The 71589-nt window shown below is 37.2% G+C and overlaps 2 protein-coding genes and 1 non-coding gene across 3 annotated transcripts; all 3 read right to left on the bottom strand.

Annotated features, from left to right (window-relative positions):
* Positions 1 to 16928: 16928 nt before the first annotated feature.
* On the bottom strand, positions 16929 to 35892 carry LOC110775308 (protein ANTHESIS POMOTING FACTOR 1). The gene is made up of 10 exons (XM_021979915.2): positions 35683 to 35892; positions 28678 to 28778; positions 28335 to 28444; positions 28159 to 28225; positions 27840 to 27939; positions 20712 to 20828; positions 20489 to 20626; positions 20238 to 20319; positions 19896 to 19945; positions 16929 to 17320 (listed from the first exon to the last, which is right to left on the bottom strand). The coding sequence occupies exons 1-10, from the start codon at positions 35758 to 35760 to the stop codon at positions 17138 to 17140; spliced, it is 1026 nt and encodes a 341-aa protein (XP_021835607.1). The 5' UTR covers positions 35761 to 35892; the 3' UTR covers positions 16929 to 17137.
* An 11944-nt stretch (positions 35893 to 47836) lies between these two features.
* On the bottom strand, positions 47837 to 47942 carry LOC130460369 (small nucleolar RNA R71). Its single transcript, XR_008920253.1, has one exon. It is a non-coding gene; the product is annotated as a small nucleolar RNA R71 (small nucleolar RNA).
* Positions 47943 to 59775: 11833 nt separating this feature from the next.
* Positions 59776 to 69538, bottom strand: LOC130471655 (uncharacterized). The gene is made up of 6 exons (XM_056841904.1): positions 69212 to 69538; positions 68769 to 69079; positions 68358 to 68542; positions 60312 to 60382; positions 59994 to 60104; positions 59776 to 59907 (listed from the first exon to the last, which is right to left on the bottom strand). Exons 1-6 carry the CDS (start codon positions 69536 to 69538, stop codon positions 59776 to 59778), a joined length of 1137 nt encoding a protein of 378 aa, XP_056697882.1.
* Between the last annotated feature and the right edge of the window lie 2051 nt (positions 69539 to 71589).

The raw sequence follows: 71589 nt of genomic DNA, 5'->3' as shown, positions 1-71589 counted from the left end.
ACATGAATTTGGTTAGATCTATATTAGGAGAAGTTGTTCTTATTCTACATTTTGAACCATAAGATCTTAATATTCTATAGTAGTTAATATTGTAGTAGATTGCTAACTATATTTAAATATCATCTGAATATTCTAGATTAGATTGCTAACTATATTCTAATGTATCTAATAATGTAAATAATATTAACAATTTAGGTTTTTTTTAAATAATTACTTTTTTTTACATAGGGATACTTGTCCGTTCCAGACTGAGCGCCCTGTAATTAATAGAGTATACATATAGATTTATATACAATTTAAATATGGTCAAGTTTTTATAATTGTATATCATATCTCCCATTGTCTTACCTGTATAAAGTAATGTGACCAAGGCAGATGCCTTGAAAAAGTATAAAGTAAAATATATTTTCCTAATAAAGTAATTTGGCACTTGTGATCAAGGAACAAATTTATGATTAATATCTCAATATAACAATTCTTACTGTATTATACTCCGTACGTAGTAATAATATTTATTGATATAAAAATTGTATAGTACCCGTGAATGATAAAAGTTGCTCAAGTTATCTACTATACAATTTGCTCAAGTTATTATGGTTATTATATAGATTTTCCCAGTCTAAAAATATTGTCATCATATTATATCAGTGTCCTAAATCTTAAAATATCTTCAGCATATATGAAATATTCCATGTCCATATAATTTTCCACTATTTACCTTATGCAAATTCAATATACTTATTTTTAGGTAGCAATGGATTTAGTAAAATAGTGTTGTCATAAATTGAACAAAATATATATTATTGTTCTATTTAATTAAGGAAGAAAAAACACAGAGCGGGAAAACTTTTAACCAGAGAGCGACATGTATTAGATGTGTTTTTATGGGCTTCTCTTTTTGTATAGTTATAGATTATATAAATTTTTCCAGTCTAAAATTATTGTCTTTTTTTTTTTTTTTTTTTTTTTTTTTTACATAAGCTCAAACAAGCAAACTAAGGAAAATTACAAAAGGACAAAAGTAAAGTAGAAGCTGCTTTCGCCAGCTCGTGCACCTGTTCAACTCGCTGTCTATCAACCTTGTTGATACAACACCAGAGGAAAGTAGTACCTATCTTCCTTATTTTAGCAAGCGTCCAGATGAGCTGGATATCCGACACCACCGTTGACCTTCGCAAGTCAATTAAACCCTGGGAATCCGTAAAAATTGTAACCCTACCAAAACCCGCTTGAGACGCCCAACGTAAACTCAAGAGACAGGCTAAAACTTCAGTATGAATTGCAAAGATTGCAGAACCTGGTTGAGACCCACCTAAAATCCGGTCATTTGGAAACTGTTGCCTATCCACACACCAACCCATACCTGCATTCTTCGTGTTCTTAAACCAAGATCCATCTGTCGCAATAATAGTAATGGGATCTTGATTTTCGATACTAAGTAAGATTACCCTATTAAATCCTGGAGGGTAGATAGGATCCAAATCTGGAGGATGAAGAAACCTTAGAAAAGGCGAATGATGCTGTTGCAGAATAGAGTGATGATCCAGACCAATCTTAATAAAGGTATTAACTGCCATCGTAGTAGTAGCTTCGCCTCTAAAAACGCGGTTATTCCTAACCAACCATAAACTCCAAAGTGTACTTATAAAGTAAACACTCCTTGGACTACTACACCATCCTGACGTTGAAATAGCCGGATATAAGACAGAAACCATTCTTTAAAGGACATGGTTTCATTAAAGTTTGAATGGATAGCGAGTGAACCACTCCTCCAAACATCTTGTGCAATATTACAAACCGAAAAATATGTTGAAGATCTTCTTCCCCTTCATTACAGACATCGCACGTTGTCGATAACTGGATCCCCCTCCTTCCTAGATTGACCTTAGTAGCAATCTCATTATGGAGAAGTTTCCAAATGAACAATTTTCATGTAGGAAGAATGTTCATAGACCACAAGGCTTTGAAGAAACCAGACTATGAATGGACTCTACCTTCGCTAGACTCTCCTGAAACTAGCATAGCATATGCTGATTTAGCCGTAAGATTACCTGACTTATGAAATTTCCAATACAGGAAGTCCTCGGCTTCAGATGAAGGAAGCTCCATACCCCCTATACTTCGTGCATCAGTGAAATCGAAACTAGAAATAATTCTTTCATGATTCCACCCTTCTCCTGTAGGAAGAATAAAGTGGTGAACTTTCCAATCTTTAGCTTGTCTAAGAGCGACAGAGGACCTGAAAACAAGAATCTTGCCATTCACCCACTTGTCCCTCCCTGCAACAATAGACTTCCCATTACCCACTTTCCAAATACAACCTCGAAGAATAAGGTTAGACGCCCTACCCATTCCTCTCATACCCCAAGAAAGCCGACGACCAATAAGGGAGGCCTTAATCCCAGTCTTAATAGGCCTCAAAAATTTCCTGTTAACTAGTTCAGCCAACATAGAATGAGGGTTATTATTAAGTCTCCAGACTTGCCGCATTAGTAAAGCCTTATTCATGCATGAAGAACTACGGATCCCCAAACCACCAAGACCTCTAGGAAGCTGTAAAATTCCTCTCTTAACCCAATGAAACCCAGTACCTGATTTCCCAGCCCAAAAGAATCTTGTAATAATAGAATCCAATTTTGACGTGATAGACATAGGAACCTCCATACAGCTGAAAATGTGGGAAGCCATTGCCAGGAGAATAGAATTAATCAAAACTAATTTCTGAGATTGATAAAGGTTACAAGAGTTCCAAGCTGAAATCTTTGTTGCCACCTTATCCACCAGAAAATGGAAATTAGAATGTTTCTTCCCTTCCAAATCAATTGGGACCCCTAAATGAGACCTGATATTCTGAACTAGTTCCATCTTCAAGATATCTCTGAAATTAAGACGCACCTCATCTGGAGTATTTGGACTTACTTTAAAAAGGGATTTCTGCAAGTTAAGTTGTTGCCCTGAAATTCCACAGAAGCGCTGTAGAATGTTTGAGACTGCACAACAACTTTCTTTTGAAGCAGTGAAGAAGAGAAGAGCATCATCCGTAAAGAAAAGATGAGTCAACTGACAGCTCCCTCTTGACAGGCTAATACCTTTAAACTGCTTTAGATCATTCCCTAACTGCAACATTCTAGACAAGATATCCATGCAGAAGAGAAACAAAAAGGGAGATAAAGGATCACCTTGCCTAATTCCACACCGAGGCCTGAACTTATCTGAAGAATTTCCATTAATTAAAACTTTATAGGACGCCGTCGAAATACACTGATGAATGAGACGAATCCAATGTTGTGGAAAACCATAACCCCTTAGAACTTGAATAAGGAAATCCCAATGAACCCTATCATAGGCCTTGCTCATGTCGATTTTTAGCGAAGCAAGATAACTACCACCCCTTCGATGACAGTTAATCTTATCAATAGCCTCATGACTCAGGAGTATATTGTCCGCCATGAAACGACCAGATATAAAAGCATGCTGAGACGGCAAAATAATGCTTGGAAGAAGAGACTTCAATCTAACCACCAAACACTTTGAAGCACATTTATACACCGTATTACATAGACTAATTGGTCTTAGATGACCTGTCTCTTCTGGCAAATCTTTCTTTGGTATCATAACCAACAAGGAATGATTCCATTCTTTAAGAAGGTAACCTGTAGAGAAAAAACTTCGAACCGCTTCACAAACCGATGAACCTACCATAATCCAATGTTATTTGAAGAAAGCCGCAGTGAAACCATCAGGACCCGGAGCTTTCGAATCACCCATAGAAAACATAACCTCCCTAATTTCTAGTTCCGAAAACCCTTTCTCAAGGAAAGAAATTTGATCCACTGGAATTTGAGGCAAACCCAACTCTCTTATTACCATCTCCACATCATCATTAATTTGCATCACAGAATCACTTTTGAAAACTTCTTTAAGATTTTCCACTACTAGATTCTACACCTCTTGTTGGCCCTCGACCCAAACACCAGCATGATCTTTGAGTGCTAAAATCTCATTCTTTTTCTGTCTTACTTTAACTCTAGAATAGAGCAAAGAGGTTGGAATATCTCCATTTTTAACCCAATTCTCTTTCATTCTTTGTCTCCAAAACTGAACCTTAAGAGCGGCTTCAGAAAATGCCGAGTCTACCTTATCAATATATTCCCCTGCTTGGATCAAATTTTCCACCCTCATACCAGTTGCAGACAATTTCTCACTTAAATCTTTCCAGTTAACACCCCAAGACTTCTTATTCCTAAGGCACCAGGACTTAATTTTGATACGAAGGGTAACTAGTTTTCGAGATAGTAAAAACATCAGAGTACCACTGAAATTAACCTTCCAAACTTCATCGACTAGTTTACAAACTTCCGCAAATTGAAGACACCAATTTTCAATTTGATATGGTCTCGATTTTTTTTAAAAGAACACCCTCGTTCTCAAAAACAATTGCAGAATGATCTGAGGCAATAAAAGGTTGGTTTAAAATTTTACTATCTGGGAAATCTATAAACCACTCATTAGACATATAACCTCGATCAAGACGTTCCAAAATAAGATGACGACTCTCCTTCTTATTAGTCCATGTAAATCTTGGCCCCGAAAAAGGAACATCGAGGAGATTACTTTGTAAACAAAAATGGTTAAAAACATCCCACCCATCTATCTCATCTCTCCCTCCTAACTTATCCTCGAAAAATTCAACTTGGTTTATATCACCTAGGATTAAAATCTTAGGGTAGAGAGTGAGAATGTTTAATAATTCATCCCAAACCCTCTTCCTATCTTCCAAAAGAGGTGAACCATAAAGAAAAGACACACAGTAAATATTTCCATTAGCTTCATTAATTTTACAAACTACATAATTAGGAGAGCTTAGAACACAACTTACATCAAGGTTACCCCAACCTAAAATAAGCAATCCCCCACTACTACCTACAGAATCTACCCCATTACAAAAGCTAGGATTAGTACCCTTAAACAGACTTGCAACATTAGAAATAGACATCTTAGTCTCTGATAAAAACAAAAGATTAGGAGAATGTACACGCAAAAGCCACAAAATATACGGTAGTTTAGGAGATTTAATGTCATTTAAACCCCTGCAGTTCCAGCAAATGGACTTCACTTAGTGGAAGAAGGCACACCCTTCGCTTGATTGACAGAATATGAGTGATCTGATGAAACTGAAACTGACATACCAACCGAATTCCCAGACCTGCTACGAATTTGGAGTGCCCCTGCATTACCAATTCGAACTTTCTTGCTACAAACTGGAATCAATTGCTTCTTTCCCCTTTCGTGTTTTCTTGCCTTACACTCCTCTAAAGCATCCACTATATCTTGCTCAACCTTAACTTCCAGACCTCTAGCCAACTCCAAATCTGAAATACATTTGGAATGCAACACTGGTCTATTACGCTGCCTAGTCCAGCGATTAAAACCCCCTTTTTGCTTAATTTTTTTAGCCTCAATTTTCTTCTTTTAAGCTGCCAGTCAGTCTCACAAAAGAGACGATGAGAGGGTAACACTTTAATGGAACTCCCCCTCTCACTTTCGAACCCACCCGGTCTCGAACGTTTCTTAGGCCAACAAGCTTCAATTTTCGAAACCAAGCTTGATGTGGGGGAATGAGATAGAGCTTTATCCCCCCTTGGAGTAGAAGGGTCACTTGAAGTGTTCTCATTAGCCTGCAAGTTTTTCTCAGCCACAAAAACACCATGCGTAGCTATTGAAATAGGAGGGATTGCCACAGGAGATGGAGTACTAACCCTCACACCTCGACGAGCCAAACAATCAGAAAAGCTACGAGGCCTATTACTGCTAACTGGAAGAGGAGAGGAGTTTATAAATAAGTTTCGAGGACTTGGAATAGAGTAAAAAACTCCCCCAATATGAACTTGAGGTTTCCCTTCGACAAAGTTTTGTGAAGGATCTCTTTGACGTTGAAAGATATGATGATGAATATGAACTTGAGTCTGTTGTATCTCTTGCTGGACGTTCATGCCATCAGAAGCATTACATAAGAAACCCGTGGAATGAATCACCTCCACAGAGTTCTCAGAAACCTGCACAGCTGCAACACCACCACTATTTGTACCATTTACATTATGATTATTATTGTTATTATGAGCCTGGCCAGGGGGCCTCGATGATTCCCCCACTTCGAAAACACCATTTCCCCTACCAAAACGAAAGCCAACACCATGATGGACTGCTGTATGATCTTCAAAAGCAGGATCCGAAACTCTAAAGGTTCCACCTCTGCTGCTACTTAGAGAACCCGTAAGAGGAATTGGTTCCAAGTAATTTCGAGGCTGAGAATGTGCATAGGAGTCTTCATTTCTTTGAACTGAACCAGTAAAAATCCTGCCACCAGAGTGTATCATACGAGGATCATAATACCCATTTTGTCTAGGAGGGGAGCTTCTTCCACCGTGATCATTACTAGGAGCATCATCCCCACCCTCCGAAAAATGGTCTGAAGCAGGGTGGTAAGAACCATCTGAATCATTCCCAGCACCATTTGGAGAGTGGTTTGAGTTATTGTCACCCCCTCATTACCTCCCCCGTTATTTTCATTATCATTACCACCCCCTCCCATATCATCATCCCCTCCTCCCCCATTGAACTGGTTAGGGTCAGCATCTTCGAACCAATGATAATGTAACAAATTCAGCCTAGTATTACAGTTAGAGAAGCGGTCTGATAGGCCTTGGATCATGTTCGAATAGAAAGGTTGATGTACAGACCCATGCATAATAGTTGAACCAGATGCTTCTAGACTATCAAAGTAATCACTAATCTTTCTGCTAGCAGCATAATCAGTAAGCAAACAGTTACAAGTATAGTGACCTACCTCCCCACATTTTTTACAGAATTTAAAAACCCCCTCATACCTAAAATCAACCCACATAGCTTGATCAGAAGACAAAGGCAAGAAACAACCTGGGATAAGAGGTTGAGAAAGATCGATGATCAACAAGGCTCTAATTTCAGGTTCCGGAGGAACATCTTCATTTCCCCCATCAATCTCTTCAATTACACCAACATGCTTCAGTGCTTGCACACCCCACTGAAGATCAAGAAAACGAAGCGGAAGACCATGCACCCTAACCCAAAGCTTTGCCTTATCAAAATTTAACAAATGAGGCACCACTTCATCATGACCACGCCTAAAAGAAATCAAAGACCCATCCATGACCATGGTTTGGATATGCAGCAACGCCTCTCTGTCCATGAAATTTGAACAAAGAAAAACAAAGAACACCCCCAATTTCATCACCCGAATTGGACCCCTCTTTACCCATTGAGAATCAGCAACGTGTTGCACCACCGACAACGGAGGGGAACCTGGACCATAAAACTTACCAATGACTGAAACACTCCAATTTATTTGAGGTCCAAGGAGATGCGGTGCAGGTGGAGAAACCAACACACCCTTCCTATGATGTCTCCAATTAAATTGCTGCCCTCTTGGAGGCATAATGGAAGTCGTAATAGAAAATAGTAGAACTTTGATAAACTCAGAATTAAAAACAACCAACCACAAGGAAAGGATTGAGAAGAAGACAGAGAAGAACAGAGTAATAAAACCTAGAGAGAGATTATGAACCGATTAAAAAGACCCAACAAGGAAAATAATATTCTGAGAATTTGACTCTAATTGAAAATTATTGCATGACTAAACATGTGGCAATCGAGAATTACCACAGCTGCCAATCTAATTAACAGAAATCGAAGAGTGATTGGGAAGGAAATTTAGTGGATTAGGCCGAAATTTCTAGAGGAAAAACCCTAAACCCTAAGAAAACTCACAACGACGGTGAGAGACGCTCGTTTTTACGAGAGAGAATTTTCACGCGTGTGCTATTGTTTTGTTTTTAATCTTTGTCTAAAAATATTGTCAGCATATTATATTTGTGTCCTAAATCTAAAAATATTTTCAGCACATATAAAATATTCCATGTCCATATAATTTTCCATTATTTACCTTATAATTCAATATACTTCCTCCGTTCCGAAAATATCGCACCATTTGTTTTGTAAACTATTAACACTATGACTTTGGCCATTTTTTGTGATTTGAACGTAATTCAATTTTATTCATGTGGGGTCATGTTAGATTCGTATGTTACATGTATGTCGTATTTTGCATAAAGCTGATTTTCCGGTAGATTTTAAAGTAGGAAAATTTGCCACAAACAACCTTTTAAAACCCATTTTTTGCTAGAAACAACCTTTTAAAAATTATTTTGCGAAAACAGACCTTAAAGTAAAATTAATTTGCGAGAAACAACCTATTTGTGTTTTCAGGCGTTGACCATAAATTTTCGACATTGACTTTCCCGGTTTTACTACATGCACCCTTATCCCACTTAAAACCAAATTGGAGCCAAAAATCCAAAAAAAAAAAAACACCCAAAATTCTTTCTCTCTCTGTTCTTCTTCTTCCCCCACCAATTTTTTTGCCCTCTCTTCCTGCTGAATCATTTTGTATGAAATTGTTGCTTCCAAGTTAGATTGCTTCTCAATTCAATCATTTTCGACACTCTACAACAACAATTTGGTAAGTGTTGTTCATTAATTTTGTGTAATATTAATGTGGAAAAGTTAGGGTTTTGTCCCCCAAATTTGCTTGAGCAATTAATTCACTGAAATCAACACCAAGAGGTAAAAAAAAAGGGTAAGGCAAGCAAAAGCAGCAGGCGCAGGTGAGCCTGATAGCGGCGAAGGTGGCGACAACGACGGATTAAAAAAAACGCAGCTGATTTCGTCGTTGAAACCACCAATAACAATGATGCACAACGCAAATTCACCGTAAAATACTTGATATCTGATGTGGGTATTGAAGAAAAAGGGTAATTGCTAAGAGATGAAGGTAAAGTAGGGGACTTAACAAGGGATTGAGTTGGGTTCATCAAAGGCCTCTTATGAGGAGGTGAAAAAATGGGGTTTTTAGGTGTTGATGTTGATTGAAGATGAAGGTGATGGAGTTGACCCAAAATTGGGCTCATTCTTGACTAAAGTTGGATCCAAAAAACCAGAAATTGGACCTATTGAAGAAGTGAGAGGTGGGTTTGATTGAAACTCAATAATTTGATGATTAAAATGGTTAAAATTGTCAAATTTTGGGTGTTTTTGGGTGATTAAAGATGTAAAAAAAGATGGTGGACTTGGGTTGAAATCGGAAGAGATGTCACTGCTTTATTTTCCGATTTGAACTTCAGAGTTTTCTGATGCATTTACATATGGAATAAAACCCAAAAATTACACAAACCCAAGGGAAAGGGGGAATTATTTTTTGTTTCTTTTTTGGTGGGAATTTTGGCTGGGGGAAAAATTGGAAGGAATATGGGTGAGGGGTAGTAAAATCGGAGAAGTCAATGCCGAAAATTTATGGTCAACGCCTGAAAAAACAAATAGGTTGTTTCTTGCAAATTAATTTTACTTTAAGGTCTGTTTTCGCAAAATAATTTTTAAAAGGTTGTTTCTCGCAAAAAATTGGTTTTAAAAGGTTGTTTTTAGCAAATTTGTCTTTAAAGTATTCAAACTAAGAGTAACCGAAATACACTGCTTAATAAATAAATTGCACAATTTAGAAAGATATGGGGCTGACTTGCTTTAATTAAAAGTAAAGGGGTTTATTTGCACATAAGACATAAGTCTTGGTGCTTATTTGCCACATATCCCTTTTAGTAATAAACTAAATGTTTGGTAAATTTTTTGAAAATTACCCATATCAAATACGGGTAATATATGGTTTCAATAATTGCAAACATTTAGTAATAATCCAAACGAGTTATATACCTTTTTTTTAAAAAAAATCGGGTACTATATTGGATGGATAAGCTTATGCAAATGCAGAGGATTTCATGAAAAATCCTTTTAGTAATAAACTAAATGTTTGATAAACTTTTCAAAAATTACTCGTATCAAATACAGATAATATATGGTTTCAATAATGGAAAACATTTTAGTAATAATTCAAACGAGTTATATACTTTATGTTATAATGAACCATATTTAAAAATAAATAAATTACAGTGGAGTTTTATGGGTACTACGTGATATATAATAAATAGGTAATATATAACATTTAAAAAAATATCTTTTATTTGTTTATCTTATTATATATATATAAAAAAAAGTATATATTGCACATAAATTAATTATTAGATATGTTATTGTCAGATTAGGCTGACTGCATTTCATGATAACAATGACTTATCAATATGGAAAGTTCCATGAAATACATAAATGTTTTACGTAGTCAATCTCATGCATAATATCTTAATCATACGGAGTAGTACCTGACATAATCCTATCTTAGTATATTTTACTTAAATAATGTATCATGGACATTTTATTTGGAATGCTATTTTGTGTACCATTTTTATACACAATAATATTATAGCACTACATTACTAACATACATACTATACATAATCCTTTAGTCCTTTATACAATCTCATGATAAATTCTCATGCATTTATACAATGGAATATATTATGAATATCTTTACATATATGAAAAATAAGACCTGTGCGATGCACAACTTAGAAATTTTAAATGTCAGTGCGACGTTAAATTTTTTTATGAAAATATAAAAACTGATTTGACAACTAGAACAATCAGGTGTTATTCATATTTTTCTATTGGCTACTTTAATTTTTATTATTAATGTTTGAAGAAGTATGTAATTGTCCTGCCATTTATTAACGTACTGGAAATACATCAATAAGATATGAAACTATCATCAAATAAATTCACTAATATCTAAAATCTTATGACTTTACGAGTGCGGAGTATTTTCAATTCCATTATATTATTATCTTCAATATCTCCATAAAATATTGTATATCATAATTGAAATAATAAAATAGGTGGTTTGAATGAACATTTGTCTGTCTCCACCCTGTTAGACGTACGGGAATATATATATATATATATATATATATATATATATATATATATATATATATATATATATATATATATATATATATATAAGTAGTGATTCGACGAGTGATGACTGATATGTGCATTTTATATAGAGTTTTTACCCCCGTTCCTTAACACTTTTTTGTGTTGAATGAGCTCATAGGAGCCATTTTGAGTACTAATATGTATTTTGTAGTGTGTTTTGAGATTTCAGGTCATTTAATGGGAAATAAGCCTTTTTAGGCTCATTTCGTGATATTATGGGCCACTACACAATCCCGAGGAGGTCCGGGACGCTTATTGTCAACTCTTGGGAGCCTAGGATGTGCATGTTTGAGCCCCAAGAGTTAGAGTCGGTGGTTATGATGAAGAAGGACGCGTCAAGCCGGTCGCCCAAAGACTGGAGGGCGAAGGGAGACCAACCGGGCAAGAATTATGCTTTAGGCACGCGCCCGATCGGGCGCCATTCGCCCGGTGCCCATCGGGCGACCATCCTGCAGCAGCTGTTGAAGACTTTTCATCCGCCCGGTCGGGCGTGTTTTGAGCTGACCGCCCGATCGGGCGACACATTGCCCGATCGGGCAACGACAACCCTTGGAAGCGCGTTTTAGCTTCTATTTCCGTTTTTATTTGTTTTCTTTGGGCAAGACTATAAAAACTAAGCCCTTAATTAATGGCAGGGATCTTATTATTCTAGTATTGAGCACTTAGTTTTATTTTTCTTAGCTTTATTCTCTAAAACTTGTTCCAAACAATTTTATTATTTCAATCAAAGTTCGAAACTTTCATTTAATCTTCTGTTCTTCAATTAGGTATTAATTCATTCATTGCTTTATTATTCTATTTTAATCATGTTTCCATTTAATATTATTGCATTGTATACTTCAATTATGCGTGAGTAGTTTATTATCTAGGGTTTGGGAATCCATGAAGTAATATGAAGGGATGATTGATTATTGTTGATTGTTGGCATTGTTGGTTGATTTCATATTGATTGATTTCATTTACTATGCGATTAGATTTGCGCAGGTTTAATTGTATTAGTCTAGCAATATCAAGTTAAAATTTGAGAGATGCAATTTTGATGTTTATACTTGTTTCAATAGGTAGAATTGGGATTGATAAATTGCGAGAGCCTGTTAACTCCAAGTCTATAATTAGTATCGATTCGAGAGAGCATGCTAGTCTGATTAATCGCTTTATTGATTATTAGTGATTGTTTGTCATCCTTGATTATTGTTCATTGGTGAACCTATACCTTAGGCCTTTTATTAATTGATTTACCCCTATTTTATATTGTCGTAGTTTAATTACTCAAACCAACCAATATCTTGTTTACCGATAGTCTAGATCTTTGTTTTTAATAATAGGAAGAACGTTGTTTCCCTGTGGATTCGATCCTGACTTCCCTTACTACCTGGTTAGTGGAATTAGGTATATCTTTAATTATTAGGTGATACAACTTTACCTGTCAATGACATTTATAGAGATAAAATTGTTTTCTTCTTGGTGATGTTGTATGTGGGTTTTATTTGGTTTTTGCGTTTTTGCAAACATAATTTCTTTCTTTCATAAATACTCAATAAAATATAATCAATTATTTATTTATTTTTTTGACCACACATAATAAGTGAGTGGAACAAAGAAAAATGGAGGTTGGGTGCGTTCTCTTCAACTTATTTGAAATAATCTTTTCGAATTTACCTGAAATTATCTTAACTTACTGGACTTGGACCTGATTAAATCTAATGAAATTTATGGATTTGATCATACCTAATTTCAAGAGAATAAACTTGAGATTGGGCGGGTACTTAAAATGGGTACGGGTAACACAAAAAAAAAAGAGATAGTATTTGAACTTAATATCAGATCTGAAATGCGTCTGGTTAAACATGTATAGATGAGTTACATCGGGTTCAAGTTTATCTCGCTTCAGGTTTTTATCGATAGGTTCATACAATGTGGATAAATCAGTAGCGGGATAAAATGGGTAGAGGGTTGTACTTCGGGTCAGGTGAATTAGATTCCAAATTATAAAGTCACAATTTTTAATACGTTTATAAATTCTAATATTTGAGGCCTTAATTAGGGGACAAAGGCAATAACTTTTAAAAGTGTTAAGAATTTAAGATTAATAGCGGGATTAAACGGGTTATGGGTTATAAAGGATTCGAATTAAACGGGTTACAAGTTGTAAACGGATCGTATTAAGTGGGTTACGCGTTAAAACAATTCGTATTGTAAACGAGTTTTCCTCGGGTTCAAACGGTTTGGATTGAAACAGATTAACGGCTTTCAGATCCATTCGGTTCGGGTTGAAATGGTATGTGTTGCTGCGGAACGAGTTTTCTATCGGGTTTTAGATCTTAATCTGGTTAATACTTTTCGGTCGGTTCGGGTTGAATATAATCGGATCGCGTCTTGGGTTCCAACTCGCGGGTTATTAAAGGTTCGAGTTCTAAACGATCGGACTAACCCAGCTTGAGAATTGACATCCCTCATAATACAGGATGATAACTGGTTTTAATACCTAACATGAAATTATGGGTGGCGCGTGAAAAGAAGCAAAAAGAATCTACTTATTTTTCTATGTTTCTTTTCTAAATTAATTTAACTTTGCACTTAAAGTTAAAATATATAAACCGTGCATCTCACGGGTCCTATACTAGTAACTATTCTAAAGAGAAGCCCTAGATGCAAAACTGACACATATCGCTCTCACGTTGATTTTTCTTTCGCTCTTTTTGAAGGAAATAATGCCCTTGGTCCAAGTATGCATTTAATGGTAAGTCTAATAAATGCGGTTCAGTATTAATTAACAAGTTAATAATCCAGTGAGATCAAGTGAACTGTATGCCTAGTTAGAGGCCGCTTCAGTTCAAGTGGAATTAATGATATTAATCCACAACTTACTCTTGACTGAACCCGTAGGGTCACACAAATAGTACGTAAACGGATCAAGTATTTAATGGCATTAAATACTCCATCTATAGATATTCGGAATCGACGGATCTTGGTTTCAGTGGGAGCTAAGATCGTCAAAGGCAAATAATGAATACACCGGAAACGATGATATTACCGGAAACGGAAATATGGATCGTATCGAAAATATAAATATTGTCCAAGTCGTAGATGTTGCCGGAAACGGAAACATGGTACGTATCGGAAAATATTATCGGAAATGGAAATATTGCCGGAATCTGAAATATTGCCGGAAACGGAAATATTGTTGGAATCGGAAATATTATTGGAATCGGAAAATAGTTCCGGAAACGGAAATATTAAATATTTGTTCGAAACGGAAATTAATTCCGGAATTGGAAATGTTAAATATTGTTCGTATCGGAAATTAATCGGAAGCGCGTCGTACGAATTAGCATCGGACGAGACTTGCTAGACGAAGGCCCAACACGAAGCCAGGCCCGTGTCCAGCAAGCCAGCGCGCCACACAAGACAACCATGGCCACGCCAGGCCCAGCGCAAGGCCAGGCCTATCAGGCCAAGGCTGCCAGCATGGCTGCGCGCGCAATGGGCTGCGAGCATAGCTGCTCGCGTGGGCTGCGAGGCTCGCGTGGGCCGCAAGACTTGCGTGGGCTGAGCGCCTGCAAGGGCTGTGCGCGGGCATGGCCTGCGCGCATGCGGCCATGCTCGTGTTTGTGTGTTTGTGCTTCCACACAAATCCTAAGTCAAGTAGGATTCGATTAATGATTGGTTTCCTAATCCTAATAGGATAAATTAGTTAAATAGTGTTTTAATTAAATTCTAATTAACTAATTAGAATTCTAATAGGATTCCAATTTGTTTTCCATACCCCTATAAATATGTGATCCTAGTTCACAATTTATACACAAGTTTCAAGTATTCAAAGTGAGTTTTTGAGAGCAAAAATTCAGTCAAATAATTGCCCCCATAATAGCCGAAAATTCTAGTACCTTGAGGGAGATTCTAGTTAGTCAATTTTAAGGCGGATTCGGACGTGCTGTGGACTATCTACGGAGGGACGACACTTGGAGTCCTAAAGACTTGTTCTTGTTCGGTTCAGACGCAGCAAGGGAGGGCACACTACAAAGTGTATGCATCTAAATTATGCTAATTGTTATGTGCAATTAATTTGAATCCTGGCATATAGCTTTTTCCGCATGATTTATGTTGTTCATATGTATCATAACCTAACACCTTTTTCTTCCCCTAAATAAATGAACTACAATTACATAATTGATTTAATAATCTTATGTATGAATTATCTTTTCCAAATTAAAAGATTATTTGATTTGCGTATGAATATTACTTTAGGACATATTATCATATATAAACTTAATAATATAAATAATATATACCTATACTAAAAGAGTTATAATAAAATTGGCATAGAGTATCTTTTCCATTTGAATATTTAGGTATAATAACATGATAATCCCTGTATACAATATTTAGTGCATTATATAATGATGATTAACTATAATGAGTATATTATATATTGTTAACGATAATAAACAAACAACTAACTATTTAGGGTAACTATAATGTGGAAAGTTAACAATATTTGCCATAAGTAATATTTAGCTAGAAAGGGCTCTTGATTTAAGATGCTCCATGTTTATATGTACATATCTCATTGTCATAGTGTATAAGTTATGGAGTAAAACAACTCTTGACGAGTCTATTGTCTATACGTATAGCCTATAGGCGTATAACACAAATCTTTTATATATTTGTTTATATATTATACTTCGTACTAAAATACATGAGGTACCTTCAACCAGAATAAACATATGTCGGTTTCACATTAAAAAAATTCGTCATCAATTTGCCTACTCCTAAATAAAACATTTCGCATCTCACTTTCTTATACAGTTATACTGCATGCATATAAAATCATAATTATGTGTGCCATATTTGTTACAGTTTATACATTTTATTACTCATACGTCGCATATTAGTTTTTTACGCTTTTCATTTTCATATATCCCAAATTAGTTTTTACACTTTTATTTTGGGAAAGATTCCATAATTATTTTAATACCTATCTTTTCTCACTAATAAAAGTGGGTAAGAATCCTTACATTATGCAGGTATGAGGTAGGTGGGTGGAGCTAGAGAGTGGTATAAGTGGGGTTTGAGATTTTAAGGGGTAAGGTTTAAAAAAATTGCTAAATAGAAATAAAGTAGAAAATAAAAAGGGATGAAAATTAAAAAAAGTGTAACAAAAATCTGAAGGAAGTATTTTCTTCTCTTATATTATTCATTCCCTTATATATTTGTAATTATTCCAATAAAAAAAAAAAAAAAAAATTCGCACAATAGGGAGGGAGAACATATTGGTCCTCGCTCCCTATTATATTAATCTTTCTATCTCTTTCATGTGAACCTACACTTACTCGCACCATGTTTTTCCAACAATGAATAATTCAACCATTATCAATTTCTTATAATAAATTATTAACCCGATGTCCACTTGCAATTAGTTTATTAATTCAATTTAAAACCTCCTAACACTTTGTGACAGTCAAAGTGTAACTCACATTAAAATACGGAGGGAGTAGTTATAATAAAGTATGAAGTATTTATTAAGCAATTGAGATGATTAATTTCGTAATGTACATAGTAACATAAATTTATGAAGGAATTTTTTTATTTTATGACGAGTTATATTTATTAAAGCGTAAAATTTTCAAATTCATATAAATTAATTATTTAAAATACAAAAATTATATAAATTTAAATATATGAGTTTTGTATCATCACTTATTGAAAATATTTAAAATTTCAAATTAGTGAGAACTTAATATTTGAAATTTTTAAACCGAACAAATGCACGGGTATTATACTAGTTCCTAAGTATTTGACCGGCCGGTTCCACCCACCCCTCCAATCCATTTCTCACAAATCCACATCATTATTAAATAATTATATCATTTGACTTCTTACCCTGAAGAAAAATAAAAAGTTAATCACAATAACTTATGAAGTTTATCAAAAGCACTCTGAAGTAAAACTTCACATGAATATGCTTTGTATTCATTAAAATTATCATGTACTGTAAAAATGGTACATAATCAGTAACTGGAATGTCTCTTTCTTAGCTACCTTCATTCATGTTCTTCACCATACAGATATAACTATTGACTATTGCAATGTTCTTGACTGATTGGTGCATAATACTTCACATAATACAGTATACATCATGCTATTAGCACGTTAGCTGTCAGTGGGGAAGCACTTCCAGTTTCGTTGCTACGTCAGCATCATTGGCATTGGATTCACCAGTGATCTTTCCATGGTTAGGTATCCAGAAAGTAAGAACACTGGAAGCTGCCACTAGCATCACACGTCGTGGTGCCCACTTCAAACACGATGGAACACCGATATGACTACTCCAACGTGCAACCTGTAGGACAAGAAAGACATGCCCTATGTGAGATGAAAGATTGAGCATTTCAAGCGTCACAATTCACAGAGATCAAAATTCAAATTTCAAAGAATTCCAGGTAGGAGCGAGACAAGGTCTAAAGAAATTATTAAGGCCTGGAACACAGCAGGTTTAACATTACAACTTAAATACTCGTCACTACAATTGCTAGATGATCGTGCTAGTACAACAGGCCACAATTCTTTCCCGAAGTCAATCAAGGAAAGTGTATAAAGGCAAGGACAAGAGGAGTGCTGACGCCAAGAGGCAGCTACTGAAACAATGTGTATGACACACCTCTGTTCTGTTATATTTCACTTTAATTTCTATTTTCCCCTAGTTTTCTTTTGGAAGGTATTTATCTATTATCGACAGTTTACAGCGAATGTTTAGAGTTTCGGATGGTTCTTGTGGAAGTAGAACTATTCTTATCAGAAGCTTTCCCCTGATTAGCAAGACTTTCAACAGCTAGTTTTTAAATCAAAATTCTAAGCCATGGACCACAATCAGAGGAAGACACAACTGCCGAGAATTAAAAACACAAATACTCAGCTAAAGTATCTTCACAATCAGAGCTTAATAATTACATTATTGGACAACCTAAATTGGAATATCAGAGATGGATAAAGGCAGTAGGAAATTGATTGCCTGGCTTCTAAATACCCGAATTTTAAGCTGCTAAGGATGAAGAATAAGCTCTAGGAAAAATTAATTATCTACCAATGACAGGAATGACATTTTTTTGGCAAGTAAAACATCACACTGCAACAACCAAAACAAAACACATTCCAAAATATCAAGCATCCTGATATATGAGGTATGACTTGATTGTACACAAGGTTTACTAATTTTCTACTTCTAGTCCTCGGATTCAAGTGAACTTGAATTGCAACTGCAGCCATGGAGCAATTGGATTAGCAGCGATGTTCTCGATAGATACTTTAATACTACCTTCGTTTCGAAATAATGGGGACACTTACACATTTCACAACAACCAAGATAAATGATTGGAAAGTAAAATAAGTACGGGAAAAGTGGAATGTTGTGAGAAAAGAAGAATAAAAAAATAGGTTGAGTGAAAACTTATGAGTAAAAAGAGAATATAATAATATATTGAGTGGAATGTTGCAAGTAAAGTGAGAAAAAGAATAGTGTGAATGCATTATATATGGTGAGTCATCTACCAAAAATAGAATAAAGCACAATGTCCCTTTTGAAACACCCATATAAGGAAACCGTCCCCATTATTTCGAAACGGAGGGAGTACATTGCTATACCGTCACTTTAATAGATTGCTTTACTGTCACTCAAGGTACCTAATTTATAATTAAGTTTCAATCTTGTGCATTCTGCAACTTCCAATTCTATAGCTTATCCATTATACATTTACTTTAGGTTGTTTTATACTGGTTTTACCTTAATGTTAAGTTAGTGGCTTTCAAGAGTCTTCATATGTGATCTCGTTGTGGCCTAGCTTTTATACAATATTATAACTGGCTTACAACCCACCACTTTCGTCTTCACTTCATAACGAAAAATCCACTTGACCGCACATCATCATAAGCCGATCATCAACCATTTCCCACAATCCTAAAACACCAACGGTTTCATATGCATCAGTTTCAATCTTTCAATACACCCCAATTTCGAGAGGATTTCCACTACATCCCATAGTTAAGGAGAACTTTGAAGGTACTCCTTCAATATTTTGGGATAAATGGAAAAAACCTCAAATATAATTCATCTCAGAGATTTGGATTTCTTGCGCAAACTAGATGTCAATAATCTCTAGTGCTCACTTGCTTACTGACTAACGAGAAAGCATGCTATAAGCAACTTATAGAAGGTTCATTTGGCTTGTATGAGTTGGATCTTACTCCTTTTAAACGACTACAAAATATTATCCAGTATTATATCTTTTTCTACCTTTACAAGACTCTTATGTTCCAAATGAAAATTTGTTGAGACATTGGACAGAAGCAGACAAGCTTGAATAAAATCAAATTAGAGAGAACACATACATCATGTTAGTTTTCTTCTTCAATGTAGAACCATTTTCAAGTACCCTAGCTTAGTGTTATACATAACTCTGGGATAAAGGTGTGCTTCCTTGTTGGTGATATCTCTAACCTAAGGGCCTCTATGCGAGACTTAACTCGCTTAACCTTTGTTTCTTGTTGTTAAACCTTTAACAGCCTATCCTTTAATTGCTTTAAATCTTAGGTTATTTCCATTATTAAATAAAATTCACACCTGCCTGACTGCCTCATAATAAGAAACCCATTTGATTAAGTGTAGTATAACCAAAATTTTGGGTAACACTCAGGAAATAATATTCCTGTTTTAACTCATTCAACTGTGTTGAATTCAGGTAAAAAAAGTAAAAACATAAAAATAATAATGGATGAAATAACTAAAAATTATCCAAATTAACAAAACTCTTCTCCAAAACACTTTGCTGAAAATGGATGCATAAAGAGTCAAGAAAGCTACCAAATAAAGCAATGCTTATAGAAAGGAATAATTAAAAGTGTTAATTATGAAGATAACCTACCTCACTCCGCATGTTAATGTTCCAAGCGTGCATGCTTCCGTCACCTGAACCTGCACAGAAAATAAAACATGGCACTTAACCAGAGTTGTATATAAACCTAGCTCAAATTGAGCTACAATTGATTCCATGAAATGAGTACTAAGCCATCAACAACTTTCAAACATAGTATTACCATGTTATTGCTTAGGAACCACTACAGCAGTAGTGGAAGTATCAACAACACAACCAGGCTAATATAAGTCGCAAGTTTTAAATTTTAAGAGAAAGGATGAGAAAAAGAAAGACAAATTTTCACTATTTACGGCAATTTTGCATACATTACCTAGGAAAAGGAATACATACCTGCAACAACATACTGTCCATCAGGAGTGAATGTTGCTTCTATAGTTGTGTTTTGTGAAGGCTCTAAGCTAAATCCACAACGCTGCATGAGCAAATCTTTTATACTAAATAATACTTCTCAGAGATTAAGCTATCTAAGAAGAGTGTGCAGAAGCAATAAAACAAGAATTCCTAGAAACTCGTGTTTACACTGGAAGTAATATATAGACCCAAATAAAAACAGAATCATCGCTAAGTAAGATAAATATAACCTTTTCTCCAGCATACGCATCAAGAACATAAACGTTATTGTTGGTGGTAGTCAAGAGCATAGACTTTCCATCATTACTGAATTTTATGTCACAGACTTCTGCATTATCTCCACCAACTAAAAAGGTATCAAAAGGACCCTACAATTGAGATTCCCGAAATCAATATAATGGGTGCAAAAGAAATGAATTAGCATGCAAGTGTTTATGTCGTATGGTGCCACACCTTGTCATAGGAGCGTGAATCAAACAATTTAACAGCACCCCCTTCCATAGCAACAGCAAAAACAAGGCCTTGCTGGTCATATGCGACTGCTGGTCTTCCCCGCAAACGTAAAATCCCCTGAAACTCATACACATACAGGAAAAATCATAACATTGTTCAGACCAATGATAACTCTGCAGGTCATTTCAATATCATACTCATGTTGACTCTTGTTTCTAGGAATGGTGAGTGGGTGTAAGAAAAAGGTGGAAAAAGTAAGAGAGAAGTAGTAAAATAATGGGTAATGGTGGATGGGTATAAGAAAAAGGTGGGTAAAGACGTAAAGTAGGAGAAAAACGTGTAATTACTGCGAGGAAAAGGGGTAAGATGGTAAAATATGGTTGTCAAAAATAGAATAGAGTAGAAGTGAATAGAACAAAAAAAAACCTTTTTAAAAAGTGCATACATCAAAAAAAGAAGAGGGGACAACTAAAATCACAAACTCATTATCAGCTCAATACTATGGTAGTCAAATCACAATTCTGACACTTGAAGCATTTCAATACAGATGATTTGCCTAAGTACATAAAAAAAGTTGCAACTTTGAAAGGAACATTAGTGATGCATCTGGACTTAACAGCCCTCCAACTGATAATGGACAATTTCGTAAATCAAGCAGATCAAAAAAAAAATTGCACATTAAATCAAAGTTATGGACATCATATTCACTAACAAGAAATTACATATGTGTACAGAACATGAGACAAGGATTGAGAAATAAGGAGAACAAAAGATTTATTAAACTACATAATCCCGGAGCCCGGTTTTTAAAATTAATATACAAAGTATATATAAAAGGTATTAGGCATACATTAAAGTAATGTAATTTCCAAGACGACTATCAACAAATAAATTATATGTATTAATTGGAAATCACATTTTTATAAATAAATTTGTTCAGTAGGAATGCATATAGTTCCAATGCAATTATTTACTTCGTGTAGCTTAATTAATCAATGTGTTCAAGAGGGAATTTTAGGAGGGAAAATCTGATTTAGTGGACTTTGTTTTAGTATAGTACTAGTTAATGCCCGAGCCATGCTCGGTCTTTTAAATTAATACATGGATTAACAACTCGAAATTTAGTCAAACAATTGGCCATCTTGCTAAAATCTTTTAAAATCCCATCTTAGGAAATACACTGTGATTCGTATAATACGTGTTCGCAGAAAAAGTATAATAAGGAGAGATCAATAAAAAGAAAAGAAGTAAAACATGGTGTATTCAATTATTGAGATCATACTAGTAAAAAGAGGAATACAAAATTAAAAATAAATAATTTATAGGATAAAGTAGTTGTCATAAAAGTTTTTAGGAAAACGTAAAATCAATTTACTATTTCTAAGATAAAGTAAAAAAAAAAAAAAAGGTGACTTTTAGGAGGGAAAATTCCCTCAAAAAAAAAAAAACTCCACTTTAGTATATATATATACTTCTTCGGTTCCAATATTATTGCACCATATCGGTGTTGCAAAAAAATTTAGGTAGTGGGTACCAATGTTAGAATCGCGATCCGGATCGTAGGATCGTACGATCCTACTATCCGAATTTTTCAAAACGATCCGGATCGAAGCTAAAATCGTAAATACGTCGGGATCGTAGATGGGATCGTTCAGGATCGTATAGAATCGGTTGGATCGTATAGAATCGTGATCCTACCACCGATTCTAACGATCCCGCTTTTGGCATTAAAATGAAGCCCAAATTTAAAAGCCACTGTTTGAAGCCCAATTAAGACACAAAGCAAAACCCCCGTGAGATTTTGATGCCCTAGTTCGTCTTCTCTACGCTACTTCTCCCCTTTCCTCTGCTTCTCCCTTTACTCGATTATTTATGTCTTTAGCTCGAATTGAAAGCTCAAATTTGATGCCCTAGTTCATCTTCTCCACGCTGCTACATCACTTCTCCAGCACACAGCCACACAAGGTAATTTTTTTTGCCATTTTTTCTTCAATTCTTATTCAGATTTTCTCTTAATTTAAGTACTTCTACTTTCAATTGATTTGATCATTTCATTCATTTGATTTTCGAAATTTTAATTTGATTTATGAGTTAATTTGCATACTTTTATTTCATTTATTAACCTGCTTCTTGCCCAAATTCGTTTTTTGACCAAATTTGTTAATTAAATTTGCCCAAATTCGTTTCTTTTAATTAATTAGGGAAGTTGCTGCTTTCTGCTTCCTTGCTTAATTTGCATGTGATGAATTGACTATAGGATTTGTGATCTGCGTGTGAATTTGTTGTGATAATTATTGTTTATTTGTTGTGACTTTGTTGTGAGCTGCGTGTGATAATTGTTGTGACCACTCTGAATGTATGATTCCAGGTTTTCAGTGGCTTAACAACACTCTGAATGTCTGTTACTCTGATTCTCTGAGTACTGTTTGACTGCTGCTCCATATGATGGTGAATTGGTGATCACTGCTTGACTGCTTGTTAATGCGAAGGACACTTTTTTTTTATTACAGTAGGTTGATAAGTTGAACCTTGCCTTCAAGCCCCTGATGATGTTAAAGAAGAAAAATTACTTTGTTACAGCTGTTTGGTATTGCAATTCATGAGAAATCCATAATTTTGTATTCAGACTTCAGAGGGCATTTATAAATTATAGCCCTGTGTATTTTGAGCCACCCTTGAACTGTAGGGAAACCTTACAAATATTTTTTCAGGCAATATTTAATTTTGATTTTTGGTTTACATTGTTTATTGACATTCTGTAATTACAGTATATTTGAAGCAATAAAGTCTAATATTAATTTCTTTAATACAAATTTAAAACTGTTTAATGTCCTCTTTTAGAGCATGTTTTCCTTGTATTATTTGAAATAGTAAGCTTTAAAATTACATTCGTAGAATTGGGTTGACCATGTATGACACTTATGTGAGCATCTTATGTGAGCAAAAGTGCGTTTTTGGGTCATATTTTTATTAGAAAATCATGTACTAGTCATCTTCTATCATTTTGATCGCTCAATTTGACAAATTTTGTAGGATCTTACGATCCGATCCTACCCCCCACCAATCCCAAGTGGGATCCCGATCCTGACAACCATGGTGGATACAATGAAGAGAGAGAAAGACAGAAATACAAACTTGCCAATGTGATTGCAAGCATTAAACAAAACAAGTGTTAAGATGTAAGGGAATATTAGGTATTTGTAGTGTGAAAACAACTACTTCCTTCGTTTCAATATTATTGCATCATTTACCTTTTCAAGAAGTTTCACATATATTGCAACATTTCCATTTTAGGAAATAAAATAGTTGCTTTAACACTACAAATACCCACTATACTCTTACATCTTAACACTTGTTGATTTAATTAATGTTGTAATCACATTGGCAAGTTTGTATTTTTGCCATTCTCTCGCTTCCTTTTATCCACTACCTAAATTCTTGTGCAAAACCTATATGGTGCAATAATATTGGAACGGGGGAAGTATTTTATTTCTTAAAATGGAAATGGTGCAATGTGAAACAAGGTAAATAGTGCAATAATATTGGAATGGATGAAATATTTAAATTTCACTAAGAACTAAAACAAATGAAATTTGATTGAAGGATTGAAAGAAGAGCAACCATGATTTTTTTGGTTTCATCTTTAGAACAAAGAGAAAATGGTAGACGAAAAGTGACGTTGGGAAATGAAGAGAGAGAAAAGAAAAAGGCAGCACGCTTCACAGGAAAACACAGCGTGTATAGTGATAATATCAGGTTTAATTTCCCAAGATAAACTAAATTACAACCCACTTTTTATATATTATACTCCCTCCGTTCCTAAATAAGTGTCCACTTTGGACATTTACGCGGGATTTAATAAAACTGAATTGTGTGTAAGAGGTAATGATTGAGAATGTTTTATTTGGGAAAGGAAAAAGTAGATAATTGTTTAATGTTAAAAGTACAAATAAAAAGGATGTGGGTATTGAAAAGTGGGAAAAGTGTAGAATGTGTAAGAAAAGTAATAATGATTTATAGAAAAGTGGGAAAAGTGTGTGGAAAAGTGGGAAAAGTGTATAGAAAAGTGGGAAAGGTGTATGTCCAAAAATAAAAACTGGACATTTATAAGGGAACGCTATTTATGGGAACTGGAGACTTATTTAGGAACAGAGGGAGTACAATAGTACAGGTTATTGACATCAGTTTTGGATTTGGCGAGAAGTTGACACGTGTACAATGATGACTTCAGCAGTCTATGCTTTCGTAATAGTTATAGATTATCTATAGATATATAGATATATATACACATAGAGAAACTAGCTAATATGCTGCAAAACTTCTCTTTTGTCAAGGATAATATGAAGATATAAATATCCAAAATGTTGAATCCCCTGAGTTGTAGTAAACTACAAAATAATCCACAACGTTGAAAGACTATAGTCCCTGAATAGAGAAGGAACTGGATAATACTTTCATGGGAAAACTCATTTTGGTTAATTTTTCTAATTGTATAAGATATAAGTTAGTCATTGGCACAGAACATTCACTATTGCGTGACTCAGTCATTTCCCATTAGGTGCACCTAGGCTTAATGCTCTTACTTGACGTTCACCGATGAACTTATCAGTCAAGTTTCATAAAAATCAACTTCAAATGGGATTCTAATGATAAGTTATTTGCTCACAAATCAAGTGTTCACCAAAAACCTACGAATTGAGATTCATCAAAGAACCTACCATTTAATGTTGATTAAAATAAAATTCAAATGAAATTCTGATATATGATATGTCTACAACCACACGTGTTTTATCATCTGAGGTTCAAGTTCAGTGAATCTTCAATTATATTATTGTTGATGAAATTCAGTATGTAACTAATTGTGAAATTAAAGTGAACATTGATGAAACTAATAATTTAGATCTACTATGAACCACTTAGCTCCTGTTCTTTTTGGTTGAATTTCAGGAAAATTCAGTTCAGTGATTCAGTTTAGTTCAATTCAATTCAATTCAATTCAATTCAATTTAATTCAATTTAATTTAATTTAATTCAGTTCATTAGTTTAGTTCAATTTAATTTAGTTCAATTCAATTCCATTCAATTTAATTCAATTCAACTCAATTCAATTCAATTCAATTCAATGTAATTCAATTCAATAAAATTCAATTTAGTTCAATTCAGCTTATTATTGTTAGTTTGTTACTTTATTATTCAATTCAATTTATTTATTTATTTATTAAACTTTTTTAGGGATATTATTATTATTATTATTATTATTATTATTATTTATTACTCCCTCCGTTTTTGTTTATTAGTCCCTTATGGAATATTGAACAATCCACTAAAAAGACACCTTGCATGTGAATCTCTAAAGAATCTCACCCATGTGGGTAGGAGAGAGAAAAATTAAGTGATTTGAGTAATTAAATGTGGGTAGATGGACTATTTAGTGTAGTTAATTCATAAAACAAGGAGACCATTTGCATATTTACTTTGGACAAAAATGTAATTACAATGGTGATATAGGGTGAAAAGGTGATAATTGTTGAACAAATAGGGAAAAATTCTAAAAGGGACTAATATAAAAAAAATGGAAAAACTCAAAACGAAAATGGGACTAATAAACAAGAATGGAGGGAGTATTTATTATTTATTACTTTGTATTTATTCGTGTATTGTTTATTGTTCATTGTTCCTTACTTATTACTTATTTCAGTTCAGTAATGTTCAGTTCAGTTCTCAAAAGAAGCCTTATGTTATTTCGACACCTTAAGTACTCATGTCTAATACTCGACAATCGAACTAAATATTCATTTTGGACATAATTAGGCAAAACTTCCATAAAATTCTCTAGTTTCTTATCATTTATTGTGACCGACACTTCTAGCCGAGTCTAAGTAACATAGCTTCCCATATAAATTGAAAAGAGTACAAAAAGCTTTAAGTCAAGGTACATTCATGAAATACTGATTTTGAAAGTTGAAATGAGATTGGCAAACTTATTAGGAAACAAGAATATGGATATAAGATGCGCCTATCAGGCTAATTGATGATGTAAACAAAGATATCAAATTGTTGGTTAACGTTTATTGAAGTTCCACTCGGAAAAATAAAATTAAAAAAATACTCCCTCCGTATTTTAAAAAGAGATACACTTTGACCGGCACGTAGTTTTAGGAGAGTGAACTGAATTTATTAAAATAAGATGAAAGTAGGGTAGTGGGTGAATTACTTATTATAGTAAAAAAAATGATGCGAATAAGTGTGGGGACCACAAGAAAGATAGAAATATTAATATAATTGGAAGTGGGGACCAAGACATGTCAAAAAAAGAAAGTGTATCTCTTTTTAAAATACGATCGTTTAAGGAAAGTGTATCCCTTTTTAAAATACGGAGGGAGTAAAGATTAGTCAATGAACCGCTATTAGGTGTGCTCCTGGTGCAACTTATATGCATTGCACATTCTCCTACTAGTAGTACAATCATGTGATCCATATCATCTTTGTTATGAGCACAATAAGGAAATTAAAAGAGAGTAAAGATATATTTGATAGGCAAGATTAACGGCCTAACTGCTCCGTTCTCTTCGTCTGGTCTGGTGTGTTCTGATTTTTCTAATTGCTGGTCTGGTCTGGGTCTGGTTTGAAATTTTCTAATTATTATAATAAAAATAATAATAATAATAATTATCATTATTATAATTATAATAATTAATAACAACAATAATAATAATATTATTATTTTAGTTATTATTATATTATTAGTATTATTATTATTATTATAAATAATAATAAATATTGTAATTACTATAATAATAGTAATAATTATTATTACAATTATTGTTGTTATTATATAATTATAATTATTTATTATTATTAAAAAGTCCTGTCTAGTCTGATTTAATAAGATCTGATCCAATAAGTATCAATGACAAGGTGAAAAGAACATGGCTTGAACTACACAACATATGATATTACATTATTACATGATGCATGTGTTTCAATTAAATCCGAACTTATAAACATTGTATTACTTATGCAATTTATTTAACAATAAACTTGAAATGGAAACCAACTTTTCTCCAAATCTATTACACAATCTAGTCCAGCTATGATCCAAATCCTTTACAGAGGTTAGAAACCTACCTGGCAGGCATTTACTCGGAGATCCCATATTCTTACACTGTGGTCAAGGGAACCAGACATAAAGCTATCATTGATTGGTGACATGCACAAGGAAACAATTCTGCAAGATAGACAGGCAAATATTAGTAATCCAAAACTTCAAATCATCAGCTAAGATAGGTATCAGGAAATGGTTGTAAAAGAACATTTCCAGAAATACACACTTAAGGGCCCAAACTTCTACATGAAACAAACAGAAAATCAAGCAAGAGACCGACAAAGATTTAACAATAGAAGTCAGCATTATAGTAAAAAATTCAAATGTACAAAATATTCAAACCTTTCTTTATGGCCTTTGAAATAACGAAGACAGCGATTATCATACATGGAAAGATATCGTAAGGATTCTGGCAAGAGAGAAGCAAGAACATATTAGCACAGTATTCAGACAACACGCAGCAAAGCCTGTACATGATGAAACAGGATGTAGTCAAGAATAAATACTAACTGACTTGCCTCCTGTTGAATCGAGGTTATACTTTGAAGAGCAAACAACCGCACTAGGGTGGTGGGTGAAGCATATACGATCAGCACCATGTTTCTTATGATATGTGGTCTTCAGAAGTCTGGAAATGATTGCATTTAGTTAACCAACGAACAAAAAATTAGCTTAAAACTAGATATTCCACTGAATGAAATTAACAAAAGCATTTAGAGAGCTCGTTCGTTATAAATTAGTGTCATGATTAGGGCATGTAAGAACAGCCGAGAAGAATGAGTAAGGTAAAGTAGTAATTTAGACAGTTAATAACTCAGTATTATTCAGTAAATTTAGGCTGATTTCGAACAGAGGACTCACTTGGCATTAACAATGTCATAGAGTCGTACCGAATCATCAGCACTGGCTGTAACCAAGAGATCACTTGTTCGGTGGAAATCAATTGAATTTATCTGTCCACCCTGCAAGGAAAAATTGCACGTTCATGAAAAACATGTCAGAGAACGCAAAAAGCCCGTGATGCTAGCTCTCCTAAATGTGTCCACTATTCCTCTCACAGCAAATCATGGATAAAAATGCCATGTATCATTCTTTAGAAGATAGAACTCTTTAGAATCATGGGGTTGTACAGAGCACATTCCTTCAGTAGAGAGTTTCTGTGGCTATTTGTTGTATGTGGGGCAGAAAGTCTTGGAATCTTCACAGTGATTTAGCAAGCAATGTTGTTGAATTAACTAAAAACTTTTATTGAAAAATCCTAAACGGCTAAACCATCAACAGAAATCAATTCTAAGAAACGAATCAAACAAGAGGACTTTAGCCTGAAATATATTAGTGCTTGGCCAGAAGGATCTATAAGAAAGACACTTGTTGGAACTAAGCAATATATGTCAGCAAGCTTTGGCTTCCGGTCCAGGTTTCAATGATGTAACTCAGACTAATTGTTGGACTTTATAGAAGAACCCAACCGGGATCATGCACACCTCTTGTATGATGTCATAATATTTTTCAAAAACAATAGCTAAACAATATTGTTGATATATCAAAATGCTTAGGTTTGTCATGCAGGCACCAATGACGCGACTAAAACTCTTTAAAATGATGAACTTTTAATGTGCATCCATCATGGATAGTTGGAGCTTTTGTATGATTTCCTTTTTTTGCAAGGATTCCACCTTAGTATCCATATCCATTCGATTGAGTTGAATACTTGTTCAACAAGTGTTCACAAGGCTCTAGCTTGAATTCCATACATCTAATTAAAATTTTATTTGCTAAGTAAAAAAGGAAGTACATATTCAAATTCTAGCACTTCATCTAAGTTTAGGCCTCGTTCGGTATCAATTCCAGTTTTAAGTTTTGGTTTTAAGAAAACAAAAAACTGATTTTAGTTTTATAAAAAAAAACAAAAAACTGATTTAGTTTTAATTTTCAAAACTAAAACAAAACTACTCCGTAATTAATTATACTCATGCCAGCTAGCACTTAGCCCATTTGCCCACCCTCCCTTCATCTTGCCCCCCTTTTCTCTAGTAATTGAGAAACTCATTGATAATAATTCCAAAAATAAAGCTTCATTGTTTGCTCAATTCAATAATCAAAAAATTTCTCATTTATTGACGATGAAACTAATTGTAATTTTATCAATAATATTTTGGATTGATTTCTACCACACCACTCTCTATATCTTCCACCTCTAGCAAACCAATCGTATAATCACTATAATGGGTCTAATATAAGACACCATTATCATCATTTATTTGCATCTCAACAAACCAATATTATACAATGGATATTATATAAGAATCTCCACCAAAATGATTTTCTAGAACCAATTCTTCGTACCCAATATATCACTCAATTTCCCAACAATCAAACTCACACATAACAATGTTTCTCAACTTTCCTTCGATTTTAACTGCTTTTCTCAAATGTTCTCAACCTTACTTCGATTTTAAACACAACCCCAAAATTTCTCAACCCCTTTTCTGGAAATTGCATGGTTAATTTGTTAGGATAAAAGTACTTGAATTAGGTAAATGGAGATTTTAAATAAGAGGGGAGAAAAAATTCTGGAGATCTACAAGCTTAGGGAAGAAAAATTTAAGTTTGATTGGAATTATCAACAATGAAAAAGCATGAGAGAGAAAATTTATGGAAGAAGGACGAAGAAGGAAGATATAGAAACTCTGAAACAACAAAAAAAAAGGGGACGAAAGAGGAGAGAGAGTGATAGAGACATGATAGAAAACACTTTTTACAAAAAACCAAAATCTTGAAACCACTAAAAGTGGTTTTCATATTTCTGTTTACTTTTAAAAAAAATTGGGAGGAAGTTGTTTATTTAAGAGGTTTACCCAAACAGTTATGTTTTGGTTTTTAAGAAAAAAAGAGGGAAAAACACAAAACAACAACAATGCCGAACAAACCCTTAGGCCCTGTTCTTTAGAGCTAAGCTGAGCTGAACTGAAATTAACTGAACTTAAACAATAATAATAAATAACAAATAACAAGTAATAACAATAACAATAATAATAAGTTGAATTAAATTGAATTAAACTGAACTGAAACAATAACAATAACAATAACATTTTTTTTTTTGAATGTAACTGAACTTAACTTAACTTAACTTAACTGAAACAATAACAATAACAATGACAATAACAATGACAATGACAATGACAATGACAATGACAATGACAATGACAATGACAATGACAATGACAATGACAATGACAATGACAATAACAATAATAATAATAAGTTGAATTAAATTGATAACTTAACTGAATTGAATAAACTGAAATTAACTGAACTGAAAGTCCTGAAACTGCAGTTAAGCCAAAAGCCAAAGCCAAAAAGAACAGGGTCTTAGTTATTGTGTCAATGAAATTGTTCCTGGACACTCACACTATCCTAAAGGGCCTAAAACCAGTGTTACACGGAACGCGGGACGAAGGGAACATGGTACAGGAACGCGGAACGCTACGTCTAAAGTCCCCGAAACGTTGGTTCTTTTTCTAATATAATTTTTTAATTAAATATATTAATCAAAATATTTAATTGCTTAGTATTTTTAATTATTAGTCATAATTATTTATATTTTATTAACTTTATATTTCAATTGTGAGAGTAATCACTTAGAATTTAGAAAGGGTCTTAGTGTATGAGTGAGTATGACTGCATCATATAGCAAAGAGGAAGCCCAAAGTAAATGAATAATAGAAAAAATATAATATGGGCTTTTAACCAACAACCCATTAAAGACAAACCCTAAAGCATCACAATAAATTCCAGTCCCCACTCCAAGCCGCATGGAAGAGAAACAGAAGAGAGAGAAACAACATAGAAAAAAGAAGGAAAGAGACACAGGAGAGAGAAAAACAACTTTGAAAAAAGAAGGTAAAAAGATGGAGAAACAACATGAAGCAACCATAGAAATCATGATTCATCTTCTTCTTCCTTGTCAACCCAACACCATGACACTGAAGCCAGGATAGCTCCTCTCCTCCCTCTCAAATCCTCGCCGAACTGGATCGCGAACCACGCTCCGGGATGAACGAATCCAGTTCGTGGAACGTGGCAACGTACCACGTTCCGGGTAACATTGCCTAAAACCTAAAGGTAGTATAATACAAACATAGTCTACTGTCACCCAGCCTGCATGTTGCATGAGACTAACTTCAGAACAAGTAGTTTTTCACTACTGAGGTTGAATCTGAGAGCATGTTTGGTTGCCCAATTTATTGATCGGAAAATGGAAATGTTAATGAAAAGGGATTTTGTTATGCATTGTTTGGTTCGAATAGTGGCATAACTCTTTCCCTTACTTTACGTTAATCAATATCGCCCAAAGCGATACTGGTCCCAACTCAGCGATAACAAACAATGTTACCTTCCTCATTCAGCTCTCCCACATGCGAGTTGCAATTGCAACTTCTGACTACCCACTCTTATGAAATAATGGTTGTAATGAATGCGCCTAGTATAATCTCGGTTATGTAATTTTTGATTGTTTATAGTTTGTTTATTCGTACTTCCTTTTCAGATTCACTTGCACCAATTTCCTTATAAAGCCGTCCCAAATTACTTGCACCATTTCATAAAAGGCATGAACCCACTATTTATTTATTATTTCTCTCACTTATTTTGCGACCACTTTACTTACTACTTGTAAAAAACACTAAAAAAAGCAACCTCCACTCACATCTTAAAAAACAAAGACCCACTTCAAACTAACTATAATAAGAAAAAATGAAAAATACTCCACTATCAACTACCCCACATTAAAATATAAAGTCGATTCATATACCTAAAACCGTGTGTAGGTCAAAGTGGTGCGAGTAAATTGAGACGGAGTGAGTAGTTTTTTTTCGTGTGAACAAGTAACTTATTTCAGATTTTGAATCAAAGAACTCATACAAGAAATAGTTACCATTACCTTTTTCCCAATACAAGGAGATGCCATTTTGTAGAATGGGGCGGGGGCCTTGTGATTACAATAGTAATGGATGGTTGTAAGGTGCTTTTTACCAAGCTAAGTTTCGCTTGGTGGAAAGGAAAACATCTTCCAACCTCAAGGTTGGGGGTTCAATCCCCACTAGTGGCAGCTTTAGTGGAGGGAATCCCCAGACCCATCCTCCTCACAACTAAAGTGTCTAGTTAGGGCCTGGTTGCCAGAGAGTGGTTTCGGCCCTGGTATGGATCTTCATCTTACCCACTTAAAAAAAAAACATGTCGTGTAAAGGATTTATTTCCTTAGCTAGAAAGGGAATCTAATACAAAAGATTTCTTTCCTTAGCTATACTTAACAACTAATAAAAGTTAACGGTTAACATTTCCCTTTCCTCTCCTTATCTTTTCCAATCTATTCTATTTTCAAGATTCATATCAAACATGCACTCGGTTTTGAACAATACCGCAGTACCTCCTCGGAAAAAATGCTCTATTTCTATTGACTAGTCCTTAAATTAAACACCACAGAACATGGCAAAAAAATGAAAACAAAAACTCCCTAAACCACCCCCCCTTGAACAAGAAAATAATGAAAATATTTCTATTGAAACCAATAAAGCGAGAAAGTGCTCTTCCACTGAGACGTTTAAGATTGGGATTGTATTACTCTTTGATCCAGATGACCAGGATAATCCTAGAACATTTAGGATAAGACCTATACGCCAATGCAACCATGAACATAAAAGTTGAAAAACAAGAGAAATGATCACTAAGACCGGAGCTATCACGCCTAATTATCATGGTCAAGAAAGACATGTAAAAGTAATGGTTTTCTCATGAAATGCCCCTGATTTTTAAGGAATTCACCAAATACCACTAGGGTTTCAAAAATTCACTAAATACCCCTAATATTCAAAATAATTCACCAAATACCCTAAAGGACGTCATCAACCCCAAATCAACCCAATACACATCTAATTCACCCACTCCCTAATCCTAATTAACATTTCTAGTACTTTATTTTTTCTCATTAACCAAGATAATGCTCCATTTTTCATATCATCAAAAACAATCTCCATATAAGTGGGGTAAGGAGGACCAAATATGCAATTAATCAAAAACAGTATGGTGTTCTCAAAATCCCCAAAAACCAAATCAAAATTGACTATTTGAAGATGATGATTGATGATAGCGTAGCACGGAGGTAGTACACAAATACGAAGAAGCAGCAACAGCAGTAAAGTCTTGTACCTAAGACAAGTTTCCTTCTTATCATCTTGATTCTAATAGTCAGGATGGTGGTAATCAACATTGATTCTTCCACCCCTAATTCACTCATTGCCTCCCTCTCACTGGCGATTGCCGCCCCTCGTACCTCTATCACTCCAAATTAAGCATGAAAACCTTCAATCCAGACGAATTTTGTCTGTTGTGCCCTTGTTAAATCTAACACTCGAAGAGTGAAAATGAAGCCTGTACCAAAATTCGAACGCAATTGCTATCATTGCAATTGTAATCTTCCAGGTATGCCAATTTCTACAAAACCCAGATTCCTCTAACAATTCTTCAAAGAAATCCCTCAAATTCCCGTTTACATTACAAAATTTTGCCAAATTCATCTGATTATTGAATTTTAGCGATGCCCAAATCTTTCAAGAGAACCTAATTGCTAAAGTACCAAAACCCAAATCGTGGCGAGACAAAAGTCGAGGGAAGAGGAGAGACGAGAGGAGCAAGGAGGGTGGAGGAACAATAGCCATTGGGGGGGGGGGGAAGAAAAGAAAATGTGGGTTAATTAGGGGTTTATGGGTGGGTTAATTGGGTTGATTAGTAGTTGACAACGCTATTAAGGGTATTTGGTGAATTGGTGTAAAGAAAGGCATGGTTCACACAATTGTTGAGTGTCATTTGGTGCTCCTGGACCCTCTGACACTAAAGCTGAAAAGACATTAGGTAAAACAACACTACATTATCATGTTGAAGTAGTGAACTAAGGCCATAAAAAGTAATCACTAGTTATTGAGATTTAATTACATTCATAATGGATTCACCAATGCGCATATTCGCATAATAAGGGTGCGTTCTCTCACCTAAGTTTTACTTGTTTTTCCTGAACTTATTCTAATTTGAACTTGTTTTAACTAAATTAATCCGAACTTACTTTAGTTATAAGTTGTACTTCAATAACCCTTGTTTTTCCTGAATTTATCTTAATTGGTATTAACTGATCTCAACCTTATTTTCCTTGAAATCAGGGGGGAAAAGGAGACAAAATAGAGACCAAGTTCTTGACTCACGAAATCTCAGAGAGGTTCATACTTATATAGTTTGCAAATGTTTTTTCTATTGCCTTGCTTTACCATATGCTAATATTATTAACATGTCGATTGCTTCTAAACTAGATAATCATGGAAGTTATGATTACTTCACTACGTATGCCAATTTTTTTTTCCCAACAAGCTGACTCAGTGAAAATCGGTTCATCTAAACATAATTGTGAAACTGGTGACATACAATCACAAGTCACGGGCCAAATTATACCAACAATTCTATTCTAAAATTGGATCCTACAAATTAGAACAAAAAAATAAAATAACCCCTAATCCTGATAGAATCAACAGTATCATCCAAACCAATTATAATACTTCAATTCGCTACACCAAAAGAAAAAAAAAAAAAAAAGTTCAATTCACCAAACAAAAGGTAAACTCAGCATCCAAATTGAACTACAACAGGAAATTCAAAACAGCCAATTGCATAATCCAACTCTCTGCTCGTCTAATAACGGACAATTAAAAAACAGATATTATCTTATTTCACGATCAAGTAGCTGAAATTTGCGGTACTTGACAGACCATAAGAACCAAATTAGTAGTCGAGCATAAATGATTTGGTAGGTTAGAAACTTACAAAGTCTGAGAACACGGCGCCAATGGCCATGCTACGCACTACATCGTCATCAAGCTCTGTGAGTGACGTGATCGCCATTGACGTCGAGGGGAGAGAGAAACCGACGCAAGTTTCTGGCTTTGAAAGCCGACTCCGGGACTGCGAGTGTTAGCAAGCAACGCGAGAAACCACCCAGACGCCGTCGAGGTTCTGTTTTTAGTTTTTGACCCAAAAACTTGGTTGTTACCATTTTTACTAAATACAGAAATAAAATTACAAAATTACCCTAACTAATCAATACTAGTATTTAAAAAACATGATCATCATTATTTCAATGACACATAAGCAACTCCATCTTAAAGACACGTGTCCAAATCTTTTTAATCTTTCTATTTACTTTTTGTTATAAATAAATAATGGATATTCATTATTCCACTTTATTGCCATTAGTTTTCACGTTGTAGACTACTAATCCCTAATTTATTAGAATTGTACTCCCTTCGTCCCATATATAGTACATGAAAAATTGAAATATAGTACATGGGGAAGTTTGTTGGATTTTCAATGCATTTTAAATTAATACGAAGTATAGTATAGGGGAAAGTGGAAACTTAATGGCCAAAAATAGAAACATGACTATAATTTTGGGACGCTCAAAATAGAAACATAACTATAAAAATGGTACGGAGGGAGTACCAAAAATTAGGATCTATACTAAACTTTATTATACCTAAATAACCGTCCCCTACTTCATCTTCCCCATTCTTCAACTTTCCATTAACGTACTCTCCAGCCTTAATTATTTTCAATGTCAATTTAATTAAATCCCCAAATCTTCTACCCTTCTCCTATAGCATTCATTCAAAATTTAACCTTCCACTAATAGGCTTTTTTACAGGTCAGTTTTAAAACGGTAGGGGATTATAGGGTGTTTTAATTCAACATTTCGATTGTTTATTTTCATGCGTGCAATTCAAGTTGTAGTACCACTTCCCCCCCCCCCCCCTCCCCCTTTCTAAGCAAATTGTTCTTGATTTTTCTTAATTTTGGGACGCTAAAAATAAAAACAGGACTATAGAAATGATACGTAGGGAATACCAAAAATTAGAATCGATATTCAACTTGATTATGCCTAAACAACCGTCCCCTGCTTCATCTTCCCCGTTGATACACTCATATTTTATATAGTTTTTACCCCCGTCCCGTATGCACTTTTCACCTCATTTGAGCTCTTCGGAGCCTATTTTAGTGCTAATGTGTGTTGTGTAGTGTCTGTTAGTTGCAGGGCTGTTTTTGTTGATAATTGATCTTTGGAGGCCCGTTTCATATCACTCTTGGATGACTACACGGATCCCGAGCATTGCGGGATGATCTAGCTAGCTTCAAAGGGGCCACGAGCGTCAAACTTGGCCCAAAGGAGTTGGGCCTAGGCCTCAAGTTCAAACTCAAGGCAAATACGTCAAATTGAGCTCAAAACCTGTAGCCCCGGTTTTCGCAAACCGGCAGGTTTTGAGAGATGAAGAAAGTTTCTCTTAGGTGCGAAACCGGCAGGTTTTGGGAAACCTGTGGCCCCGGTTTTCGCTACCTGATGGCTTTGGTGTGCCTGACTGGGCCGAAAATCGGCCGGTTTCTGGAAACCGGGGTGCCCGGTTTTCGGTCCCAATTCGTCTTCTTTTGCTTAGTTTGCACTATATATAAGTAATTAATGTTTTAGGAATTCTCTACCTCCGAACTTCGTATTATTATTATTTCTTAGCTTAAAACTTCAATTTTTATTCTCCAAACACTCAACTTTATATTAATTAAAGATTCAAACTTTCAGTTATCGTTCGTTCTTCGTTATTAGGTATTACTTTGTTTCTGATTCTATTATTCAATTTCAATCATGCTTTTATTTAATATGTTTATTTGGTTTAATTTAAATATGTATGAGTAGTTGATTTTCTAGGGTTTTGGGAATCCATGAACGAATGTGAAAGGATGATTAATTGTTGTTGATTGTTGGTTTAACTATTAATTCCTATTGATTGCCCTTATCTACTTTGCAATTAGATTTGCGCAGGTTTGATTGTATTAGTTTCGCAATATCAAATTAAGACTCGAGAGATGCAATTTGATGTTTAGGCTTGTTTCAATAGGTAGAATTGGGATTAATACGTAGCGAAAGCCCGTTAAATCTAAGTCTATGATTAGTATCGATTCGAGAGAGCATGCTAGTCTAATTAACTGTTTTATTGATTATTATTGATTGTTGTCATCCTGGAATATTGTTCATTGGTGAACCTATGCCCTAGACCTTTTAATATCTGATTATACCCTATTTTATTATCGTCCTAGTTTCATTATACAAATCAACCTATATTCTTGTTTCCCAATAGTCTAGAATTGCCGATAAATAGTAGAAAGAACATTGTTTCCCTGTGGATACGATCCTTGCTTCCCTTGCTATATTTTTAGTTGGTGAACGTTAGGTTTATCTTTGATAGGAGTGCGATTTAGCCTATCAAATGTTGGCGACGTTGCCGGGGAAACGGTTTTAATTTCTGTTGTTGATTGCTTATCCTAGATTATTGTTTGTTACTACTCAAGGAACTCACGTTCCTTGAGACCGGATCTCACATTGTTTTGTAGTCTTTGTCTATGCCCAGGACCGTAGGTACTAGTAATCTTACTCCATTCGATCCTGAGCCCGAAAGAACCTTTCGTAGACGAAGAACTTTCATTGCACAGTGTGGGAATTACTCTGATTCTGATCATAATATTGGCGATCTTTTTCCTTCAGATACAGATTCAGTTTCAGAGATAGAGATGGGTGACGAAACTCCACTACCGCCACCTACCCCACGGCTTACAGACTATTCTAAGCCAAGTCTGTCCGTGCTACCAAAGGCAATCATGCCTTCTATTGCAGCTGAGACCTTCAAGATTGAGCCTGCATTGATTAACATGATTGAGAGACGCCAGTACGGTGGGGAACCAGGTGAAGATCCAAATCTTCACATACAGTCCTTCATCCAATATTGTTCCACCATCAAGCAAAAGGGATTGACTCCGGAGCAGACTATGGAGATACTTTTCTCGTTCTCTCTGAGTGGGAAGGCTAAGTTGTGGATTAATGGGTTGAATCGGGCAGCTTCGAAAATCACTAATTGGGAGTCCTTGGCCCTTGCTTTTTATGTTAAATATTTTCCACCTAAGAAAACGGCTCGTCTGAGGGGTCAGATATTAGGTATCTCTGTAGACACTAAAAATTTGTAGTGTATTACAATTTAAATAAATCAATTAATTTGGACCGATATCATAATATTAATCCATTTTAATTATTTTAGCCCACCCAAATTAAAAAACCGAATTAATCAAATACAATTTGGGTCATAAACATTTGGGCTAGTTCACATTGTTAGCCCAAAATAAACAAATCAAATGGACCAGGTTAAAGACTCTCAAGTCCAAAATGGGTCCGAGCCCAAACCTATCAAGTCCAGTAGAGGAGTCTCCATCTCCTATAAATGCTATTCGTCTACTTCAGTGGCGGGGATCAGAAATTCATTATTCTGAAGAGTCCATAAATTCTCTGGGAATTCTCTCAGAAAGTAGTCAATAAACACATCAAATTTGTGTCGACTGCTTAGCCAAACTCAAACTCAGGTTGACATCATCAGACGACTGTCACCCTAAACTCAAACTCAGGTTGACGTCATCAGACGACTGTCACCCTAAACTCAAACTCAGGTTGACGTCATCAGACGACTGTCACCCTAAACTCAAACTTAGGTTGACGTCATCAAACGACTGTCACCCTAAAATCAAATCCAGGTGTCATACACGTGTCACCGTCTGCTGCAGAACAGAATCAGAGGACTTAGTTTATTTTCTTGTAAACTGTCAATTACAGAGATTGTACCCAAACATTCAAATATCAATAAAATTACTTTGTTACATTATTTTCTATCTTATTTTCCTAGACTAGAAAATTTGTGTAAACAAATTTTGGCACGCTCGGTGGGACAATCTCTACCTCTCATCTCTGTTTCCATGGATCCAAAGAAAATCGACTCTCAACCCGCTGGCGTGACAACTGTCACAGTTCAGGAGCGAGCTGCAGCATTGGCTGCAATGTTCCAAAACACTGGTATCATTACGAGAGGAATGAGGAAGAAGAATACTGCCTCTGCTGTAGCAGATCTGCAAACTGCAAGCGTTCCTACCAAGGCGCGCAAACACCATGCTTTTCCCTCAGTTCCTAAGGTGTTTGTCACACCTTCCTCTCAAAGTTTGCATGAAGCCCGTGTATTCGGTTCAGCGTTTCCAGCTGAACCGGAACAACATCCTGTTGCTTATCTTAAACTGAAGAAAAACTTTCTTGGAGCTTATGACAAGATGGTCATCCACAATAGCCCACTCTTCGAGTTTTATGACGGAGAGAACAACTCTGAAACTGGTAGTGTTTCTCCGACTGCGACATTCGAAGAGGCACCTGGCTCCGAAGACCCCTTTGAGTTCTCACATGCAGACACTATGTCTGTAATGGTGATTAATGCGAAAACTGTGGAGGAGCAACTTGCTGAGATGAGGGTTCCTCTCGAACGGCTAAAGGCAGACGAAGAAGAAAAAGATGCTAAAATCAAGCATCTAACTAAGAAGCTTAACAAACGTCCTACAAACACCCCTTCAAGTCACAGGAGTTCTGAGAGTGATGGTGACAGCTCTGACTCTAGTAGTCACTCAGGTGGCTCTGTCAAAGTCAATGCCCAAAAAATACAAGACATGATAGCCAAAGCTATCAAAAGTGAACTGGGAGGAGGCTCTCACGGCAATCAGCGTTACGTCAAACCTTATACGAAGAGAATTGACAAGCTGCGGATGCCAACAGGTTACCATCCACCAAAATTCAACCAATTTGATGGGAAGGGTAATCCCAAGTAGCATGTCGCACACTTCATAGAGACATGTAACAATGGCGGTACAACAGACGATTTGCTCATTAAGAAATTTGTCCGTTCTCTCAAAGGGACTGCCTTTGATTGGTACACTGGTCTGCCCGCGCAATCCATTGACAGTTGGGATCAAATGGAGACGGAGTTTTACAAAAGGTTCTTTAGAACTCAACGCGTAGTTAGCATGACAGAGCTAACGCAAACTGAACAATGGAAGGATGAGCCGGTCCTTGAGTACATCAACCGTTGGCGCGCGTTGAGTCTGGAATGCAAAGATCGTCTGACTGAAACTTCTGCTGTAGAAATGTGCATCAATGGAATGGATTGGGATCTCCTTTATATCTTACAGGGTATAAGGCCGAGATCATTTCAAGAGCTTGCAACGAGGGCTCATGATATGGAGATTTCCCTCAAAAACAAGAAAAGGGGGACTTCTTCGGAAGCAAAGAAAGAGAAGAAGGAATACACTAAGGTTGAGAAACCTTTCAAGAGTCTGACTAAGGAGACCATGTCAGTAACTACTAGTTCAGCGCCTATCAAGATTTCCGGAAAGGCAAAGGAGGAATACAAAGCCTCATCTTCCAGATTTGTCAAGAGTGACAAGCCTACCTTGAAAGAGTTGCAGGCTAAGAAGTACCCCTTCCCAGACTCCGACTTGCCTGGCATGTTGGATGACTTGCTTAAAAATAAAGTCATAGAACTTCCCGAGTCCAAGCGACCTGAACAAATGGGAAGAACTTCCGATCCTAAATACTGCCCATATCATAGGTTGGTGAGTCATCCTATCGAAAAATGCATAACTCTTAAGGAGAAGATTATGCAACTTGCTAAAGATGGGAATATTGTACTTGATCTAGATGAGGCGGTTACAACTAATCACGCTTCAGTAGTTTGTGAATCACTTCTGCAGGCTCAAACCCTACAATTTGGAAGTTTGGAGCCAGTAATTGTTTACGTGATCAGACCAGCAGTTCAACATGATGATGTGTTTCCAGTTGAACACGAGGAGGATGACGAAGGGTGGACGGTCTCCACAAGGAAAAGGCCGAGAAAACAAGTACACAGGCCACAACCGCAACCCCCTCGTCACAAGAAGAAACCACAAAAGAAAAAGAGCGTCAAGCGCTCGAAAGGAAAAAAGAAGTTTAGGGGTGCTAACAAACAGAATGTGCTCCCTATCGATATGCTTGAACATGAGCCTTTGGATCCTGTAACTTTGGAAGAATTTTTTCCAGAAGATTACTTTACTGCAGTGACTGTCAATACAATTTCATTCATTGAGGGTGAGGAGGAACTAGTCGGTAAAGAAGCGACGTCCATAAAATTGACCTCACCACATTCTGAACCAGTGGTAGATTCAAAAGTTGCCGCTATCTTAGAAGCGTTGCCATCACGTATGGGCTGGAAGAAAATTTTCCATTTGCCTAAGGAAATGTGTCAACAGGTGGCCCTTGCCCTCCAACACCCGGAATTGTATGTTGACAAGGTAAAGGATGCCGGGGAGCTTGTAGAAAATTCGGCCAAATGTTTGTCTTGTAATACAGCTTTAGCCTTTACAGATGATGATTTTCTCATGGGGTCAAAGCCCCACAATCGACCTTTGTTTGTGTCTGGCTATATTCGTGAACAAAAAGTTGGTCGTATCTTGGTCGACGGTGGATCCGCTGTCAACATCATGCCAAAATCTACAATGATTGATTTAGGGATAAAAACAAATGAATTGTCAACCAGTCGGATCGTCATTCAAGGATTTAACCTTGACAGCCAGAGGGCAATAGGCATAATACGCCTCGAACTCACCATGGGGGAATTGACATCATCTACCCTTTTCCACGTGATTGACACAAAAACGTCTTACAAGATGTTACTTGGACGCCCTTGGCTTCATGAAAATGGTGTCGTCGCTTCGACCCTCCACCAATGTCTCAAATACTATCGTGGAGGTGAAAAGAAAATCAATGGGGATGTCAAACCTTTTGCCAAGGCCGATTCCTACGTCGCTGACGCCAAATTTTTTGAAGATGAAGGAGCGTCAAGTGAGATACTGCCATCTCAAATCCTCTCTACAGGCAAGAAGGATGATAAGAAGAATGTTGATTCATCCTTAATCCCTAAGGAGCCGCCAATTCAGAGGAAATAACTTCAGAAGGAAAAGGTGAATAAAGAGGTTGTCACTCAACCCATCCAAAAGGCAAAAGCGTCGTCGACCGCCCCTATCTTGCAGTACATCCCAAAGTCGCAACGCAAAGAAGGAGAATCATCATTTGCGGAATGCCATGACTCTAAACTTGAGGGAAAGGTGGAGAAGAAAGTTGATGAAGTCGCTCTCCAAGACTTGAAGAGTAAACCAATATTTCCCCTAGCTAAGGGTAAGAAGAATAAAATCATTAAGTCGCCTACAGTTGGAGAACCTTCAGGAGTCAAGGGGCTAAATAAAGAAAAGTTTGACCCGAATGCATATAAGCTCCTGGCGAAGTCGGGATATGATTTTGAAAACCCAACACCTATGGGTAAAGTCATTGATGCTAAACCTCATGGTCTCAATGACACACAAAAGAAAATTCGCACGGTGACGGGTTTCAAGAAACCAAGACGGCGGTAGGATTTAAACGCCCCACACCAGTCAAAATCTCGATATGGCGAAAAGTGAACACCTCATCGTCACAGTATATAACTGCAGAAGAGGTTGAAGAAAATGAAGTTGAAAATGATGATCAGCCAGAAAAGATTTCTGTTTTTGATCGACTGCGTCCGCCTGCAACTAGGAACCAGTCATCTATATTCGACAGGCTTGGCGAACATGATAATGCGAGGAAAATATCATCAAGTCCTCGGACAAAGAGGAAAGGATCCGTCCTTAGTCGTGTCGGAGCGTCATCCATGCTTGACGACCAACCACGACAGTCAGCACTTAGTCGCATCAGGAAGAGAAATGAGGATGCGAGAAAAAATGATGACGCAAGGGAAAGTGATGACGCAAGAAGTGTGGTTCCCTCTTGCATGAAGCGTACTCAAGACATAGACATCACTGAACAACAACCTCTTAAAGCAAGAGTTCGTACTTTGGTGTTTACCAATCAAAATAATACATATGATGAAAATATGAAGACCAATGAGGCTCCCAAGACACTGGAAGATGGGGGCATGGGAAAACACTCAAATTATATCCCTTTGCCCTCGCAAATAAACTTGGGCGAATGAATTGTATGAAAGTCATCATTCATTCGACGACCTGGAGAAAGCTGTCAAGCACCGAAGTTTCGAAAAAAAAAAAGCTTGGAGATTGGAGTAAGCTCAAAAGCACCAACTCATTCCTAGAAATTTTGGAGAAAGCTGTCAAGAACCGAAGTTTTGCAAAAAAAAAAGCTTGGAGATTGGAGTAAGCTCAAAAGCACCAACTCATTCCTAGAAATTTTGGAGAAAGCTGTCAAGCACCGAAGTTTTGCCAACAAAAAAAGCTTGGAGATTGGAGTAAGCTAAAAAGCACCAACTCTTTCCTAGAGATCTAGAGAAACGCTCGCCTGTCATGCGTATCAATAAAAAGTTCGACCATGCTCTTTTCAAGCGAAAGACATGGTTATTATAGTTAGATGACCTACAAATTCGTTGACGTAGAAGGACAGATGGGGCCTATCAAAGACAAGTTCTGAAGCGGTACTACTAAGGAAAAGTGAAATCTTTGTAAAACTCCTAAGTAAGAGGATAAACTGCTCGCCCGAAAAAAAAAATGGATGTTGAACTACGTTGGATTGATCTTGTAAAGTAAATTATCACTTATTTTGCAAGTACGTAGGCAGCTTGAGTAACAAAAAAAAAACTATTCAAGTGCAGCCACACCAAAAAAAAATCACAAACATTGCTACACTCCTGGCCCGCAAGAGTCTAAACTGTGAACGGCAAAATAATTATTCATTTCTACGCTCCTGCCCCGCAAGAGTCTAAACTGTGAACGGCAAAATAATTATTCATTTCTACGCTCCTGGCCCACAAGAGTCTAAACTGTGAACGGCAAAATAATTATTCATTACTACACTCCTGGCCCGCAAGAGTCTAAACTGTGAACGGCGAAATAATTGAACAAAACATGCCCCGAGCAGTAAAAAAAAAAATGCCCTTTGCAATAATCATGAAAAATAAAATAGGCAAAAGTAGGAAACAAAATGAAGAGTTAAGCGACATACATCAAAGGAAGAGGAGGAACCAAGCACTCATGTGACGTCTTCGACAAAAAAAAGGGGACCATCATAAAAGATGCAAAGTTCACCGGACAAGCCAGGTGACTTAACATCCCCGATAGGTTCATCCGGAACGGCCTGGTGACCTATCGTGACAGTATCATCGTCGTTATCTCCTCGCAAACACAAAGAAAAGGACTGTCATACATAAGACGTCAAGTTCACCGAACAAGTCAAGTGACTTAACATCCCCGATAGGTTCATCCGGAACGGCCTGGTGACCTATCGTGACAGTATCATCGCCATTTGTCTCCTCATAAACTCAAAAGGGGACCGTCATAAAAGATGCTAAGTTCACCGGACAAGCCAGGAGACTTAACATCCCCGATAGGTTCATCCGGAATGGCCTAGTGACCTATCGTGACGGTATCATTGTTATGCACTTCACCTGCAGGACATTCCAAAATATACACATACAATAACAAAAAAACGTATGCACACAAAAAAAAGTTGAGAGATTACAAACACGATGACCCATCACGATAAAGCCTCCTTCAAGAAGCCTCCATGTCTTCAAACGGATCATCTGAAGATGACAGGTTCCGTGTGCAAACACGATGACCTGACATCCCTGATGGGTTCACTGTGCAAACACGATGACCCATCACGATAAATCCTCCTTCAAAAAGCTTCCAAGTATTCAAACAGATCATCTGAGGATGACAGGTTCACTGTGCAAACACGATGACCTGACATCCCTGATGGGTTCATTGTGCAAACACGATGACCCATCACGATAAATCCTCCTTCAAAAAGCTTCCAAGTCTTCAAACAGATCATCTGAGGATGACAGGTTCACTGTGCAAACACGATGACCTGACATCCCTGATGGGTTCACTGTGCAAACACGATGACCCATCACGATAAATCCTCCTTCAAAAAGCTTCCAAGTCTTCAAACAGATCATCTGAGGATGACAGGTTCACTGTGCAAACACGATGACCTGACATCCCTGATGAGTTCACTGTGCAAAAACGATGACCCATCATGATAAATCCTCCTTCTTTCCTTGAACTCCCATTAAGCTGCGTACAAAAAACCACGCACGCATACAAAAATGGAGGATATGCAAATAGAGAAAGGAAATTTAGTCTAAATTGGTGTATGAAATCTACCTTTTAGCCTGAAATGGTCAATGCTTTGGATACCGAGATGGAGGAACAATCTTGTTTAAAGTGAAATGAGGACATGCGATACTTCCGTTGGAATTAAAAGCCTGTAAAAATATTCAGGCATTTCAGTTAGATAGAAAGCAGGTATATGAGGTCCAAAGTTTGAGTTGAAATACATGACTACACAAATGTTGCGGAGACAGAAAACTCAAGAAAATACCAAACATGATGATTCACTAGTCCACCTTTTATGCAGCATGTTAACTACATAATTAAATAAAGAAGGCAATAATGGTGTCATCAGTTTGTTTTGGAATGTCAAAGGCTTTAGACCAGTAGTATGGACAAAGTATATGGCAATGGCGGTTTGTCATCCATTCTCGACACTCGAGCAACAAATCAAATTAAATATTCGGTTCTTCTACAAGGGACATACCAAAAATCTTAAGTCAATATATCGCCTGATAAGTTAGACTAGTTGGTTCGGATGGAATTATAAACTTTTTGATCATGATGTGATCTCAAAGATGATAAATTAGGCTAGTTGTATGAAAGAATTCAAATACGTATTATACGGAGCACAGGATATGATTAGTGTTGGATTTCCTCTCTCCCCGTGATTGTTGATTATGCCAATAATCAAGAAGGTCAACAAAATTCGGTGCTTTACAATCCAAAATTATATAAAAGGATAGAGGCATGAACAGAGGCAAGAAGCGACTCGTAAAACCAAAAAAACAAAGAGCAGCGAGTGACTCACAAAAAATATAAGAAAATCAAATTTGCTAGTCTGTGTTAATTAACAATACACATCATACAAATATCAAAGTAAAAATATAAAAGGGATTGACGAGCAGGGATTAAAAATAAGTGAATTAGATGAATTACCTTGATCCCGTCAAGCCGTCAGTGATTGAGAAAAAAGTTTAGTCTTCCCTTTATAAGTTGCGGGCCTTGCGGCTGATTTGTCAATGTAAAGTGCAAACCCTAGTACAACGGGAATTCAAGGGAGACTGTCGAATCAAGCCAGAGTTAAAATCGTGTAAGACGGTTAAGTAAGAATTTGATCTACTCGTGGAAACGGTGAAGTCAAGAGGCTTTGAGACCCTGTCACCCTCAAACACTTTAAGTCGTGTATGTGACATGGTCTCGAGGGGGCAATTTGTAGACACTAAAATTTTGTAGTGTATTACAATTTAAATAAATCAATTAACTTGGACCTATATCATAATATTAATCCATTTTAATTATTTTAGCCCACCCAAATTAAAAAACCGAATTAATCAAATACAATTTGGGTCATAAACATTTGGGCTAGTTCACATTGTTAGCCCAAAATAAACAAATCAAATGGACCAGGTTAAAGACTCTCAAGTCACAAAATGGGCCCGAGCCCAAACCTATCAAGTCCAGTAGAGGAGTCTCCATCTCCTATAAATGCTATTCGTCTACTTTAGTGGCGGGGATCAGAAATTCATTATTCTGAAGATTCCATAAATTCTCTGGGAATTCTCTTTGAATGTAGTCAATAAACACATCAAATTTGTGTCGACTGCTTAGCCAAACTCAAACTCAGGTTGACATCATCAGACGACTGTCACCCTAAACTCAAACTCAGGTTGACGTCATCAGACGACTGTCACCCTAAACTCAAACTCAGGTTGACGTCATCAGACGACTGTCACCCTAAACTCAAACTTAGGTTGACGTCATCAAACGACTGTCACCCTAAAATCAAATCCAGGTGTCATACACGTGTCACCATCAGCTGCAGAACAGAATCAGAGGACTTAGTTTATTTTCTTGTAAACTGTCAATTACAGAGATTGTACCCAAACATTCAAATATCAATAAAATTACTTTGTTACATTATTTTCTATCTTATTTGCCTAGACTAGAAAATTTGTGTAAACAATCTCACAACAAGCAGATGAGAGTTTGTTCGAGTTCTGGGAGAGATTCAAGGACTTGCAGAGAGAGTGCCCGCACCATGGTTTGGATGATTGGTTCTTGATTCAGCACTTTTATAATGGTCTGGGTAATGAGTCTAGATGTCTGTTAGATTCAGCTGCCAGTGGGAGATTCATGCAACTTGAGGTGCCTAGAGCTATGGAGGTGATTGAGGAGATAGCCGTTCACAATGCCCAGTACGGGAATCCTAGAGGTCTATCTAATAGGGGTGGTAAGCATGATTTGAATTCTATTGAACAATTAACTGCCCAATTGACTGCTTTACACTATAAGTTTGATAATATGCAAGTAGCTAATGCTCAATCTGCCCAGCCTGTTAGTGTAGCTGCTATGAGTGCCCAACTTGCTACTGTTTGTGAAAGTTGTAGAATGTCTGGTCATTATGCACAGGAATGTAGGAGCTCTATTGAACAATGTAACGCATTTCAATCCTAAAAACAAAACAACCCATTCTCCAACTCTTACAATGAGGGCTACAAAAATAACCCTCTACTATCCTACAGGAGCAACAATATCTAGAACCCTCACCAAGTCCAACATCCACCACAACAACCATACCAACCCCCACATCAACAATCCTACCGACCACGGAACAACTACAACCAACAGTCTAGTGGACCACCTGGGTTCCCTAGAAAACACACATCACCTCCACCACCATAACCTCAAGCCACACAGCCTGACCCTATACTAGTAGAGATGAGAAATATGATGCTACAAATGCAAAAATCTCTAAGTGAAAAGGATGCAAAGATCGATGCTCTTACTGCTCACAACAAGATCATTGATACACAGTTGGCACAGATGGCTACTACTATTGCAGGGAGACCCCCAGGCCAATTTCCTTCACAACCCGAAAATAGGAAAACTGCAAATGCTATTACATTGAGGAGTGGTAGGGGTTATGATGGTCCTTTTATGCCGGTTGAGGTTGATTCTGGAGTGTCTGCTAGTGGTCTGGTTAGTGAGGAGGTCCCAGAGATAGTCATGGATGGTAAGGAAGCTGAAAAGATAGTCAATGAGAATGGGGCTACAACTGAGGTTAAGAAGGGGTCAGATATTCAAGTACCACCTATTGCACTCCCCTTCCCAAACCGACAACTCAAGAATAAGCTCGACAAGCAGTTTGGCAGATTCTTGGAAGTGGTCAAAAATTTGCAGGTAACGGTTCCTTTTACTGAATTGATTTTACAAGTTCCTGCTTATGCTAAATTCATGAAAGATATTTTGACCAGGAAACGTGCTTTTTGTGAGGTAGAGACTGTAGCTTTTACTGAGGAATGTAGTGCTTATTTGCAAAACAAGTCTCCACCTAAACTTAAAGACCCCGGGAGTTTTTCCATCCCATGTAACATTGGCACTGTGTTTATTGATAAAGATTTATGTGATTTAGGTGCTAGTGTGTCTGTCATGCCTTTGTCTGTCTGTACTAAACTGAATATGGGTGAGCTTAAGGTTACTAATATCACTATGCAAATGGCCGACCGTTCTGTCAAATACCCCTTAGGTGTTTTAGAGGACGTCCCAGTTAGAGTAGGTAAATTCTATATACCTATAGACTTTGTGGTACTAGACATGCAAGAGGATTCTCAAATTCCCATTATCTTAGGTAGACCCTTCCTTCACACGGCAGGGGAGGTCATTGATGTTAAAAGTGGGAAATTGACTTTGACTGTTGGGGATGATAAGGTGACTTTTAATCTGAATAGTGCCTTAAAAAGTCCCATGCTAGAGGAAGAACAATGCTATCGAATTGATGTGGTTGATTTTATTACGCGTGATAACGTCTCCTAAGTTCTCGAAAGAGACCCTTTGGAGGCAGTGCTCTGTTGTGAGTCTTCTGCAGGTGATAGCAGTTCTTGGAGTGCTGAAGTGGATGCTCTAGAGTTGGCCCTTGTTGGTGAAGGTCCGAACCAGAGGGCACCAAATTGAAGAGGTTAGTTCGGCCGGTTTGTCCTGTTAAAGAGGTAAAGAAACCCGAACTTAAGCCTCTTCCTGCTAACCTTAAATATGCGTTTTTAGATGATGAACAACTTTGCCCTGTGATCGTCAGTACTGCACTTGATGCAGACCAGTTATCCCAACTTCTTATTGTGTTGAAAAAGCACAAAAGGGCCATGGGTACAGTATTGATGATTTAAAGGGGATTAGCCCTGACTTTTTCATGCATAGGATACATCTAGATGAAAATCATAAACCATGCATTCAACCCCAGCGTCATTTGAACCCTGTCATGCAAGATGTTGTAAAAGCCAAAGTTATGAAATTGCTTGATGCGGGTATTGTATATGTTGTGTCTGATTCTAAGTGGGTGAGTCCTGTTCAGGTAGTGCCTAAGAAAGGGGGGACAATTGTGGTTAGAAATGGGAAAAATGAGTTGATACCAACTAGGGTAGTCACAGGTTGGCGCATGTGCATTGATTATAGGCGTCTGAATGTTGCTACTAAAAAGGACCACTTTCCCCTTCCCTTCATTGATCAAATGTTAGAAAGGCTAGCCTGTCACAAGTTTTTCTGTTATCTGGATGGTTATTCTGGTTTCTTTCAAATTCCCATACATCCGGACGACCAGGAAAAGACCACTTTCACCTGTCCCTATGGTACCTTTGCATATCGTAGGATGCCCTTTGGTCTGTGTAATGCACCTGCTACTTTCCAACGTTGCATGATGAGCATCTTTTCTGAATTTATCGAGTCTATCATGGAAGTGTTTATGGATGATTTTAGTGTCTATGGTACTTCTTTTGATTCCTGTTTGCTAAATCTGACTAAAGTTTTGAAAAGATGTGAAGAGTGTAACTTAGTCCTAAATTGGGAAAAGTGTCATTTCATGGTTACTGAAGGGGTGGTCTTGGGACATTTAATATCCGATAAGGGCATTCACGTAGATCGAGCTAAGGTCCAAGTGATTGAACAATTGCCCCCTCTAGTTAATGTGAAGGGTGTTAGAAGTTTTCTTGGTCATGTGGGGTTTTATCGCCACTTTATCAAGGATTTTTCTAAAATTGTTAAACCACTTACCCATCTCCTCCTCAAGGATGCCCCGTTTGTGTTTACTGATGCTTGTCTTGAGGCTTTTGACAGGATTAAACAGGCACTGATTTCGGCCCCTATCATTCGTTCTCCCGAATGGGATCTTCCGTTCGAGATAATGTGTGATGCAAGTGATTATGCAGTTGGGGCATTTTTGGGCCAGAGAAAGGAAAAAGGTTTTGCATGGCATCTATTATGCAAGTAAGACTTTAGATGAAGCTCAAGTTAATTATGCTACTACTGAGAAAGAGCTTCTAGCCATAGTCTATGCCTTGGACAAATTTCGTACTTACCTGATAGGGTCCAAGGTGATAGTCTACACTGACCATGCGGTTCTTAAGTATCTGCTCTCAAAGAAGGAAGCCAAGCCTAGGCTTATTCGATGGATACTACTGCTACAGGAGTTCGACCTGGAGATTCGCGATAAGAAAGGGGCTGAGAATGTGGTTGCAGATCACTTGTCTAGATTGAGGTATGATGATGGTGAGGGGTCTACACCGATCGATGATTCATTTCCAGATGATCATTTACTTGCACTTTCCAGTCAGTCAGCATGGTTTGCAGATTTTGCTAACTACATTGTAGGTGGTATTCTTCCAGCCGATCTTACATATCAACAGAAGAAGAAATTCCTACATGATGTTCGATTCTATTTTTGGGATGACCTTTATTTGTTTCGTGAGACTGCTGAAGGGTTGTACAAGTGTTGTGTTCCGGAATGGGAAGTCCAAGGTATTATCAGTAGGTGTCATTCTTCACCTTATGGTGGTCACCATGGACCGTCAAAGACTAACGCTAAGTGGTCACAATGTGGTTTTTATTGGCCTACTATGTTCAAGGATGCACAGGATTTCATTATGGCTTGTGATGCATGCCAGAGGGCCGGCACTATTTCGAGGAGGTATGAGATGCCACAGAACGGAATTCTGGAGGTTGAGGTTTTCGACGTGTTGGGAATTGACTACATGGGACCATTCCCATCGTCCAAGGGTAATCTGTATATCCTTGTTGCTGTAGATTATGTGTCGAAGTGGGTGGAAGCCGTTGCCTCACCTACTAATGATGCTAAAACGGCCATTTCTCTGTTCAAGAAGGTCATTTTTCCTAGATTTGGGGTTCCGCGAGCTTTGATGAGTGATCGAGGGTCACACTTCCATGAGAAGCATCTGGATGCGCTCCTGCGCAAGTATGGGGTTTATCACCGCACTGGGCTAGCCTATCACCCTCAGACGAGTGGGCAAGTTGAGGTCTCTAACCGAGAGATCAAATCTATCCTTGAGAAAGTGGTGGCGAAGTCTAGGAAGGATTGGAGCGATAAGCTAGATGATACTCTGTGGGCATATAGAACCGCCTTTAAGACACCTATTGGTACCTCCCCGTATAGGTTGGTATATGGCAAGGCGTGTCATTTACCAGTAGAAATGGAGTACAAGGCTTATTGGGCAATCAAACAGCTCAACATGGATGCAAAGTTAGCCGGTGAGAAGCGGTTACTTCAATTGGGTGAGCTAGATGAATTCCGATTACAAGCTTATGATAGTGCCCAGATTTACAAAGAAAAGACTAAAAGGTGGCACGATAATCACATTCTGCATAGAGAGTTTGCGGTAGGCGACAAGGTTTTACTATTCAACTCTAGGCTTAAGTTGTTTCCTGGAAAACTTAAGTCTAGGTGGTCTGGGCCATTCACCGTGACTATGGTAAGCAAGTTTGGGTCAGTTGAAGTGGAAAACAATAATGGTGAGCGATTCAAAGTCAACGGGCAACGTCTGAAGTTGTACCATGATGGGGCTACTGTAGGAGTGGTTGAGGTTCGTCACCTCAATCCCTCCGCCCCATGAGCTGCATATTCGAGGTAATGAGGTCGAGCGGGACCTAGAAATAAACCAGCGCTTTGCGGGAGGCAACCCGTATTTTATTGCTTACATTGGTTTGATTTTCAGTTTATGTCCTTTAATTTTGTTTATTATTGCTTTCGTGTGTTCTTAGTTTAGATTCTATAGCTTTAGAGAGGTGAGGAGAGTGGAATTTTACTACTTGGTCGTTTGAGTAATGTGCAGATTTTTATACCGAGTGTGAGCAATTTGGAGGATTATGGGCGTTTTAAAGGGCAAGGAAAACCGGCCGGTTCGTGAGAACCTGCCGGTTACGAGCTTAGCATCACATTCATGCCTTAGAAATTTTTGGGGTCCCTTGGTCGTAAGTCAGAATTTTTAGCGAAAACCGACCGGTTTCATCAAAACCTGCCGGTTCCGTAAGCACAGCAAAAATCAGCGCCCAAGGGGTTTATTGAAGGAAAAGAAGGGAAAAAGAGCGAAAACCGGGGTGGCAGGTTCTCAGAAACCTACCGGTTTCGTATGGAACAGAAAAAAAAGGAAAAAATCCGAAAACCGGCAGGTTTGTGAGAACTTGGCCGACCGGTTTTCGCAATTATGGAGTAAGCCAAGAGGAAATTCAGCGAAACCCTGGGGGGCAGGTTTTGCGAAACCGGCCGGTTTCGAGCAAAACAGAAGATTTGCCTTTTTGCGAAAACCGGCAGGTTTGTGAAAACCGGCCGGTTTTCGGGAAAAGTAACGAATCAGAAAAGAAGCAGCAGCAGTTATGCACGACATTCACCCTTACATCTCACCTTCTTCCTCAAAATTTTTTCCCCAAACTCAATTAAACCTCAAAACCCTAACTCTTCAAATCCTCATACCACCTTCATTACTCCACCAAATTGCAAGTTTCTTACATCAAAATCATCCCCACCCATTCCTCTTTCATCTATTGGTATCAATTTTTCATATTTCACTCAGATTTTTGAAAGAGGAATTTCACCCAAAAACCTTGAAAACTCATCAATGGCACCAACTAAAAGGTCAAGGGCAGAGGCAAGTACGAGTAGGGCACCTTCACCACCTCCCGAAGTGCAGCTTGAGCAAGACACAACTTACCCGGATGTGGTGTTCGAGTCCTACGATCAACAACGTCGGTTTAAGCAACTCAAAGGTAAACCCATCCATCCCACTCGTTGGTTGCATAAGGAGAGTCTGAACAAGTTAGGTATTGATAAAGAATTGAAAAAACTATTTCAACATGCTGGTATAGGTAGAATGTATGACATTTGTGGTAGAAAAACCTATGCACGTCTCACTCTCGAATGTTTGAGTAGTTTCAATGTAGAAAAAGGGCGTGGTAGTGAAATTACGCATGTATCTTTCCGAATGTTCAATCAGAATTACCGCATGTCTATGAGAGATTTTGCCCGAGTGTATGGTATGAATGTAGGCGGACCTAAGGAACCCCTCGCTCCCTAAAATGTTTTGGAATTGTGGACCACTTTAACAGGGGAGGTAAAAGAGAATGTGCAACATCTCCATGCCACTTCCTTCCAACACCCCTTGCTTAGGGTAGGCCAACGGTTTTTCGGGTTGACTTTCTTTGGGAGATTTGAGCCTAATAATGTCCGGAGTACTGAGTTGATGATTTTGGGTGTACAGGGGAGCTAATTCTTATAAGATCAATGTAGCCCACCACATGGCCCTACATTTTCAGGCACTCGGAAAGCAGTCATCCACCCGCCCCATTGTGTTGGGAGGCATGATCACTCACCTAGCTATGAGTGTAGCTAATTTTGTTCAACCAGAGACTGGGCATGTTGAGGGTGGTAATGCCATGACACTTCTGTATATGGAGAGGAAAGGGTGGATTAGGCCCGTAAACCATAGTTTAGTACTTGGAGAGATTCAATGGATGTTTAATGGGGAGCCTCTTTTCACACTGCCTAATACTGCTCTCACAGCTTTTATCCCCGATCAGGCTAGCTATCTTTATGACATCCCCGCTGAGCAGGTTCCTGTTCAACAACCTATACAAGAGCAAGCCTATTTCAGAGATGCAGCACGGGCTGCAGGCCAGCCTGGTGAGCCCGGCCCCCTAGACCCAGAGATCATTTATGCTAGATTCCGGCAACTGGAGGTCAACCAAGACGCTCTCACTTCCCATTTCAATCGATTTGAGAGTCAATTATGGGGCCGAAGACCGGCTTGAGAGTCACTTCGAGAGCCAATTCGATCACTTTGAGAGCCAACTGACGGGTCGATTTGCCCATGATGGTGGGCAAGGGAGTTCTGGTGCAGGTCCGAGTGGTGGACAGGTGGGTGGGGATGATAATGGTGATGATGATGATATTGGTGATGATTCCATACCTCTTTGAGCCAATGAGGACATTGTCCGATTTAGCTTGGGGGGGTATTTGCTTCTTGTACATATTGGTATGTTTTCCCTTCTTCTTTTCTCTCCTCTATTTATTGTTTTTGTTTGTGTTTGTGTGTTTTCTTGTTTCTTTAGGATAAATTTTGCTTTGGAAAAAAATTAAAAAATACCAAAAATACGTTCCGATGAATACACAAATCATGCTTCCCTGTGCCCCTTGATTGGAAATTGTTTTTATTCTTGGTTTTTGATGACGAGCATTGTTGATTTGTTAGCCATGATTTGAGATTCGACTACTTTGATGCCTTAACATGAGTCAACTCTGACTAACTATTTGTGGACTTGGTGCTTGACTAGTTGACTTGGTTAGGATGTGTGATAGCTTCCTGGTGTGTCATTGATTTTGAGTTTTGGTTTGCAACTGTTAGTTGTGTTTTATGACTCATACATGCACATTGTGGAGGACGAAGGCATTTTTTTTATTTAGGTAGCCTTCAGATGAATATAGATACATTTGTTCCCTTTTTTTTCTACCCATGTTGTTGCTTGTGCCCTTTATTTGGTGACTAACCACATTACAAGCCTGTGAAAACCCCATTGGTTACTAGTCCCAAGCCTAGCTTGGGGGAGCTAATAGTAGTGAGGTGAGGGAGTTGTAGTGTGCTGCATTTTGAGCACAAAGTGAGTGTTGAAAAAGGAGTTCTTCTTATCATGTTTGTTGTTGAAAATGAGTTGAAGATGAAAAGAGATGAAAGAACGAAACAAATGTGAAGGTTTCTAAAAAGGAAAAAAAAAGAGAGATTGAAAAAGAAAAAAAAGAAAAAAAATCTATTACTCTCAGATTTTTTTTTCAAAGTATTGTTTCAATTAAGTTTTGCAAATTCATATCCTTGTGATGATTGATTATAATTGTGAAAAAGGCAAGAAAGTACGGTGTTGGTTGTTTGTTGTTTTGTCATGCGTTGAGTGGGAGAGTTATGGTCATTATGTTGGTTGATCATGGTTGTATTTAGGATTTATGCTCCCCAAAGCCAAGGCTTTAAGCTCACATTATACCCAAATTTACCACACCCTTACCTAAGCCTAACATTACAAGCTTTGAAGACCTTCCGACCTTTGTGCATAGAGTCGTACTTATGTGAAAATAGTTGTTTATCAATGCAAGTTATGACATGACATATTTCGAGTCCATTAGGAGGTATACGAACAATGACTGAAATCAAGATGGGGGGGGGGGGGGGGACAAGGCCATCATCATAGCCCCCTTGCCCGTAGACGCTTCTCCAGCTCTCGCAAGAATTGTATGGGAGTCGTCTTCGGGGGGACTTCCCGAATGACCGTACCGAGGAATTCTACCGTACTCCGTGCAGATATTGTTGTTGATCCCGTAGAGCCTACCCAAAGGTTCAGGCCGGATTCTATTAGGTTGAGTGTATGTTTTTCTAGACACACGGGCGTTGTGAGTTTGGGAGGGCATTGTTCGCTTATATGTTGGGAGGAGAGCGAACAGGTACATCTTTTATCCGCCACATAAATGAGTGACGAGTGTGTGAGCACTAGTCTTGAATTCCATTGTGCATTTGTGGTTCGCTTTTCGTGACGATTGTTAAGGTGGATTAGAGGTTGGATAGATTTGATTGGTTGACATTGATGCATGCTCGTTGGATTTTGCCTTGAAATATGTTTTTCATTTTGAAATATGTTGATGGTGAAGTTGGTCTTGTATTCATCGACGATTTCCTTGCTTAGGGACAAGCAAGGATCTAGCTTGGGGGTGTTTGATACACTCATATTTTATATAGTTTTTACCCCCGTCCTGTATGGACTTTTCACCTTATTTGAGCTCTTCGGAGCCTATTTTAGTGCTAATGTGTGTTGTGTAGTGTCTGTTAGTTGCAGGGCTGTTTTTGTTGATAATTGATCTTTGGAGGCCCGTTTCATATCACTCTTGGATGACTACACGGATCCCGAGCATTGCGGGATGATCTAGCTAGCTTCAAAGGGGCCACGAGCGTCAAACTTGGCCCAAAGGAGTTGGGCCTAGGCCTCAAGTTCAAACTCAAGGCAAATACGTCAAATTGAGCTCAAAACCTGTGGCCCCGGTTTTCGCAAACCGGCAGGTTTTGAGAGATGAAGAAAGTTTCTCTTAGGTGCGAAACCGGCAGGTTTTGGGAAACCTGTGGCCCCGGTTTTCGCTACCTGATGGCTTTGGTGTGCCTGACTGGGCCGAAAACCGGACGGTTTCTGGAAACCAGGGTGCCTGGTTTTCGGTCCCAGTTCGTCTTCTTTTGCTTAGTTTGCACTATATATAAGTAATTAATGTTTTAGGAATTCTCTACCTCCGAACTTCGTATTATTATTATTGCTTAGCTTAAAACTTCAATTTTTATTCTCCAAACACTCAACTTTAAATTAATTAAGGAAAAATTGATATTGACAGTTCCAACTATGGCCGTTTAACTTTTAAAGGTCCCAACTTTTGATTATTCTAGAGTGGTCTCAACTTTAAGGTGTGTTTTCCAAGAATGGTCCTTTGGTTTATTAAACTATTAATTAAGTTGATTTAAGCATATCATACTGTTCCATTTACTTCATTTAATTAAAAAATATGATTATTGCACGAGAGATATGAGTGTTAATTAAGTTATTTAGCACTTAATTTTAACTAAGGGACCATTTTTGGAAAACACTCTCTATAGTTGGGACCACCCTGACATAATCAAAAGTTGGGACCTTTTAAAGTAAATCGGCCATAGTTGGGACCGATAATATCAATTTTTCCATTAATTAAAGATTCAAACTTTCAGTTATCGTTCGTTCTTCGTTATTAGGTATTACTTTGTTTCTGATTCTATTATTCAATTTCAATTATGCTTTTATTTAATATGTTTATTTGGTTTAATTTAAATATGTATGAGTAGTTGATTTTCTAGGGTTTTGGGAATCCATGAACGAATGTGAAAGGATGATTAATTGTTGTTGATTGTTGGTTTAGCTGTTAATTCCTATTGATTGCCCTTATCTACTTTGCAATTAGATTTGCGCAGGTTTGATTGTATTAGTTTCGCAATATCAAATTAAGACTCGAGAGATGCAATTTGATGTTTAGGCTTGTTTCAATAGGTAGCATTGGGATTAATACGTAGCGAAAGCCCGTTAATTCTAAGTCTATGATTAGTATCGATTCGAGAGAGCATGCTAGTCTAATTAACTGTTTTATTGATTATTATTGATTGTTGTCATCCTGGAATATTGTTCATTGGTGAACCTATGCCCTAGACCTTTTAATATCTGATTATACCCTATTTTATTATCGTCCTAGTTTCATTATACAAATCAACCTATATTCTTGTTTCCCAATAGTCTAGAATTGCTGATTAATAGTAGAAAGAACATTGTTTCCCTGTGGATACGATCCTTGCTTCCCTTGCTATATTTTTAGTTGGTTAACGTTAGGTTTATCTTTGATAGGAGTGCGATTTAGCCTGTCACCCGTTCTTCATCTTCCCATTAACTCTCCAACCTTATTATTTTCAATGTCAATTTAATTCAATCCCCAAATCTTCTCTCATTCTTCTGTGGTGTTCATTCAAAATTTAACCTCCCACTAATAGAAGTTTTGACGGATCCTTTTTGAAACGGTAGGAGATTGTAGGGTGTTCTAATTCAACATTTCAATTTTCTATTTGCATGCATGCAATTCAAGTTGTAGTACCCCCCTCTCTCTAAGCATGTTGTTCTTTATTTTTCTTAAGCATATTGGAAGTATGTTGTTTATTTTTCTTGCTTAATTAGTTGCAATTCATTTTGCAAAGAAGGAGAATCTTAGAATGTATGGTTTCCATGCAAATGATTAAAGGTAGGTAAATTGTCATCAACACTTTGAGACTTTTAGGTGGGTTTTATTTGTATGTTTTTGTTATTAGGGAACTTACAATTAGTTTTAGTTCTCCTATAAGAAAAGTTTTTTCAATATAATTCAATAGTTAGAATTTGTTAAGCTTTTCCGTTAATTGGATATCATGAGTATAGTCGTACAATGTAACAGTTTTGTTTGATTTTTGTATAAATGATATGTTATTGGTGGTAATAGGTGATTTAAGGTGGATCTATTTTTTCAGGGAATATGAACATAAGTAGAAAAATATAATGATTAAAAAGACAAGACTTCATAGGTCGTAAAGTTTTATTATTATCATTTGGCTTAAACACCTTCTAACACTTGCTTAAAAACAACATAACTTTCTAAACTCCATTACACTACCAACATATAACCAACCCGATCATCGAACGGGCCCAAAACTAGTTAAATTAAAAGAAAAGTACTCACAAAGATTCCTTGAACTCGTTATATGGTTAACTCCTTCCCTAACCTACTAACATAATCCCTGACCCACTATCATTACGTATGAAAAAATTGATGTACTGTGTTGCGGCCAAGAATTTCATTAGCACGATACCCAGTAAAGATTTCAAAGGTAGTATTGACCTAAATGATTGAAAATCCAAATTAATCGTACATATGAAATAAATACTTTATAAAATTAATCGTACGAATATAATTGTCCACTCTAACAGTAATAAAAATTTATAAAGTAACTAATTAATTATATCTGCTAGACACAATGTTTAGCCACGCAACAACTTCCATCTATCGATTCTGGGATAAAACGGAGCATCCCATCCTTGTACAGTACCATCGTGAAAGTTAAACCAAGCTCCCCAAAACTCTGGAACAGGGCACTCATTCACCAAAGAAACCTGCAAATAATTGTTGCAAGGTAAATTTAATATTATACAAGGTAAAAATTACAACATGACATTATAAAAAGGCAGCATATACATACAGAAACAAAGTGTACACAAGATCTTAGAAATGCAACTCCAATAAGTTTTTCCGTGGTTGTGAAGCCTTCTGGTACATATAATGGAAAATATGTCATAGTACCAATTTGTATCTAATCAAGAGTAACTAATGTAACATTATACGCAGTTGCAATTACGGGGCCCATATAATCCATGCGCATCCAATAATCATGCGGACAAGGACTCTCGTAATAGTTAAGCCTACGTAATATTGCTAGTGCTCCTTCTTGAATTTGATTTCATACGAGCATCCAAAAATCTAAACGGCTCTCTATAAACAAATATAAATCCATACGTACTCTTCTCCACTGGTCTTCTGACCCATAAATTTGATGTGCCATTGATCTATAACCACAATTACCATCTGCACCTACATTTTTATATTCATAATTAAATGGTACCACATGAACAGGAATCTTAACAGATATAAGATCTTCCCTCATAGAATTTTTAGTGGAACTAGATTTTCTTTTATTACTTGATGAAGGTTGTTGAGTACCACGATTATGAATCTTCTTTTGTACATGCTCCCAGCGTGACATGTCTCTTTTCGTGGAACTTCTACTTGGTGGACGACCGTTAGGTTTCCGGTCACATGCATGCTCTTCCAATAGGGTGTACTTGTTAGGTTATAATTCATATGACAAAACATAAATCATGCAGAAAAACCATAAAGCCAGGAAGGCATATTATTTACACATAATCATTTAGCATAGTTTAGATGCATACACTTTGTTGCGTGCCCTCCCTAGCTGCGCCCGAACCAAACAAGAACAAGTCTTTAGGACTCCAAGTGTCGTCCCTCCATAGATAGTCCACAGCACGTCCGGATCCGCCTTAAGCTTGATCAACTAGAATCGCCCTTAAGGTACTTGGAATTTTCGGCTATTTGTAGGCAATTATGTGACTGAATTTTTCTCTCAAAATCACTTTGAATACTTTAATACTCGATATAAATTATGAGCCCTTAACTCATATTTATAGACCATGGAATAAGTAATCGAATCCTACTAGGATACGAATTAATTAAATTAGAATCCTATTAGAATTCTTATTTAATTAATTTATCTTTTAGGATTAGGAATTTAATCTTTAAACAAATCCTATACTCTTTAGGTTTCGTATGTGAACACAAACTCTACACGAGCATGACCCGCAAGCGTGCAGGCCATGCCCGCGCACAACCCACACGGCCGCTCGGCCCACGCGAGCTACAAGCCCACGCGAGCTGCAGCAATGCTCGCAGCCCACTACTCGCAGCTGCGCGCGCTGCCACGGCCTGCTGGGCCTGGCCTTGCGCTGGGCCTGGCGTGGCCTTGGCTGCTCGTGTGGCGCGCATGGCTTGCTGGGCGATGGCCCGGCTTCGTGCTGGGCCTTTGTCTGGCAGGCCTCGTCCGATGCTAATTCGTACGATACGCTTTCGATTAAATTCCCGATTCCGGAATTTATTTCCGATACGAACAATATTTGATATTTTCGATTCCGGAATTAATTTCCGTTTCGAACAAATATTTAATATTTCCGTTTCCGGAATTATTTTCCGATTCCGATAATATTTCCGATTCTGACAATATTTCCGTTTCCGGCAATATTTCCGATTCCGGCAATATTTCCATTTCCGATAATATTTTCCGATACGTACCATGTTTTCGTTTCCGGCAACATCTACGACTTGGATAATATTTATATTTCCGATACGATCCATATTTCCGTTTCCGGCAATATCATCGTTTCCGGAGTATTCATTTCTTGCCTGTGACGATCTCAGCTCCCACTGAAACCAAGATCCGTCGATTCCGAATATCCATAGATGGAGTATTTAATGCCATTAAATACTTGATCCGTTTACGTACTATTTGTGTGACCCTACGGGGTCATTCAAGAGTAAGCTGTGGATTAATATAATTAATTCCACTTGAACTGAAGCGGCCTCTAGTCAGGCATTCAGCTCACTTGATCTCACTGAATTATTAACTTGTTAATTAATACTGAACCGCATTTATTAGACTTAATATTATATGCATACTTGGACCAAGGGCACTATTTCCTTCAGTCTCCCACTTGTCCTTAGGGACAAGTGTGCATTTACCTAATTCCTTTGTCGCTCGATGCTTGCTCTTGAACATAAGGTAAGAGTTGTCATCCTTATTATGTCCAGAGGTGTTTCTCGGTTTCAGAGTTCAACTGATCAAATAAACAGATAATCATAGCCTATGATTCACCCGAGCACGGCCATGCATTTTACAGTTTCTAGCTCTCTGAGTGGCCTTGTACAACTTTTAAGCATCTCATCCCGATTTATGGGAGGATAATCCAAATCTTGTGATCTTGAGATTAGACTTCGTTTGATAGGTGATTACCTGAGCGTTGCCTTTATAGCCTCCTTTTACGGTGCGATGGGTTGGTCAACGTCAAAGCAACCAGTTCTCAAACAAGTAATCTCAAATCACTCAGGTATTGAGGATTTAGTGTCTAATAATTTTAATGAAATTTACTTATGACAGATTTTCATCTCTTACAGTAAAGTTTCATAGGTCTGTCCGATACTAGTCTTCCCAAAGTAAGTATCTATGCAAATGATTTTGACATTGCCATGTCCACATAGTTCAAGAAACAAAACTACTTGTCATTTTGCATTCTAGTCGTCTAACGTTTTCTATGCGTCCAATTTTATAGAAAACTGCGACCAGGGACCATTTTCAATCTTTGACATTCAAGTTCACTTGATAGACATTTCTTAGTCACAGGACTGGTCCTGACAGTCTATCTTGAATATATCGTCAAATTAAAGGGACTCATCATTTAATAAACCACAAATTAAATGGAAAAATGAATTCTATTCATTTATTGTGAATGATTAACCAATAATGTTTTATAAAGAATTAAACTCTAAAACTTTAAAACATTAAATAAGGACATCAAAGCCATTCTCCAATATGCTTGATTCCCATAGCTGCAGTGTGCGAGTTGTGCTTCGCTTGCGGCAGAGGTTTAATCAATGGATCTGATATGTTGTCATCAGTTCCAATCTTGCTTATCTCGACTTCTTTTCTTTCAACGAACTCTCGTAGAAGGTGAAATCTACGAAGTACATGCTTGACTCTTTGGTGGTGTCTAGGCTCCTTTGCCTGTGCAATAGCTCCGTTATTATCACAATACAGGGCTATTGGTCCTTTAATGGAGGGGACTACACCAAGTTTACCTATGAACTTCCTTAGCCATATAGCTTCCTTTGCTGCTTCATGTGCAGCAATGTACTCCGCTTCAGTTGTAGAATCCGCAATGGAGCTTTGCTTAGCACTTTTCCAGCTTACTGCTCCTCCGTTGAGGCAGAAGACAAACCCAGACTGTGATCTGAAATCATCTTTGTCGGTTTGGAAACTTGCGTCCGTATAGCCTTTAACAATTAATTCATCATCTCCACCATAGACCAGGAAGTCATCTTTGTGCCTTTTCAGGTACTTCAGAATGTTCTTGCCAGCAGTCCAATGTGCCTCTCCTGGGTCTGACTGGTATCTGCTCGTAGCACTGAGTGCGTACGCAACATCCGGGCGTGTACATATCATAGCATACATTATTGAACCAATCAATGATGCATACGGAATCCCATTCATTCGTCTACGCTCATCAAGTGTTTTTGGGCATTGAGTCTTGCTTAGAGTTATTCCATGAGACATGGGTAGGTAGCCTCGCTTGGAGTCTGCCATCTTGAACCTATCAAGCACTTTATTGATATAAGTGCTTTGACTAAGTCCAATCATCCTTTTAGATCTATCTCTGTAAATCTTGATGCCCAATATGTATTGTGCTTCTCCTAGATCCTTCATCGAAAAACATTTCCCAAGCCAAATCTTGACAGAGTTCAACATAGGAATGTCATTTCCGATAAGTAATATGTCATCGACATATAATACTAGGAAAGCAATTTTGCTCCCACTGACCTTCTTGTATACACAAGATTCGTCTGCGTTCTTGATGAAACCAAAGTCACTGACTGCTTCATCAAAACGTATATTCCAGCTCCTGGATGCCTGCTTCAATCCGTAGATTGATTTCTTTAGCTTGCATACCTTTTTAGCATTCTTTGGATCCTCAAAACCTTCAGGCTGTGTCATAAACACAGTTTCTGTTAAAACGCCGTTTAAGAAAGAGGTTTTTACATCCATCTGCCATATTTCGTAATCGTAATATGCAGCGATTGCTAACATTATCCGAATAGACTTTAGCATTGCAACTGGTGAAAAGGTTTCATCGTAATCCACACCGTGGACTTTCCTGTAACCTTTTGCAACCAATCTAGCTTTGAAAACTTCAAGTTTTCCATCCTTGTCCTTTTTCAGTTTGAAAACCCATTTTCTTCCAATGGCTTGGTAGCCATCTGGCAAATCGACCAAATCCCATACTTGGTTTTCTGACATGGAGTCTAATTCAGATTGCATGGCTTCTTGCCATTGCTTGGAGCTAGGGCTCGTCATAGCTTTTTTATAAGTCGCAGGTTCATCACTTTCAAGTAATAGAACGTCATAGCTCTCGTTCGTCAAAATACCTAAGTACCTTTCCGGTTGAGATCTATATCTCTGCGATCTACGCGGGGTTACATCTCTAGATTGACCATGATTCTCACCAGATACTTCTAAAGATCTCTGAGTTTCATCTTGAATGTCATCTTGAGCATTCTCTAGAGTTTGTTGTTCAACTCGAATTTCTTCGAGGTCTACTTTTCTCCCACTTGTCATTTTGGAAATGTGATCCTTTTCCAAAAAGATACCATCTCGAGCAACAAACACCTTGTTCTCAGATGTTTTGTAGAAGTAATACCCCTTTGTTTCCTTTGGATAGCCCACAAGGATACATTTGTCAGATTTTGGATGAAGTTTGTCTAAAATTAATCATTTGACGTATACTTCACATCCCCAAATCTTAAGAAACGACACTTTTGGAGGCTTTCCAAACCATAACTCATATGGAGTCTTTTCAACAGCTTTAGACGGAGCTCTATTTATAGTGAGTGCAGCTGTATTTAGTGCATGTCCCCAAAATTTTAATGGAAGTTCGGCCTGACCCATCATTGACCTAACCATGTCTAGCAAGGTTCTGTTCCTCCGCTCCGACACACCGTTCCATTGTGGTGTTCCAGGAGGAGTCAATTCTGATAGAATTCCACATTCTTTCAGATGGTCATCAAATTCATAGCTCAGATATTCACCGCCTCTATCAGACCGCAGTGCCTTAATCTTCTTGCCTAATTTATTCTCTACTTCACTCTGAAATTCCTTGAATTTATCAAAGGATTCAGACTTATGCTTCATTAGGTAGACATAACCATATCTACTGAAGTCATCAGTGAAAGTGATAAAGTAGCTGAAACCACCTCTAACATTTGTACTCATTGCTCCACATACATCTGTATTGATTAAACCCAATAGTTCAGTTGCTCTTTCTCCAACTTTAGAGAAAGGTTTCTTTGTCATTTTGCCAAGTAAACATGATTCGCACTTACCATAATCCTCTAAGTCAAATGGTTCTAGAATTCCTTCCTTTTGAAGTCTTTCCATGCGTTTCAAGTTAATATGGCCTAATCGACAATGCCACAGATAGGTGAGATCTGAATCATCCTTTTTGGCCTTTTTGGTATTTATGTTATAAACTTGTTTGTCGTGATCTAATAAATAAAGTCCATTGACTAATCTAGCAGATCCATAAAACATCTCTTTAAAATAAAACGAACAACTATTGTCTTTTATTAAAAAGGAAAATCCCTTAGCATCTAAGCAAGAAACAGAAATGATGTTTTTAGTAAGACTTGGAACATGGAAACACTCTTTCAGTTCCAAAACTAGCCCAGAGGGCAACGACAAATAATAAGTTCCTACAGCTAATGCAGCAATCTGTGCTCCATTTCCCACTCATAGGTCGACTTCACCCTTGCTTAACTTTCTACTTCTTCTTAGTCCCTGAGAATTGGAACATAAGTGTGAGCCACAACCTGTACCTAATACCCAAGAAGTTGAATTAACAAGTGTACAGTCTATAACGAAAATACCTGAAGATGGAACGACTGTTCCGTTCTTCTGATCTTCCTTTAGCTTCAAGTAATCTCTCTTCCAATGCCCCTTCTTCTTGCAGTAGAAGCATTCGGATTCAGAAGTGGGTTGACTGACCTTCCTCTTTTCAGACTTGGCGCCAATTTGCTTAGTTGGGTTGGCCTTCTTGCCACCTTTCTTAGCATTCCTCTTCTTTCCTGATTTCTTGAACTTGCCCCCACGCACCATAAGCACATCTTGCTTATCACTTTTGAGCGTCTTTTCAACGGTCTTCAGCATACCGTGAAGCTCAGTGAGTGTTTTGTCCAGACTATTCATACTGTAGTTCAGTTTGAACTGATCATACCCGTTATGAAGAGAATGGAGGATGGTGTCTACAGCCATTTCCTGAGAGAATTGCTGATCCAGCCGACTCATATTCTCAATGAGTCCAATCATTTTGAGAACATGCGTGACATGTCTCTTTTCGTGGAACTTCTACTTGGTGGACGACCCTTAGGTTTCCGGTCACATGCATGCTCTTCCAATGGAACTGATCTAGGGTGTACTTGTTAGGTTATGATTCATATGACAAAACATAAATCATGCGGAAAAACCATAAAGCCAGGAAAGCATATTATTTACACATAATCATTTAGCATAGTTTAGATGCATACACTTTGTTGCATGCCCTCCCTAGCTGCGCCTGAACCGAACAAGAACAAGTCTTTAGGACTCCAAGTGTCGTCCCTCCGTAGATAGTCCACAACACGTCCGGATCCGCCTTAAGCTTGATCAACTAGAATCGCCCTTAAGGTACTTGGAATTTTCGGCTATTTGTAGGCAATTATGTGACTGAATTTTTCTCTCAAAATCACTTTGAATACTTGAATACTCGATATAAATTATGAGCCCTTAACTCATATTTATAGACCATGGAAAAGTAATCGAATCCTACTAGGATACGAATTAATTAAATTAGAATCCTATTAGAATTCTTATTTAATTAATTTATCTTTTAGGATTAGGAATTTAATCTTTAAACAAATCCTATACTCTTTAGGTTTCGTATGTGAACACAAACTCTACACGAGCATGACCCGCAAGCGTGCAGGCCATGCCCGCACACAGCCCACACGGCCGCTCGGCCCACGCGAGCTACAAGCCCACGCGAGCTGCAGCAATGCTCGCAGCCCACTGCTCGCAGCTGCGCGCGCTGCCACGGCCTGCTGGGCCTGGCCTTGCGCTGGGCCTGGCCTGGCCTTGGCTGCTCGTGTGGCGCGCATGGCTTGCTGGGCGATGGCCCGACTTCGTGCTGGGCCTTCGTCTGGCAGGCCTCGTCCGATGCTAATTCGTACGATACGCTTTCGATTAAATTCCCGATTCCGGAATTTATTTTCGATACGAACAATATTTAATATTTTCGATTCCGGAATTAATTTCCGTTTCGAACAAATATTTAATATTTCCGTTTCCGGAATTATTTTCCGATTCCGATAATATTTCCGATTCTGACAATATTTCCGTTTCCGGCAATATTTCCATTTCCGATCATATTTTCCGATACGTACCATGTTTCCGTTTCCGGAAACATCTACGACTTGGATAATATTTATATTTCCGATACGATCCATATTTCCGTTTCCGGCAATATCATCGTTTCCGGAGTATTCATTTCTTGCCTGTGACGATCTCAGCTCCCACTGAAACCAAGATCCGTCGATTCCGAATATCCATAGATGGAGTATTTAATGCCATTAAATACTTGATCCGTTTACGTACTATTTGTGTGACCCTACGGGTTCAGTCAAGAGTAAGCTGTGGATTAATATAATTAATTCCACTTGAACTGAAGCGGCCTCTAGTCAGGCATTCAGCTCACTTGATCTTACTGAATTATTAACTTGTTAATTAATACTGAACCGCATTTATTAGACTTAATATTATATGCATACTTGGACCAAGGGCACTATTTCCTTCAGTACTATCCTCTCTAACTCAAATATGTATTGTTTCTTGACTTCCGGGGCTTGATTATTCATTTTATCAAAATAAGATTTTAATATTTGATCATCATCTTGATATTGACTACAAGGCCCAATGGGTCCATTAGAAATCTTAAAACCTTCCATATGAAGTGTCCTCCAAAATATATGAACATCATTTAAATCAATACTCTTTCCTTCTCTAACCTCATCTCATGTGCGCATGGGAGACATTGTGAAGTTCGTAAATAACATCCACAAGTTGCAGGGTCAGTTCCTACTTTATGTCGATGATATTCCTCATTAATTTTTCTTATTGCCAAATGTGAAACTTTACCTTTCAACTGACTCAGAAGATGTAGAACAATAATATGAAGATCAATGTTCTCAAACCTAACAAAGTTGGCTTGAATCTCATTTTCTTGTAGCTCTAACAAGGAATACAACCTTTTCCAAATTGTATCCAAACTCCCCGTAGATGTCTTCAAAAACCTCTTCAAAGCATTATGAGAACTTTCAACCCTATTATCAAATGTAAAGAAATTAATCACAAAACCCCAAAAATTTACATAATATAATTATTACAATGACAAAATAATATCGATACCTATTAGTGGTACGGTTCCCTAAGTGAAACATCTTTTTCGTATAAGCTTGCACAAATTTCTTTGAGTGAATCAACCATGTATCTTCAACATACTTCAATGTCTTTGGATGAGAAGCAAAAACTTTTTTTTAATGGTAAAACGTTTGCTTCATACTCAGCTTCTGTCTCAGAAATCCTGACGCAAATAGAGCACTCCTAGTATCAAGTTTCACCCTAGCTTCCACATTTTTAACAATATGACGTATACACAACATATGTTGACTCTTGGAAAATACATCATCAATCGCATGTATTAAAGCATACTCCCTATCAGTAACAATAACTTCTGGCATATGATCAGGATCAAAAAGAGCTCTCACACACCGAAGTGCCCATTCAAAACTGTCCTTTTTCTCATCTTGGAGAAATGCAAATCCAGCAACGAAATTTTTTTCCAGTCGGAACACATCCAACTATTTCTAGCAAGGGAATTTTATATCTATTTGTCTTATAAGTGCAATCCATCATCAACACATGATTAAATAAGCGCAACATATGCACAACTTTTTTATTAGCAAAAAATAAACCAGTTAACACATTTGTACCTGGTGTGCTCGATACCAATAAAAGTAAGATTCATCATTCAAATACTTTAGAGTTTGTTGCATAACTGACCGACCATCCATTTCTTCGTTCCTTATTTTGTGCCGAAAGTTGTATATTTGTTTCACTGTGGTTAAGTTTTCCTTACTTTCATTCTTTATAGACACCAAAATCTGTGAAGGCGTCACATGAGCTCGAGTCATCTTCTTTGTTTTATTCTTCTCATCATTAGTCAACCTACTAATTATTGAATGACCCACATTATATGCAGGGAAATCATGATTGTGATTTCCATCATTTACAAGCAACTTCCAAGTCCCTCCAACCATTTCTTTTCCATTAAGATAAAATGGACACTCGCATCTTTTCGATCCAGTGCTACGCTTGGTATTTACCTGTACACTAGAAATATTTCTACGGTAAGTTAAAGATCTTTCACATCCCAACAATACGTATGCTTCTCCGGATCCGTTTCCTGCGCCTCCTGTGGATGAGATAATAACTATGACCATTTTGTGCATTTTCCCGATATCTCTAACAAATTTTATTAACTCGATTCGACTTTTAAATGTTAAATTTGTCTCAAACAAGTAGCCCAAATCCTTCAATTGGTTCGAATTTGATTGGACATAGACATCCTGCAAAATAATTGAATAACACTAATACTTATAATAGAACATAGAAAATTACCCATTGGCCCAAATAACAATAGAACAAAATCAAGAGAAGCAATCGATATAGAAAGTACTAAGACAACATGAAAGTAGAAGACAACTTGCATTTAAATTAGTAAGAAAGTAACACAAATTTCATTTAAAGTTGGTTAATTAATCAAACAAAATTCTAGACATTAGCAGCGAGTTGCCTCAATTTCTCTTAATTTGATCCTTCAAAAATCATACTTCATACATTTATCTCAAACCGAATTGACTCAAACCGGGCATAAATTTAATGTACAATCGTATTGTTCTAGCAGTTTGGTGGAACAAAATTTGTTTATTTCTGACACTTGACTTTCCTATAAGTATCTACTGAAAGCAACCACCCAAGATTAAGCATCCTTTCAAAGCAGGCAATACTTTTAATGGAAATCATGTGAATATCAGAGTAAAGAAGCATTATTATCACCCTTTAGTAGTACCAACCCCAACCCCAACGCAGTAGTACTTAGCGCAGAACTACCTCAAGAGGAAAAATCGAAAAAGTCAATAAAAGTGATTACCCGACTCTTTAGTTCATCCTAAACAATACTTCGTATTGTCTAACTACGCATCCCCATGTAAAGAAGCTATGCAAATTCTTTGACTGTAACAAAAGTAAGAATTATCTAACAAGAATATGACGATCATCAATACAAACAATGAAACAAAACTTCCTCATGTATCTAACCTAATAATGTAATTCTTTTTGCATACTGCTACTGCATATCAAATCATAGAATAAAAATAACCATAAAAATCATAACGAATTACCTCTGCATTCGTTGTTGTATTGTCTGGATTTTCCTGTCCTCCCTCCATACTCTTGATTTTAGAATTATTAGGTGTATACAGTTATGGAGTTCTTATCAAATTATATTATACCTAGATCAGTAGGATAAGTTTTCATCAACAATTTCTACTGCATAAGGACACTGCAATTTCATAGCAATAATAATTGTTAACGTAAATTTCATAGTCTAACAAAAGCTCATGTAGTTTGCTGGGAATTTTTTTTAAATCGTTTTTATTAAGGTGCTGGCAATTTTTATTAACCATTTTAATTAATTAATTAATAAATTATTAGGGCAGTTTGGTAATTTTTGTTTTTGCATTTAGAAAATAATATCTGCATTTAGAAGCTATGAAAAACTTTGATTTTGGGGCCATCTACTTAGAAGGGCGGGGCACCCAATTTTGAGCCCGCCTACTAGTATGCGCCGGATAATAGCGGTTATTGGCTAGAATTTCAATAGCGGAGATATTTCTGTCTTTTAAAGCGGAATATTAAGAGCGTTTTAGTATTTTCGTGTGCTAGTTTGAAATTTGGAGAAAGCAGGAACGGGTTGGACTATTTGACTACGTTCTCCGTAATATTTTTGAAATTTGAAATTCCAGGGCGGAAGAATTTGAAAAATTTATCTGTACCACTCTCTCTCCTCTCTCATTTCCCCTCCTCATTTCCCCTCTTCATTTCTCTCTCCTCTATCGGTCTCTCATCTCTCCTCTACTGCCATTGATTTGCGAAATTTCCAGAATTAAGGTAACAAGTATAAAAAAAGCAACTAATTTGGTTACTTAACTCTTCACAAACTACTTCGTACCGAAAGTTCAGATCTATAACTTGAATTTGGTCCTTTTCAGGTATGTTTTGGTTTATTATCTCCGAGCTAGGGTTTTGT

Source organism: Spinacia oleracea, chromosome 4 (assembly GCF_020520425.1).
Source record: "Spinacia oleracea cultivar Varoflay chromosome 4, BTI_SOV_V1, whole genome shotgun sequence".
NCBI lineage: Eukaryota > Viridiplantae > Streptophyta > Magnoliopsida > Caryophyllales > Amaranthaceae > Spinacia > Spinacia oleracea.
Note: the sequence above shows the minus strand (reverse complement) of the source record. Positions and strands in the feature narration are given on the sequence as shown.

Excerpts from the sequence above, each read along its gene's own strand:
- LOC110775308 (XM_021979915.2), bottom strand. The coding sequence starts at position 35,760 with ATGGCGATCACGTCACTCACAGAGCTTGATGACGATGTAGTGCGTAGC. Across the intron at positions 20,829-27,839 it reads TCCGAGTAAATGCCTGCCAG|GGGATTTTACGTTTGCGGGG; the intron begins GTAGGTTTCTAA and ends TATGAGTTTCAG. Across the intron at positions 17,321-19,895 it reads ACATTAACATGCGGAGTGAG|GTTGCACGTTGGAGTAGTCA; the intron begins GTAGGTTATCTT and ends CTTGTCCTACAG.
- LOC130471655 (XM_056841904.1), bottom strand. The coding sequence starts at position 69,538 with ATGGTTGGAGGGACTTGGAAGTTGCTTGTAAATGATGGAAATCACAAT. Across the intron at positions 69,080-69,211 it reads ATTGGTATCGAGCACACCAG|TTGGATGTGTTCCGACTGGA; the intron begins GTACAAATGTGT and ends TGCTAGAAATAG. Across the intron at positions 60,383-68,357 it reads TCTTCTGAGTCAGTTGAAAG|GTGCAGATGGTAATTGTGGT; the intron begins GTAAAGTTTCAC and ends ATAAAAATGTAG.